Genomic DNA, 72,089 nt, shown 5'->3' with positions numbered 1-72,089 from the left:
GCCCTTGTGATAGAGTATTTAAATATTTCTGATGAGAAAGGGGGCTTTAGACAGGGCACGTTGAGTAGTGCACTGATATTAGCTGCTGTGAGTTTTTTGGCACTTCTGGCTAGAGTAGCCGCAGCTTTGGTGGGCATTCTACTGCTTACAGTGCAGGGGATTTCGAATAGGATGAGGTTGTGGTCTGTCCACGGGAGGCTGGTGTTGGCGGTGATTACTATGTCGCAGTTGTGGTCAGAGATCCAGTCTAGGGTGCGGCCTTTGGCGTGAGTGGGCGCTACGATTTTTTGGGAGAATCCTTGGTTGTGGAGGTCCTTGGCTAGAGTTAGGGCAGCTTTGTCCTTGAGGTCGTTGAGTCCTAAATTTAAGTCTCCTAAAAGGAGTGACTTCGTGGATTTCTTAATGTTGTTTCCTACGAGGTGGTTAATTTGGCCTTGGAAGTTGGTGGAGGGGCCAGGTGGACGGTAGATGGTATGGATATTAATAGTACAGTTAGGAGATGGTGCTAGTTTGATAGAAAGGATGTCAACATTTCCGTCCTCTTGATGAGGTATGGTTCTAATGGGTAGGGTTTCCTTGTGTATAAGGGCAACCCCCCCTCCTGTTTTGGTCATTCTATCTTGTCTGATGATGGCATACCCTGTAGGTAGGCCTAGAGCGATGGCAGGGCCGGACGCTTGGTGAAGCCATGTCTCGGTAATGGACAGTATGTCTAAGTTATTGGAGGTAAGTAGGTCATGTACTTCTATGGCGTGGGCATTGAGGGATCTAACATTGAGGAGAGCGCACTTGTATGGAATATGGCCGGAGTTCTGAGGTCGCATGGTACGAGGATTTGGTGTGGTGGTATCGTTAGTAGGGGCGCAGGGATTACTGCTGGGTATGTTGATTGTGGACTTACTCCTATGGTATGAGGTAGAGTTCCTTTGATAGTGTGGTGTACTAACTTGCGTGGTACGTGAGCTGAGTCTGTAATTTCTGAGTGTTATGTGTGCAGTATTGGCCTGGTGTATGAAGGGAGCTGTGCGGGCTCTGAGTCTGCCTAATCTGAGGTTCGCGTCTGGTGTCAGTGCCGTGAGTTGTGGTAGAGGTGTGGGCGTGCGCATACGGTCCATTATAGTTGGGTGTCTCTGTGAATGTTGGGCGAGAGTGTGGTCTCTGTTGTGGCTGAGTAGTGTGATCATGAGGGTTAGTAGCGCACATAATAGGCAGGTGTGGAGGTGCAAGGAGAACATACTGGGCGTGAGTTAGATACACGGGGCAAACTAACAGTGGATGCAGGCTATCACAATGGAGGCAGGCTAACACAGTGGAGGCAGGCAGTCACAATGGAGGCAGGCTAACACAGTGGATGCAGGCAGTCACAATGGAGGCAGGCTAACACAGTGGATGCAGGCTATCACAATGGAGGCAGGCTAACACAGTGGAGGCAGGCAGTCACAATGGAGGCAGGCTAACACAGTGGATGCAGGCAGTCACAATGGAGGCAGGCTAACACAGTGGATGCAGGCTATCACAATGGAGGCAGGCTAACCCAGTGGAGGCAGGCAGTCACAATGGAGGCAGGCTAACACAGTGGATGCAGGCAGTCACAATGGAGGCAGGCTAACACAGTGGAGGCAGGCAGTCACAATGGAGGCAGGCTAACACAGTGGAGGCAGGCTAACACAGTGGAGGCAGGCAGCCACAATGGAGGCAGGCTAACACAGTGGAGGCAGGCAGCCACAATGGAGGCAGGCTAACACAGTGGAGGCAGGCAGCCACAATGGAGAAAGGCTAACACAGTGGAGGCAGGCTATCTCGGTGCTGGCTAAGGCGATTCTATGCATTAACATTTGCAGCAGCGGTGGTGACTTACCATTGCTCTGTCTTCCGTGTGGTAGGACTGTGCGCATTGTAGTCCATAGTTCTTAGCTCTAAGCACAGATTGAAGTTCATGGAGCAGCTTCAGTGATCTCAGATGGGATTCTTGCCACTTGTGCTCCAGGACTATGGCCAGATGGAAATGCGGGTGCGTGGTTGCACTATATCGACAGTGGCGCCTTGATAGTGGATAAAGGATAAAATTGAGGTCCAGGATAGTTATGCAGAGGGGTAAAGATAGTTTTGGAGCCTTCTCATTTCACAACTTTAGAGGGGCAGCGTCTGTGGCCCAGGCCCAGAGTGCTCAGAACAGGCGCAGGAACAGGCCTTTGTATGGCCTTCGTGTGGCCACCGGCGTCCGACTGCCGGCGGATGCAGATTTCAAATTAATGCGGGTTATCGAGGCTCAGCCCTCTGAATCGGATAGGGCAACCTATGGAAGTTGCCGCCTCCCTGTAAGCAGATTGGACTGAAGGTTGTGACTCAGTTTTATGGTGGGTGTTTTTTACAATGTGCTTTGTTCTACCAAAGTTACTTTTGCCAAAATCAGTTATGGAACAAAACACTCATAATCACAAATGTCATCATCAGGAAAGGTACACAGGCAGATTCCATAACATGCTGATCCAAATACCAAGACGGTGCAATGCTGTTAAGTCATTCTGGCAATGTTTCGCAATTTACACCAAAAATATTTTATCAGACATCCTGCAAATGGATATACATAAGCCTAACAGTATCGGACACATTTCCATTTAAGTTCAAAAACTGTACCATGTGCGCTTTACCCAGAAATTACATTTTACTGGCGTTTGTGTCCCTAACATGTCATAGAAACCTACAATGTCTTATTTTAATGGTGCCAAAATTACTTTTTTTTTAATCACTTTATTTAAAGATTTTACCAACAAACAAAGAAAAACAATCTCCAGTACATTGTATCGTGTTCAGATTGCAAAATCTAAAAGTAACTTAGAAATAGACAAAATGATACTGAATACATGGACATCAATAATATTTGCAAAAACAAATACAATTTGAACAAAAATTCCTGACACTCAACCATTAAGACAAAACAACAAGAAACCAAAACACACAACTAACACCCAACGGAACAGCTCCCCAACTCCAGAAGTATCAAAGCATCCCCAATCCAAGGCAGGGATTATCCCCCCAGATTTGGAACCCAACCTTCAGCCAAATAGGTCATTAAAGGGTCCCCAAAGTCGAGAGTAACGACCCTCTCTACCTTGTCCAATGAGCAGAACTTTATCAAAGTTCGACAAGACCTGCATATCTGATAACCACCCATCCACGCTCGGTCTCTTCCTTGACTTCCAGACCCGTAGGATTTGTTTCATTGCCAAAATCAACCCTTTATTGATCCATTCCGTACAGTCCCTAGCTCCGTCTCCTCTACCCCTGTTGGATAACAAAATGATTGAAAGGAAAGAGCGAGGAAGATTTTCTTCCAATACAAGGTCCAGTCTGTCCAATACCCCAGTCCAGAAGTCGGAAACTCTCGGGCACGTCCACAACATATGTATCAAAGAGCCCACACCACATCCACAGCCCCAACATGAATCAGTGTCCGAGAGACCCAATCTGGCCATCTTGGACGGAGTCCAATATAGTCTAAAGAGGATCCTTTGCCTGATATAACGCAGCTGCAAGTCCATCTTTGCCTGTACTCCCACATGAAGTAAATACGTCCATTCCTGAACCGAGTTGTCCACCCCAAGATCATCCGCCCAGGTCTGGCGAAGCTTATCCCATGCTCTCACATCGCCCTCATCCGCCGGGATCAGCCTCAGATAAGTCGAAACTCCATACGATGCTGAACGGAGAAGTTCACACAATGCAGGTCTCTCAGTCATGCCTCCGTCTAACATCCCTGTCCTTTCAGTCAAGAGCATCTTTAAGGCCTCATAACGATTTCTTTCTCTAGCTCCAATACCAAAGGAAGTTCTCAACTGGTCAAAGGGGATCATGTCACCATTATGCCACACATCACGGACTCTAAGTATGCCCTTACCTATCCAGCTTTTCCAGCATAAGGGCCTATTTTCCAATTGCAAGCATGCATTTTGCCATAAAGACGCATCATAGTGCAACCCATCATTTTCACCTCCAAAGTCCAGAAAGCGCAGCACCGCTTCCCTAGTCGCACCCATTGTGGGCAGCTTCTGTACTGAGGCAGGCCATTTAGACATTGAATAGAGGTCTCTCAACGCATAAGGTGAAAACTGATAACTCTCAATTATATACCAATTGGGAACATATTCATGAACCTCAGAAAAATATGGGGTCGATTTTTTCAAGAGGAAACCTGTGCAATAATTCATCAAGTTTGGGAATCCAAATCCCCCATCCTTTACTGGACCATGCAAAATAAATTTAGGAATTTTGGGCCGCTTGCCTTCTCCCCAAAGAAAATCCCGGAAGACTTTATCAATAGGAGCAACAACTTTCCTCGTAAACTTCAAGGGAATGGACTGTATGATGTAAAGAACCTTCGGCAAAAGTACCATTTTAATGGCATTAACCTTGGCCCAAATTCCCAACTGCAACCGGCCCCATCTCAATATGTCCCTTTTAAGTACTTCCAGTATCCTTGACACGTTGAAAGCGGTCATCCTTTTCAAATCCCGAACTAAATGTACACCCAAGTATTTCATTGTTCCCACCTCCCAGCGACAGTCCCAAGAGTCCAAGACATCACGCGGGACACTAACATCCAAAGGAAATGCTACAGTCTTCCCCCAATTGATCCTATGGCCCGATAAACGTCCCACCTCATCAAACATCTGTTTAAGTAGTACACATCCCTCAGCCGGATTAGACAATATCACTGTCATGTCATCAGCGTAGCATAGCACTTTCATTTCCGTATCTCCAAATCTAAGCCCCCGAAGGCCCTGCTCTTGCTTCAAGTATAGAATGAGAGGTTCCAAGGCCAGATTGAACAGATACGGAGAAAATGGACAACCCTGCCTAGTTCCCCTAGATAACAAGAAAGAGGAGGACATAACTCCATTGACCCACACCTTTGCACTAATATTAGAATTCATTGCCCTGATGATCTTAATAAACGTGTCCCCAAATCCCATTCTCTTGAGTGTGTGGTAAAGGAAGGACCAATTGACCCTGTCAAAAGCCTTTTCTGCATCCATAAATAACAACAAGGTATCCCTGGTCTTCGTCTTCGGTAGGCCCATCAAATCTATCAACGTCCTAATATGATCATAACCGTATCTGCCTCTCATGAAACCAACCTGTGATCCACTGATCAGTTTGCCTATGCACATATTCAACCTATTAGTCAGAATCCTGCTGAAGATTTTTAGATCCACATTCAGGAGCGAAATCGCCCTATAATTCTCACATCTTTTACCGTCTTTCCCCGGCTTCGGGATAACAATTACACAAGCCTCCTTCATAGTGGGACAAAGCAAACCATCCCGCATAAAACCATTATACAGATTGCACAGGAATGGTACAAGAACCCCACTCAGTGTCTGATAGAACTCTACCGGAAGGCCATCTATCCCTGGTGATTTACCCTTGTTGAGCTGACCAATAGCTACTGACACTTCCTCTTCCTCAATAGGGCTATCCATCATCACAGCTTGGTCCTCACTCAAATTTGGCATAACAATTTTATCAAAAAATGAGTCCATGTCTACCTGACTTGGGAACTGATCTTCTTGATATAAAGTTTCATAAAATGTCCGAAAACCACTACATATCTCATTTTTCTTACTAATATGAACACCATTGTCATCAACTAGTTTTTGGATAAAGGAAGCATCCGATATTCCCCGTAACCTATTCGCCAACAGTTTCCCACTTTTGTCACCTTGTTCCCAAAACTTTTGCTTCATAAAAAACATACCCTTCTCATATTGGGCATCCATTTTCTGTTTAAGTAAGTCCTTGAACCGTCCGACCAACAACTTATCCTCAGGTCGCTTGGACACTGCAAAATCCTTCTGCACCTTTTCTAGTTCCCTTTCCAACTTCTGAATCTCCGCCAAAGTTTTTTTCCGCACCCGCGATGTAATATTCATCAGTTCCCCTCTCACAGTCGCCTTGAAGCTCTCCCAGACCATGACATCAGATGCGGTCCCAGTATTAATATCAAAGTAATCCCTTGTGAAACTATCCAGAGAATCAGCAATCCCCTGTTCTTGTAAAATATGAGTTTTAAGCCGCCACCTAGTGAACCCCGACCTTTCTTGTCCCATACTCAACTGCATCATAATCAAAGAATGGTCTGAAATACTCCTTTCTTTTATAGTTACCTCCCTCAAACCCTCAGCCAATCGTTCAGAAATAAGAAAATAATCAATCCTCGAATGAGAGTCAAGCACCGGTGAGTAAAAGGAGAACTCCCTCACTGCAGGGTTAAAAAATCTCCAAGCGTCAATTAAATCCTGATTATCCACAAATTCTTTAAAGGATCTACTATTGTTTCCAGCGGTAAATCTACATTGCGCCGAACGGTCCATTTTACCATCAATCAAACTATTGAAATCTCCTCCTAAAATTACATGTTGCCCTCTCATCTCCCTCAATAGCGTCGATAGCATCCTAAAAAAAGGGCCACCACTACTACATGGACCATAGACCGAACCAATTGTGATTAATCTACCCTCATATGTAACGTCAATAAGAAGTATCCTCCCCTCATCATCCATCACCACTTTCTCCACCTGAAACATTAGGCCTTTGCGCAGCAGTATACCCACCCCCCTCGATTTAGAACCATAGCAATTAAAAAAGGTCTTAGTAAACCATCTATTTCGGAGTAGATGCACTGACTCGTTCAACAAATGAGTTTCCTGGATGAGGGCAATATCCGTCTTTTCCCTCCTCAGTCTGTTCAGCACTTCCTTCCTCTTCCTCGGAATATTTAGGCCCTTAACATTCCAGGTACACATTCTCAAATCACTCAACGACATTTGAACTCAAGTCAAAACCAGCCATATTGACCAATCTTATTAAACTTGGAAAAAACCAAACCAAACCAAAAACTAAAGGGGAGCAAGCAAACTGAAATATGCAAACACTACAGAACAACACAAAACAATACAAAACAAACACAGACATAGCAAACCCATGAACACACAATAGCAAAACAAATGATACACCCCGCAAGATTGTAAGGTGATGTTGAGTGCAGTTATTTACAAAAAACAGTAAAGTCTCGAACTGCAACTACCCCAGAATCCACACCCAATGCATATACAGTGACAATCATAACTAATATTCCACCCCTATAACCCCTAACACTATCCATAAGAACCCCAGAATAGCATGGAGATCAAAGTAACCCATCAACCCTCCTTTAAAAGTATTAACCCATTCAAGTCCGCCACATCAATTCCACAGTGTGTGGCCCAGTAACCACCCCAATAACATAGAACATATAGAATTCGTCCTTACAATCCCATTAACCCAATTACTCTTACTAAATAATAGACCGTAGGTGAATGACTACACTTATGATGCCCGACATCCACTTACACAAGTCAGTGAGAGACACCTTATACCATTAGGCTTAATACCCACGTCATCTCAGAATCCACAGCTGAAGAATAGTTCCAGCCCAGGCATGGCAAGGTCCACAGCGAGTCATTTGGACCATTGAAGTCATAAAATACCCATAATTCCCATTCTACCTCCTATACTAACTATGCACAACCAGTAATAAGTAATCTACCATACTATTACCCACCCAGTTGCCATCAGAATAAAGGAATTCCCCTGTCCCACCACGTTCTCCCTAAGCCACAACAGTATCAAACACTCCATTTCAGATATGTATTTCGCGTGCTGTGGATTTATAATCAATCAGCCAATTATGAAATGATACTGCGTATGAACCACACCAGGCAGGAAAATATCTGATTCTCAACCCATTCAGGTGCGTAGCCACCGTAGAAGACACCTGCATGTAACTGAGGCCAATAATGTACGCCTGTTTGCACTTCCCCTGTTTATGCTTTAACACATCTCATTCCATGCCCTTCAATATGATTCTTCAAGGTTGCGGTCACCAAGATAAAAGCAATCAAGTCAGATAAGATCACTGTTCATGGTATAATGAATGATAGTGCAGCGTTAGAGGGGGAGGCGCTGCAAGTCTCCATGAGCGCGTTGTTAATCTCTGCCTCAGCCACCATAGTTCATATATATATAACAGCTTGCACTGAATTTGGTTTCATATCCTAGCACAATTAAACATGGGCTTGTCGCGGCGTTTTTCAAGCAGGCTTCAACAGCATCTGGCAGTGCCCATTGACCATCATGGGCAGAGCAAGCTGCCAGAACAATCAAAGGCTCAGGGAAGGTCACGCAATTCAACTGTAGATGCGTGTAAGCGGGAGGCCCGGTTTCAGTTAGAGGCTGCGTACAGGCGGGTAAGGGAGGGAGAAAGCGGAAGAAACTCGGTCGCGGGCATTTCCGAGTACCTCATTCATGAATGTGAATTGTTTCACCTACCGCCAGTCCATTCCCCCAGCACAGCGTCCTCCATACACACGCGTGTCGTTCGTAATACGCACCGGCCTCCACTAATCATGTCCCCGTGACATGAAACGACGTGCGGGAGCGTCAGAAGCACTATGTCCTTTCCTCTAATGGCCGGTGACTGCGTTTGAACGAAAACATCTATCCCAACCGAATTTAGCGATCGTTACATCTAAAATAATTGCAAGTGGATGACAATCAGACAAAAATCAAATAAAATGAATAAAACACATAAAAAAAAAACAACACAAAACCAACTCCACCGCTTTTCAAGCATCCAGTTTGTCTATCTCTTCTTTTTGGCTGGTATTCTCTGTGAAGCAGACACAGTAGCCTCCATAGCCTCCATAGGCTGCTCAGGGTCATTCCCGTTTTCAGTCCCTTCCAGGTCACTCAAAAAAGCCTCAGCTCCTTTGCTGTCATTGAAGGAGAACAACCTGCCATCCTTGATCACCCTGAAGATGGCAGGATACACCATGTAGTATTTGAGGTTCTTCAGTCTTGCTTTATCTTTGGCCATATTAAATTCTCTTCTTTTATCCAAGACATCCCGACTGAGGTCCCCAAATATCATCACTCTGTGTCCATTCCAAGTCAGGTCACGTAATTCACGGGCCTTCCTTAACACCATTTCTTTGGTTGGAAAGCGCAGGAACTTAACCACAAAATGTCTGGATCGCTGGCCTTGCGCTGGCTTAGGTCCCAAACTCCTGTGAGCCCTCTCCAATTCTAGATGAATCTTGGGGTCCAGCTTGAGGACAGAAACCAAAACTCTCTCAATAAATTCAAGTGGCTTGCCCCTCTCCAAGTCCTCAGGAAGGCCAGCCACTCTCAGATTGTTCCGCCTGGAAAAATTTTCCTGCTCAGAGAGCTTCAGAAACAGTCTTTCATTTTTTGATTGTAAATCCCTGATTTGGTTTCCCATCCTTTCCACTGTGTTATCCACATTAGTCAGATGAGACTCCACTCTGTTAAAGTTTGAAGTGAGTTCCAAGTATCTCTCTTCTGCACTGGACATCTTATCCTTGATCTCATTTACATCCAAGGTCAGCTTTGTGAGCATGTCCAGAATTTTATCAACTCTCTCATCTGAGGATTTCTCACCAGTCCCCTTCTGCCTCTTAGCAGGTTGTTTTGTATCAGGTGAAGTTGGTTCAGCCATCACAGTGTAGGGTAGGGATTCAGTCCAGGTGCAGGAGCTCAGCCTTCAGGCAGCCATCCCTGAAGCTGGCAGTTCTAGAATCGCCAAAATTACTTTAAACCATCCTAATTTCCCATTACTGCACCTTTAGGTTACTGAAATAAATACTTTGATGTGAACAGTCTCTGAAATCAAATGGGCTGGCTTTATTTCCAAATATGGGCAGTCTTTCCAACCCCCAGCCAAATGTCAGGCTCTGGTCAGCTTAGCACAGGGTTGCCATGGATTTGCCTTTGATCTTAGGCAGTTGAAGCTAAGGAGAGGTGTCATTGGATTTCACACCTCTGTGCCAGGGCAATCCATTGTCTCATGCTGCTGCAATGCCGCTCCATCTGATGAGGTCGCTAGATTCTCCACCTTGGCCCCTTTCATATGCCTGGGGCTGGACCACTTGGGGAATGTAATTCTGTTCCCAGGGGAGGCAGGGCCCTTTGCAGTCGGGGCCTGCCAAACCTGTTCTGCTTGCCTCAAAGTAGTTTTATTTATTTATTTCCCTTTCTTTAAACAGAAACCAAGTCTTTTGGGCATAAATATCAGGTATATATTTAGAGCAAACCCCCATCTGCCATCACATTTCTGTGCAAGCACAGGGCATCATTTTAACATTTCACTTTTGTGGGATGTATCAACCCACTCATCCAAGCCCTGCAACATCACTGCGCATTGCTGGCAGGAGAAACATCATAATGGCCACTGGAAAGCATGCTGCTCGCCAGAAATCACCAGAAAATGCAAAGTGAAAACCTGAAAAATAGGCTGCCATCCACTTTTGCCTATCTTATTGAGCACAGGAGATCAGGCCTAAAAACACCATTGGGCTACCCACAATGCAGCCTGAAACCACTTGGAAATAGCAATGCTGATTGGAAAAGAAACAGAGCTAGTTTCAAAAATCTGTTTTGATTGTCAAAAATTGCTAAAATCCTGGCTCACAAATCACCTACAAGATCCAACCTCTTTGTTGGGTGTTCCACATTACTCTACTGCAAGAATCCACATCAATACAATGTCAGCAAGAATCATATGCTATCAAGCAAAATCCCCTTTTAAAGATACTGATGGAAAGACAGCTGTCAAAAATGGGTGTAGTACCATTGCTCACCTCTACCAGAAAGCCGGCGTTTTAAAACTATTTTGGGTAAAGTTGAACATGGATCCCCAAACTATGCCAAAGAAGAGAATTCCATCAAAATGCCATATAGAGTGCCACACAGTGATTTCATTGTTGAAAAAGACTTGATTTAAGGATATGTTGCTTATTGTAAGTTTATCAATGTTTTTTTACAAGGAAATATGTTGCAATTGACCAGAAGTTAATTTGATTTAGTTAAGACTTCAAGAGGCCTTCTTTTCATGAGAACCTTTCACACCTTGGGGCTTCCCACCAACAGGCGAGGATATCGCATTGACATGTAAATCAGGAGAGGATGAGATTTTATCTGCAGCCCGGAGGAAGGAACAATGGGGGCTTTGGGATGAATAGGAATATGCTGATTTGGGTGTGACTGGTCAACAACTGCTCTGGGAGAGACAGGACATGTGACCTCTGAGGCAGCCAGATCCGGGAGGTGGAGACAAACCATTGTGGATTCAGATAGCCAAGCAAATATATGTTTTTATAAAATTGCTTATAACAAAGTGTACCAAGCTGACAAAAATGTAAAACTTTGAGATGGTTAAAATGAGAAATTCACTCACAGTTTGAGACTAAGTTGAACTCCGTGCGATTTTCTGAGACTAAACCCCGGAATTTATTCATATTGCAGATACTGTGTTTATGCTAGAAACATAAAAACTTAAAGTAATATGCTCAGAAAGGGTGTGTATGCCTGTGTAAAATTTGGTGCAGAACGAATATTGGGAAACCCACCAAAAGCGCGAATAAGTCATTTCTGAACCCAAGCTCGTAGGAACATGGGACTTGAACAGAGACATGCCTTAATCTGTGATGTGTATATATATTATGAACAACTTGTCTGTCTGGGAAATATGTTTTTTGGTCAAAATTGATTTTCTCTGTAAAAGCAAAGGGGAGGGATTTCAGTTAAGCCATGAACACAGCATCACTCTGACTCATTCTGACACGCTGATCCTTTCTCCAGTCCGGGGACAGGGAATCCTCTAACCTATCAAATCCTTATAGGGTTGGGCATAGAGAATCAGTCTACCCACCCACTTTGGAAACACATAAATAAGGACTGCTAGGACAGATGAAAAACACACTCTTTCCACTCTTCAACTGATTTCTTGCGAAGCACTCTGCAGGAAAACTCCAGACTCCAGATAGATCCAGACTGCAGATAGAAACAAACTCTAGAACCCAAATTCTAGAACCTTGAAGCAGAGAGGCCTAAACCAAAAGCTGAATCCTTTTCAGCAGGCTTCAGAATCTAGCAACCTGATTCTCACCTTCAACAGCCAGGCTGAGCTGTTTTGCTTCTCGCTAAGAACCCTGTGCTAGAACCAAGATCCAGACCCAGAGAGAGCAGTGCTGTATCCAGAACCCGTCAGACCCAGACCAGAGGCTGAGCTGTGAGCTGTGAGCAGAACCCAGTGCCTTAGACCATCCAGTGGTGAGTGAAGCCAAACACTTGACCAGATCTTTGACGATGGCCCATTGACGAGGTTCTTTCCATTCCCAAGCCTAGGAGTGAGTATCTAGTCTAGAACTGTGCATAGTCATTTCTTAGTTTAAAGTAATCTTATTCCAACCATCTCAACCTATCCAGAACTGCATTATAGAATCCTGTGTCCATCCTGTTGATTCCAAATCTATAAAGCGCAATCTGTCATTTGAAATCTTGACTTTATTTCCGAAAATCTACCTTCACAAAAACCATACGTCCTAGAACCGAAATTTAACTGTCATTTTAACTGTCATTTTAAAGCTAAGATCCTAAGCCTTCCAACGAACCGAGAATGACGTTCCAATTCCTTATAGTTTTTTCTGTAATTGCGGTTCACGCACACAGAAAAATTGCTGCGAATTGAAATTTAGCTCCATTTCACCACTTGTAAAAATAGCTGTTTCTTGTTTTCAACCGCTGAAATTCGTTTCCAATCTGATAATAATTCATGAATCATTGCTAGTGTTGACCTGAACCAATCCAAAGTAACTCTCACTTATCCTGGATCACATTTAGTGAATTAAAATCATTTTGGCATATTTTCCCATTCATTGCAATCACATTCAAAAGTATTTTTGCCTGTTTTAAAATCATACCTGTTTTCTCTAAGCTTGCTGGGGGAACGGGGATTGAACTACATTATTGATTGTATTCTTGAAACCTGTGTGCCCTCATTTCCATCTCTCATATTGCATAATAGTGGGGGGAGCGAGTAGTCACAGGGGAAAAAGTGATCATATTATCTTTTGATTGAAATCATATCTAGTTTATTTCTGTGTTGCATTCTTTCCCATTCTTGCATTTCCTTGAACCATAAAAGTATTCTCTGATACAGTATCCTTCCTATTCCTACTCCTTACTGATTAAAGAGATTGTTGAGACTGTAATATTACCCATTGCTGATTACCGTTCATATTCATAAGTGTGCTATACGATATTATTTTATTCATAAAAGTGTGATATATATATTGTTCAATTCTTCAAATAAACATTTTAATTTGCAAAACAAACCTACTTCTTGGCTCAGTGAGGTCAGGGGGATTCAAAGAGAGAGGCGTTATATTAGGGTTCATCATTCAGATTTACAGAACTTTGACATAAACATATATAAATAAGGGCTTCCATTGGGCATCCCAGACTAGGCATTGACTTAGTTGGAGTGCTGGATTGAAGTCACTTACAGATTGGGGGCTCGTTGCGGGACTTCTGGATTAGATCTACCACTTGGGCAGCTTAATACAGTGTGCTAACTAATAGGATACATAAATCTCGTTGGGCTACTACGCTGTGTTACACTGTAAAAGCACCCCTCAAAAAGGAACACTCCCAGGAAACGGTCTGTTTTGTAAAATAAAATAATAAACTTCTGTAAGTCAGGAAGGAAATCAATTTCCAGAATGGCGACATTGGTAGACATCAAGATAGCTAGAGAGCACCTTTTACATAAGCTATTTGTGAGAGGTGAGTGGACTGAGCAGGACCAGAATGTGTGGTTGCAGGCAATCACACAACAAGACACTGCAACTAAGTTAGATAACTGGAGAGATCAGGGTCCCTTACATGTGGCCCTGAGTGAACTATATATGGCCCCTAAGGCCAAGGATGAGCACAACAGGATTTCCAGGGTAGCGGCATATTTATATTTATATATGGGAGCCATACAGGAAAAATGTGCTGAAGGCCATGATCTGGCAAGTAGGCAAATGATGGCAATAGAGAAGGTCCAATCTGATCTGGAATCTTCTGAGCAGAAGCTGCAGAGGAGCCAGGAGTCAGAAAACGAAAGTAGGCAGTATTTGGTTAAAATCAAAGAGGATATGGGTATCCTGCAACAGGAAAGGGCAGACCAGGATACCAGAATTCTGGCCTTGCAGAAGGAGTACCAAGAAGGTTTGGACTCCCTACTGCAGAGCCAGAAAAAGCTGGAGCAACAACTGGACTTCAACAGGGCATGCACAGAGCAGGTAGCCACCCTGCAAAGCCACCTGGATAGAGAGAAGGCAGAGTGCAACAAATTATTTCTGAAAGACCTGGACACCCAGGCAGAATTTGAGGAAGAGCGCCAGAAAGCTGGCGCCCTTCAAAGGCAGAGGGACGACCTGGCGGCGCAGAGGCAGGCTCTTACTCAGGAAAGGGACACCTTAGGCCAGGAAGTCTGCCACTTAAAAAGGAAACTGGAAGAAAATCACCTGGCCCTTCAGGGACTGGGTGACCTCCAAAAAGAGCATCAAAAGTTGTTGGAGCACACCAGGAGGGTGGAAGATGCTCTGGCAAGAAAGGAACAGGCCAGTAGGGACGTGACTCAGGAGGTTACTCTCCTGCAGCAAAGACTGGCCCAGTACTCCAGGACCACCCAGGAAGCACAGAGAGAAAATAAGGCTCCCTGTCAGCACAATGATAGGATCCAGCAACAGGTAGCCATGCAGGAGAGACTGATAGAGTCTAGTAGGGCCTTGATTGAGGAACTGAAAGCACAGGCTCTTGCATGGCAACAGGGAGCAGGGGCTGATAGAGATGAGGTTCGCTGGGAAAGGGAAACCCCTGAGCATAACCTCAGGAGCCCTAGTAGCAGAGGCCTTCGTCTCTCCCAGTCCCTGGACTCTGCCACCCCCATGTCCCCTGGCGCACATGAGCCCAGGGCCACGGGGATGGCAGATTACTATCCAGTCAGAAATATGGGGCTCATCGGACAGTCCCTCCCAGGAATCGTTGGGTGGGCATCCGGGTATGGGCACCCAAGTACAGTGCAATTTAGTGGGGATCCCCAGGACCGTAGGCCCACTAAGGGCATCCTGAAAACCTCTGCCTGTTAGGTCATTGGGGGGGTACCCATCAAATCCTGGGAGCAAGGAGGAATCAGAAGACTCCTCTGAGCATCCCAGGACACAGGAGACTAGGTCCCCACATTCTGCCAGCCATTCCCAGGCTTGCGGAATCCGGGAAAACCTGGAAGATCAGACGGGCACCTCTGGGAGCAGTGCTTCTGAGTCAGAGGCTGAATAGACCAGGGTTACCCGAACCAAGAAGGCCAATAAGGCAAAAAGGGCCTTGCTTAAGGACCCCTTAAAACAGATCAAAGCAATAAGGAGCGTCATCACTCCTTATCATAAGAACTCCAAGTATTCTGTTTGGGAACACTTGGAGCTCTTTGAGCAAATGATGGAGACTTTCCATTTGAAAGACAGCAGTAGCTGCATTCAGTACGTAAAATGGACATTCTCCCCAGAATACTCCAGTTTCTTTGCGGGCTGGAGGACCAAAATCATTCAAGATGGTCCACATATAGGACGGCCATCTTAAAGCATTTTTCTTTTCATAGAAATCCCCAAGAGGCTCGCAAGGCAGCCTACAATTTGCAATGTGGGGAGGATCAGGCCCCACAAGAATTTGTGCAGGTGTTGAAGCGTGCCTTTGCGCAGACTACCAAAAGGGTGCGCACGGACAGTAACGAATTTGTAAATACGTTTTTCAATGCCTTACCCAAATATATCATGACACAGCTAGTGAGAGATTTTCATGAGAAAAGGTCAGTAGACCGGGTCATTGAACAGGCCACCCGAATCTGAGGTGCAGAAGCCCATAGAAAATAAAAATAATGCTCAGAAAAACCCCAAACCGACCAGCACCCCTGCTGCTGCCAAGGTGGCAGAGGTAAAGGTTGCCCCCATTTTGGATTTGGAGATGGGGGGGCCTAAAAACTTGCCTGCACAGAATAATTCCATGCCCAGAAGGCCCTCGGGCCAGTTACAGACAGGGAGTCAAGGAGGCAGTCCCACAAATGGGGTCCCTCACTCCCATGACTATGTAAGTCCCCGCTACAAGGGAAACCGACCCATCCTGGGTTATGTGTGGACTCCTCCAGCCCAAGGGGGGGAATCCAACCAAGCACCTAACCCAGGGAACTTCCCTCCTAACTTCCCCCAGGAGGGCAGAAATTCACCAAATCCTGGGCAGAACTTTTTTCCCAGGTACCCACAGAACTTCCAACCCCAAAATCAACCATCCTTCGTTCCCCACTTTCCTGAGCCCAGACAACCTAATCCAGGAGAGGGGAGGCCAAGGGTGGAGGGGTACCCAAATCTTCCCAACCCGGGGTACTACCAGAGAAGTGATAGCTACCCTTCCCGGGATCAGCCCAGGGGAGAAAACAGAACCCCGTTTTAGCCTGAGCAGGTTTCACAGTTAGAGCGCCAGGTCCAAAATATGGCACAGGATCTGGGTCGCATGCTGAGGGCTCAGCAGAACCCTCAGATGGGCATGCCGGCGCACAGAATGCCCCAAACTCTGGACCTGGTGCTCCAGAACAATGACGGGGGCAGCACCCCGACAAACCACTGGTTCCCAAGGAGGAGGCACAAGGGGAAGGGGGGTGTAAAGCCTTGGAGGAAGCTTCCTTCCCCACTTGTAGACAGCCCCTGGAAACCCAGGAACCCGAAATAAAATATCCTGCCCCTGAAGGCCTGCCACCCAAGGAGCAGAGGGTGGGTAGGAGAAACAAAGCACCCAAACAGACCCATTTTGTGGAGAAGATACAGATCTTCCAATTTGAGGGAGAGGGATCCTCAGAGGATCCTGGGAAAAGGATCTTCTCCTTCAGAGATGGGGGAACTCCTCACAAAGAAAAATGGGTCCCAAGGGATTCAAATCCAGACTGCTAGATGTGGGGTCTGAGCTAGCGCCGCCCATCATCCCATCCCAGAACCAACAACATCAAAATCTCCTGGTTCAAACCCATCTGGTTGACTGCCTCCAAAAAGGGGGGGTGGGGGTGCAGCCCAGAAACGGAACCAGGGGAACCCAAAACTTCTCCTATCTCCAGTTGCCAACTTTTTCTTTCAGATTCCCAAGACTCTCCACAGAATTCTGCCCAAATCTCTTCTCTCTCAATGTCCAAAACCAGAAAATTAGCCCACCAGTTGTCAAAATATGTGCATTGTCTGTGCCCCCTTGCGGAGAAGGAGGGAAGATATTATGCCCCGGTTCAAGTACAGGGGCAGGGTACAATTTTGGCACTGGTGGACACTGGATCCCAAGCTACTCTTCTGTCCAAAAAGGCCTTTGATGAACTAAATTCAGGAAGGGGGGAGAATTATCAAATTCCTCTCACCTCTCTTCCTGGACAACTTCAGAACTTTTACAGGAAGGAAATTCCCGTCGAGGGGACTGCGGATTTGGACATTAAAATTGGGCGACATAAGGTGAAACACCCGGTCATAGTAGTGACTCCAGAGGGCACCCCTTGCTTACTAGGGAATGACCTCCTGAGAAGGTTGTCACCCATAACAGACTGTGTAAACAAGGTCCTCTGGACCCAGACTAGCCGACCAATAAAGTTAAAACAGAGTGTCAACCATGTTAGTTTAAACGTCACATGCCACATGGTTGAACAAAAATCTGACCAAGTAGAATTTCACTTCCAGAACAACCAGATTCCAGACGTAGTCACCCCAGGGTCAGTGGGAATTGAGGTAGTATGTATCTCGGTGCGACCATAGTCGTATGAGTCCAAATCAAATATATCTTGGTTGACCCGCTCTTCAACCATCTGCCTGAAGCCTGGAAAGACTTCGGGTTTAGCAATCTCAGTGACCTCCTCCAGCTGGGTGGTCTCTGGTTAAAATGTTGACCTGGACAGAGGGTTTGAGGTAGGAGAGGCAGTCGTTGTGGACCTGGAAGATCACCTCATCCTTCCTGATGTCACAGGTCACCTCTTCCTCCCTCTTGCCAGGTGAATATCCTGTCTGGTGGTATGTCATTGTCACTGTCATTGTCATAGCAGTCATTGAGGATTGGTCCTATCAGTTCATTTCCTAGATCCATGGAAAAATGTCAGTCATCAACCGCCATTCCAATAATGGTGCCTGCGCCCAGAGTGGTACTCCTGAGGTCGCTGTTATCCACCACTATTGGAATGGTGTTGTGTTCTACAATGACTAATGGTGTTGGGTGTAACCCCAACACCTGCTGTTGAAGATGGGCATTGAGGTGTGCATATGCATCTGGATTTTGTAGTTTCTGTCCTCTTTTTTTTTTAAGTCAAGTGGGAATTGTCAGGTCCGTCCTGGGATGGTGACCTCCTCCCCAATTTTAACTTCAACCACATACGGCAGCAATTGAGATGACCGAAATGCTTTTTCAGAATCATCAAAGCCTATGGGATTGCCCCCTAGTCGGGACCAGGCCTTGTGATTTATAAGATCCAAATTAATCGCAAATCAATTGAGAATGTCACTGCCTAAATAGAATGCAGTAGGGGCATCCCGCACGACCCAACAATTATGCACTATGCTTTTATCACCTATGGATATTTTTAGCATACACCTGCTAGGCAGGAGATGTTTGGAATTGGGAGTTTCCAGGCCCATTTCCCACTTATCAATCAATTTAAATGTGGGAATGGTTGTATCTTTTGGGAGCTTCCTGAACATGGCTTCGCTGATGAAGCTCTTCCTGTTGTTCAAGCACAGTCTGGCAAGAACAGGCTCCTTCCCTTCATTTAACTGAATAGGGAAGAACAGCTGTTCTTTTATTTTCTGAATGTCAGCTAACCTCTGAGCTGGTTTTTCATTACTTTTAACTAAAGGATTTGGATTTTCAAATTGGGAATTGGTATAACATTTCAAAGTATTTCCTTCCATTGTGGAATGCCACTTGAAACTGGAAGGAAGGTTGATTTTCAAGAATGGAACCAGTTTGTTGTCCTACAGCAATTACTGTAATATCAGGTGTTTGATTATTTTGGAAATGAAACTCAATTGATCAGATTTTTGTTCAACCATGTGGCATGTGCCATTTAAACTAACATGGTTGACACTTTGTTTTAATTTTATTGGCCGGTTAGTCTGAGTCCAGAGGACCTTGTTTACACAGTCTATCAAGGAAGACAACCTGCGGAGGATGATATTCCCTAATAGACATGGGCCCCCCTCTGAAGTCACGACTATGACCGGGTGTTTCACCTTATGTCGCCCAATTTTTATTTCCAGATCCGCATTCCCCTCAATGGGAATTTCATTCCCGTCGAAGTTCTGGAATTGTCCAGGAAGATGGGTGAGAGGGATCTGGTGTCTCTCCCCCCTTCCTGAATTTAGCTGCTCAAAGGCACTTCTCGACAGAAGAGTGGCTTGGGATCCAGTGTTCACCAGTGCTGAAAATGCGCATTGCCCTTGCACTCGGACGGGGGCGTAGAATCTACCTTCGTTCTCCTCCAGGGAGCAAAGGTAATGGGCATTTTGGGCAAGCTGGGCGGTCAATTTCTTTATTTTGGACTCCGACACAGTGGGATTTTGGACAATTTTCTGTGCTGGAGTCTGGGAACCTGTTACAAAGATTTGGCATCCTAAAATATGTGGGATTTCGAAATCCCCTTTTTCCCTTAGCTCTGTGCTGCCCCCTCTTACCTGGTGGCAGTCACTAGAACCAGTTTGTGGGGAGGATCCCTCCATCAATATTGCATTCTCTGGATAACAATTCTGGGGTTCAGGGATGGGTGATTCTGAATCAGTCCCCACCCCGACCCAGTCTAAACTCTGGTCTCTTGGGGCCCATTTATTTTGGGAGGAATTCCCCCGTCCCTGAAGAAGAAGATTTTCTTCCCAGAATCCTCCAAGGATCCTTCCCTTTCAAACTGGAGGACACTGACTTCCTCCACAAAATGGGTCTTTATGATTTCTTTGTTTCTCGTACCCACCCTCTGTTCCCTGGGTTGCAGATTTTCAGGGGCAATCCAGTGGGTTTTCGGGGTTCTCTCCACATCATTGTTCCGGGGTGCCAAACCCTTGGTTTGCAGAGTTCTGAGCCGCCATGTTCATCTGAGGGTTCTGCTGAGCCCTCAACATGTGGAACAGATCCTCCTGAGTTAGGTTCTGGACCTGGCGCTCAAGTTGGGACACCAGCTCCGGCTGGTACGGGATCTTTGCTCAGACCTAGATTGGTCTCGGGAAGGGTAACTATCTCTCCTCACGGAGTACCCTGGGTATTGGGGATTCCCTAGGTAACCCTCCACCCTTGCCCGCCCCTCTCCCGGTTTGGGTGTCTGGACTCCTGAAAGCGGGGAGAGAAAGGAAGGTTGTCCTGCAGGTTGGGGTTTGGAAGGTACCAGGGGAAGAAACTTAACACAGGATTTGGAGGATCACTGCCCGCCTGAGGGAAGTTAGGAGGGAAGTTTGGAGGGAGGTTTGCTGGGGCAGTACTCACTTGGTTGGATTCCCCCCCCCCTTGTGCTGGGGGAGTCCACACATACCCCAAGATAGGTCTATTGCCCTTATATCTAGGACTGATATAATTTGCAGAGTTAGAGGTCACATTGGTAGGGTTACCTACCTGACTACCACCTGCTGCTGATTGATCAGAAGGCCTTCTTTGCCTCTGATTTTGCTGGTTTTGAGAAGGTGTATTTTTAGGCCCCCCCGTTTCTAGGTCTAAAATGGGGGCAACCTTCACCACCTTAGCAGCAGAGGGGGTGTTGGTTGGTTTGGGATTTTTTGTTTGGTTTTTACTTTCTGCAGATTTTTGGACCTCATGGAACCGGGTAGCCTTCTCTATTACCTAGTCCAGGGTCTTGTTGTCGTGAACATCCCTTACCAGCTGGGTCATTATATATTTTGGGAGCGCATGAAAATAGGTGGTTATGAATTCGCTACTATTCGAGTGCATCCGCCTGGTAGTTGTGCAAAGGCGCATTTTAGCTCCTGCACAAATTCTCTTGGGGCCTGATCCTCTCCGCACTGCAGATTGTACGCTGCTTTGCGTTACTCCTGGGAGTTTCTGTGGGCGGAAAAGTGCTTCAAGATGACCGCCTTATAGGTGCACCACCTTCAATGGTTTTGGTCTTCCAGCCCCGAAAAGAAGCTGGAGTACTCGGGAGAGAACGTCCATTTGGCATAGTCTATGCAATTCTGGGGGGGGGGGGGGTTATGTGAAAAGAGTCCATTGTCTGTTCGTATAGTTCCAGATGGTCCCAGACAGAATATTTTGCATTTTTGTGATACAGGGTTATATAATTCCTAATAGCCTTAATCTGCCTAATGGGGTCTTTCACCAGAACTCTTTTTTGTTTATTTGCCTTCTTTTGCCACTTCACCTGAGTCCATTCACCCTCAGACTTAGAGCTGCTACTGTTTGAGGTCCCCTCGTTATCTTCTAGGTGCTCCCTGATTCTTTGAGCTTGTGAGTTGCTCTCAGAATTGTGGGGCCTAGTTACGTCCCCACTGTTGTTCCTTGGGCTCTCTGAGTCACTCCCCTTAGACTCCATCTTTCGCACAGGAGAGTGGTCTTCAACTCCCCTCTGCTTCCAGGGTTGGTCTAGAATCCCCCTCACTGCCCTGTTTGGATGGAGGTTTTTAGAATGCTCTTTTGGCGCCTTAATTCATGTTCTAGTTGTTCTGCAAAGCGAACCAAATGGTCCCTTTGTAGATGAAGCTTCTGCAGGTCTGGCTCCCTGAGTTTCTCCTCATAGGAGTCTTCCTGATCAGATATTTTGGCCATAACATTTTGAAATCTATACAGGGACGCCCGTCCGTCTATCTCTGATGTGCGGCGGCCCACCTGTTTAATCATGCTAGACCTACTAGAGTCTGGCTGCCTCATGATTCCCAGTTCTTGTGAACTGGCGGACATGAAGTCAGCAGTGCCTTGTGCACGTGAAATTGGCAGATAGGTTTAAGGCCCTTGGTACAGAGGGCATCACACTGTGATCAGGTGCGGCCGTGTCCCTCAAGTTTGGGTTCAGCCTAGTATACTCTTTCTCTAACAGCTCAGGTTTCTCCTTCTCAGCCCCTATTTCCTGATGGTAGGCAAAGGCCTGAGCCTTTTTTCTGCTATCAGGGCTTCACTTACTTCTATGACTTTTTCTTGAGCTGCAACTTGACTCTGGAGTCCACTGTTCTCCACACAAGGGGCCCCGTTGTCTTTTTGTGCTGCCTGTATGGTCTGGGAACACTGAGGCAATTTTTGTTGCAGGAGATTCCTCTCCTGATTTTGTGCATTTTTAGTTTGAGTGTTCTATTCTAGAGCACTTTCTACTGGTCTGGTGTGCCCCAATAGATTTTCGTATTCTACCTTTAGTTTGTTCAGTTTCTGGAGGTCTAACTCTCTTTTCTGTAGCTCTGTTTTTAGGTTGCTCACTTCCTGACACAGAGCATCTGTTTCTTGATACAGGGTGCCACTCTGTTCAGCCAGGTCATCCCGCTGTTGTCTGGTAGTATATAATGTCTGGCGTTCTTGGTTAAACTATGTCTGATTAATTTATTATTCTCCTCTTCCAACTCTTTGATATGATTTTGTAACATGGTTATTTCTTCTGAGCAGGCCCTGTTATATGTTTGTTGTTGATTCAGTTTCTGTTGACTCTCTCCCAGAGAGCCAACCTTTTCCTGACACTCCACTTTTAATGTATCTAGTTGGGCCTCTTGCTCTGAATGATTCTGTTGTTGTAGAGCCAAGTCCTCTTTCAGCTGTTTGATGTCGCTTTTAAGTTCTACCTCAGAATCTTGGCTCCTTTGCAATTTCTCTTCTACTAGTTTAAGTTCAGTCTGGGTTTGGTTTAAGTGCTCAGACAGTTTATGCAGAAGGTGCTGCCAGCCATGTTTATGTCTACTGTAGTTGTTATGAAGAGTGTTCTTCCTTTATTACATTATTTATATAAGGGTAACCTGTATTTTGTTGCTTTTGTCTAGTTCAGGGTTGATTTTACTTTATTTTTACACACAGGCCTGATACTTAGGTCTAGGTTTTGGGAAGGTGCTTTTTCAGTGTAACACAGTTTTCCAATCCCACAAAGTATCACTACCTTCTCTAGGTTAGCCTGTTGTGTTACGCTGTCACGGGTGAAAACACTATCTCAATCCTGGACGAGCCCCTACTGTGTTAAGGATTTTAAAGGGGCGTCACACTCCAGACCACCACTCTTTATACTGGCCAGGGATGCAGTGCACCATCAAAATGCTTTTAAATTTATGAATTTGGATTCAGCTTTGAGAAGGCAGCCACCCCTTAACGTACACCCCGGGTCGCAATGGACCATGAACCAGGCCAGTGTGTAATGATAGAATATTTATTTATTTTTCATTATGAATAAAAATCAAACACATTCAATATAGGACAGCAATCACCAATGTGGTGATAATTACACTGAAAAATGATAGAATACACTTAGTTTGACCTTTGAACATAAGATACTCAATGCACAATTGAATAAACGCAAGGTGACTTTTCGGGTAGTATTTTCCCACAGCACCAGAGTTAATATATCTCCTTGCAACACTCCCTCAAACCCCTGTTAACCAATGTGGTGTGGGTAGAAAGGAGTAGCAAGGAGTCAGGTACACTATGCAAAAATCAAATTGAAAATCCGACCTACCACCCCTGAATGGGAGGCAAAATTCGGATTGAGCTCCCTTGAAAAATGAGCAAAATGGCACTCGGAATTACTAAACAGTTGTTTTACATGTGCGGTTAAATGAATAAGGCAAGAATGTGTATGGAAGTATCAAGGAAGCAAGAAAACTCACAAACTACAAGGCAAGGTACTAAACAACGGGCATACAGTTTAGAAAATCAACTTTAGAAGAAAACACAGTGCAGCAAAATCACACGTGGCAGGATTGCTATTTCTTGACTTTTACGGGTTTAAAATTGCAAAACGGGGCTTAAAATTGCAAAACGGCTTGGAAAATGAGCTCACAGGCAAAATCGGAATGTGGTTTTAATGCTAAGGTACAAATGCAGGTATGATATGAAAGGGAAAGGGTAACTCCAGATGGATGACAGTATGGGATTCTTAAAGGGAAAGGAAAAATCGGCCTTTAAAAATGAAAGCAGTTGCACAGGGAAAATCGGTTTTAAAAGAAAAATGATACATTTTACTGATACTATGTTCTAGTGGCTACAAAAGAGGAACGCTGCCCGCGACAAAGGTTAATTTGCGATTTTAACCCCTTCACGCTGTGTGTCTCTTAATATGGGAATTAATTAATTTATTCCAAATAGTACTTATACAACAGACTGAAATGATTTGGAAAGAATGGCGATAACACATGGAGATGACTATGGATTTTCCTAAGAACAAGACACACAGAGGATTCTGACAATTTTAAGGATTATTCTAGGGCAGTTATAGGATTTCTATGGTATTGATATGATATGATATGGCATTCATAACGCGCCTATACACAAGTGTTTCAAGGCGCAACGAGGCAATGGAGGGAGACAAAGGGAGGACGGACAGCGATCCTACTAGGCCAGGTGTCATTCAGATCGTGCAAGTGCATGGGGAGGCGGCAGGGATAGTGCAGTACATGGGAAAGATTTTATTGGACATAATACAAGGGATGCAGTTTTTGGTTACTGGGGAGGGGTGATATTTACACCAAGCACTTGAATGTGGTAGTTTGGACATCCAGCCGGGTTTCTGGACAGCAGGGCAAGATCTTGTCTTGTCACTGTGCAGCAGTGGGCTCTCCTGGAAGGGGACAGCTGGGCCTGTTCTGGTCACTGGATAGCGAGGTGCATCAGCTGGGCTCTCATTGTTGGGATTTTGGAGGGTTTTAATTCTGGATCAGTGTTCCAGCCTGGGTAAGAGGTTCTGCTAAAATCTGCTATCAGCTACCCCTGGCCTGGCACTGGAATCTGGAATCTTGCAGGGTGAATGTGGAATGCCTGGATCTCTGGATGTTGATTTATGAATGCTGGATTTTCTTGAATGAATCTCCTGAGCTTTGAATGTCTCCACCTTTATAGGCCAGATTACATCAGAGGATTTTTACTATGTGGGCAGAACTAAGCTAGACATACCTCTAAATCGGATATGTCAGCCTATGGAAGTCGCCGCCTCCCTGTAAGCAGATTGGACTGAAGGTAGTGACTCAGTTTTATGGTGTTTTTTTTTTACAATGTGCTTTGTTCTACCAAAGTTACTTTTGCCAAAATCAGTTATGGAACAAAACACTCATATTTAGAAATATCATCAGGAAAATTATACAGGCAAATTCCATATTTTACAAGAAACATGCTGATCCAAATCCCAAGATGGTGCGATGCTGTTTAGTCATTCTGGCAATCTTTCACAATTTACACTGACAATATTTTATCAAACATCCTGCAAATGGATATACATCAGCCTAACAATATCGGACACATTTCCATTTACGTTCAAAAACTGTACTATGTACGCTTTTCACAGAAATTACATTTTACTGGCATTTGCGTCCCCAACATGTCAGAGAAACCTACAATGTCTTATTTTAATGGCACCAAAATTACTTTAAAACCATCCAAATTTTCCATTACTGCACCTTTAGGTTACTGAAATAAATACTTTGATGTGAACAGTCTCTGAAATCAAATGAGCTGGCTTTAGTTCCAAATATGAGCAGTGTTTCCAACCCCCAGCCAAATGTCAGGCTCTGGTCAGCTTAGCCCAGGGTTTCCATGGATTCACCTTTGACCTTAGGCGGTTGAAGCTGAGGAGAGGTGTCAGAGGATTTCACACCTCTGTGCCAGGGAACTCCATTGTCTCATGCTGTCGCAATGCTGCTCCGCCTGATGAGGGAACTAGATTCTCCACCTTGGCCCCTTTCATGTGCCCGGGGTTGGACCACTTGGGGAAGGTATTTTTTGTTCCCAGGGGAGGCAGGGCCCTTTGAAGTCGGGGCCTGCCAAACCTGTTCTGCTGGCCTCAAAGTTATTTTATTTATTAATTAATTTATTTATTTATTTATTTCCCTTTTTTAAACAGAAACCAAGTCTTTTGGGAATAAATATCATGTATATATTTAGAGCAAACCCCCATCTGCCATCACATTTCTGTGCAAGCACAGGGCATCATTTTAACATTTCACTTTCAAAAAGGCCTTTTCTTACATGGCAAAAGCACCATTCTACACGTGGGTTAATTTTCATGGATGTCACTTTCCACATGCATTTTTTCCTCTCATCTTTATTCTGAACATTTCCAGGACCCTAGTCAATTTCTAATACATAGGAATCTGTTCAAAACAAGGGTTCTTTGAAATTGACATAAGCAAAGAGAGAGAGAGGGCTTCTTGTGAAGAGTTTGCCTGTGTTATTTTGTTGCAAAAAGTAAAACGCTTGCCGTACGGCCTGGAGTGAAGTTCTCTGCTCTTTCCCAGATGTTGCCTGACACAACATACCATTCAGTGAGGAATGCCCCCATTTGCTGGTGTACACCCTGAATAGAGTTGAACATGGATATGTTTTACTGGAACCAAACTGTGTAATGTTGAAAAGATGGAAAGGGCATCAGTGCGCAGCCATTTTAAATGCAGAACATGTTCTTTTTCAGTGAGACGTTTTGAGCTGGCAGCGTAACAGCACTGCCTTTGAATTATTTTCTTTGGTGCTCATGAAGAAAACACTTTCAGTCATTCTCGGGTGTTCCATCTCGCCCCATATGTGCTCGGCAAAGACAGCGGAGCCATTATTTTTGTAACTGCAAAACACAGTTTTAATGCAAGGGAATAGTGCTCAGCAGAGCCAGTGCAGCCATTCTTCTTGTAACTGCTGAATATGCAGTTTGGTGGTGCAGGGGAGTTCTGCTGGGCTGGTCAATGTACCCCACAGGGGATACAATTTGCCATTGAGTACATTCCTCACTGTTTGGTAGTCATCTTCTGCACCTCTATTTGGAAGCATGTTGAAAAGCCACATCACGAGTGTGCCTAGGTTCAACACTAGTAATGTGTGTTTTTCTTTGCCTACTGTGACTTTTTGGGTTTGAGGTGGAGCTCAAATTGCTGCAACCAGAGCTCCCACCAGAGGCCTACTCTTTCTGCGTATCGTTCAAAAGGTTTCATAAACGTACCCTGCGCTGAGTCATGCCAGGTGCTCCTGCCATGTTGTGGGTTTGCTGGGCTGAGACGCTCTTCCGGGGACCTGGGCCTACTGCAGCTGATCGTTGGGGTTTGCTGTTTGTCTGCCATAGTGTTTCACTCAGGCTAATGGCTGCCTCTTATAGTTTGTCTCACTGTTTGTGTGTTGTGGCTGAGTGTCAGGTGGGTCTGTGTTCTCTCCTGCACTGGGCAGTATGCTGTTCTGTTGTGGTGCTGGGCCCCCCTTTTCAGTGGGGCTGATGGCTCTGACTCTCTGCTGTGGGGTGATGGTTCTTGATAAAATGGTGCTCCCTGGCCCTCATTTGAGTGACTGTGTTCCAAGTGGATCCCTGCTGTTCGCTGAGTGCACTTTAGCTTTCCCTGCAGTGCTCACATGTTGTGCATGTTTTTTTTGTCCTCCAGGGGTCTCTGTTGTCAGTGATCACCGCTCTCACCTGTAGTGTGGCACTGCGGGATACTGATGAGCATTGCAGCAGGGCACAGAAGTTAACCCCTGGAGTGGGGCATTGCAGCACTGCGCTTCTTTTCCTTGCCTGCACGGGGAGTGCAGGCTGCAGCACTGCAGATTCAGCTCTCCCATGCGCGAGCTACAGCTCAGATGTTCGCACTCCATGGTGGCGAGAGCAACTGCAGAGCACGTCTGACTGGGTTTGGGCTCTCCTCCTCGCTAGTGTGGTGTCATCTGGGACCGGCCTTCCCTGCTTCTAGGAGGCCGGGCCAGGTGGAGTTTGTTTGGAGCACTAATTACCAACACGGAGCGTTATTGGTTCACTCCTGAGTGTCCCATTTTGGAGGGCAGTTAGCCTTTCGATTGACAAGTCACAACGCCTCTTGGGCCTTTCCTGGGTGCCACACTTGCCATGCCTGAGCGCAAATGTACCAGGTCCCTGCCGTCAAATTTCTGATATTACATAAAATGAGCTCCAAATGGGTGACACCCAGCAAATAAGAAGGGGTTGACAGGTGTTTACCACCCCCTACATCACTGCGTCCAAACCCAGTGGTTTAACCAATACAACTAATTGTACCCTCAGCTTTTCACAGATTTAGTGGCTTGCCGTCTGTTCCTGTGATCAATAACTGTTTTCAACATATTGTAACTTCGAGTTTTTAATAAATATTGAATTAGGCATTATTTGTAAGGGGGAAAAAAGCACACAACACCCCTTGATAGACTTATTATTTTGTTAAAATTACACCAGTGGTGCATAGACTGTGACATTGCAATCGACCTTGCCTCGCAAGCTGGAGGTAGAATGCTTGTTCCTTTGTGCCTCTCAGCCCATATCCTACTTTGTAACAGTGAGTGTTGACTACAGAAATGAATGAGAACAATGAGTTCTCCTCAGAAAAATGGCAGGGAAGAAATGACATGTTAATACACTGAATGAACAGAAAGGCTGACCAAAAGTAAAAAAGCACATTTGTTTACTTTTTTTATTTTTATTTTTTTATTGTAACATTTCATTTTTTTAAAAACTTTAATCACAAAACAAATTACTCTTAAAATCAATTTACATTTCATCCAGAATTCCACCAAAAGAAAAGAAAAAAAATTAATGTGTTTATTTTATTGTTCATTTATAACAGGCTTAATACCAACAAGTGGTTTCTAAGCGCAGGCTTGGGAGTCAAACCTGTGCTGCGTCACGCAAAGAGAGAGCAAATAGTGTCCTACACAAACATTAAACTTCAGGGGCATACTCTATCTTCGAAAATGGTCCATCGAAAAAAGAGCAAACACTCCCTTATTTCAAAACAGGATTACAAAGACCCATCTTGAAAGTGTCAACAAAAAAAATGAGGGAAAGGTATAATTAGAAGAGTTGGGAGGGAATAGTTCAGGGCAGGTGGGGGAACCCCTGGGTAAATGCAAGGGTAAGAGTGGAAAGAAACAAAAACAAAGAACACATGTTCATAGAAGCCTTGATTCTATGTAACATCACTGGTCCCGAAAATACAGGGTGGCTGGGAAAGGGGATGACCACAGTTCAGTTACCAATGTGGCCACACTGAGAATTCAGGGTCTGAGCCCCTGTTCTGTTAGTCATGCCCGGGGATACCTTGCTGGTAATGCTTTTACATCACCAGCAACTATGCTCAGTTTAAAAGATGGACAGCGAGAAAAGAGAGATAACAATACCCTTAGCCAGTCACGGGACTTCTATGAAACATAATGAGCAGAACCTCTGCTCACCACGTGCCCTCCTATTTATGAGAGGAGAAGGTTAGCATACACAATGACACGTGACTAATGTTCGAGAGACTGGCATTTACTCTTTCCAGAGTGTAAGTGTTGCATATGGCGCGATTGCATGGTCTTTATAATGTTTCATGATTTACTTATTCATATTGATGTGGTAGTTAGAGCTTTTCTGTTCTTTGGCAAAAAAAAGTTAAAGGGTGTTTACTTTCCCGGGATCAATACAAGTGATGTCACGTGTCATTGTCAGGCGGAAAATCCCACGGCTAAAGTCATAAAGAGTGTCTGCAGAACTGATCGAATACAAAAATACCTAATGAGAACTGACTGCATTTTTTCTATCGAATTCATTGGGAATTTGTGTTCAATTGTATTAAAACTAGTTGTGGGGGTGGGATAAGGGGATAGGTTAAGGTAGGAAGAAGTCAGGGGGACTACGTCCGCATTGTTCAAAAAGAAATGTGATTTCAAATTTTTTTTAAATCAGTCATCTCTCAGTAGGTCATTTTTTTTCGCTCATTTCACAGTAATCCATCATAAAGTACTGGCAAGGCACTACTTTGGGGGCCTCATACTGCTGAGGTCTATAGAACTGAACTGGTTCTGCTGGAGGCAGATCGCACCACACTGCTAGAGTCCTAGCACTGACAGGACACTGTAAGTGGGAGCTCACTCTGCTAATGCCCCAGGCCCCGGGCCGCATGAAATGCGGGACGATAGAGGGTCTGGGAGTTTAGGCGCGGGGTGGAGAAAACGGCGCGAAAGCGTAGGGAGGGGCGTCCGAACGGCGCCACAAGAAACAAAAGCCCAGGAAAGGGCAGGAAGCAGCACCTGGGAAGGTGCGAAATATAACAGCAAGGGGCCAGGGGGGTAACCTGGCCGCCCCCAAGAAGGAACAAAAGGCCGGGGGTGTGTAAGTAAGCCAGGAAAAGGAGAGGCGGCACAAACCAGGTAAGAGCTCACCTCTTTCGGGTAGGCTCTTAGTGCCTGGATAAGGGGAAGGAAAAACGTTTGCTTTTGCGGGCTCACGCATTTTCCACATCCTCTTAATTCGGTATAGAAGCAGTGGCTACGAGTTCGCCCAGCCGTGCCGGAGCAGGAGCGACGCAGAAGTACCAGCAGCAAGCGAAAATAGCACTTTTGCCGTGGACAGGCGAGAAAGATCGGTAGTACAAGAGCAGGAGAAGCAGAGGACGCACGGTCTGAAAGAGCGGGAAGGCGGGGCTGACAGAATTCAGACGAGAAGAATGGCGGAAGGAAGAACAAAAAGGGCCCAAGAATTCTCAGAATGGGCAAGGAAGGCAGAGAAAGAATATGGTGCACAATGGGTGCTGGAGATAATGCAGAAGGAAGAAAGGGCAAAGGCAATGTCCCCCCTGCCGTTCATAGAGCCCAGCAGCAGCAAAGGAGAAGACGAGGTACCGCAAGGACAGAAGAGGGGGAGAGAGGAGTCGAAGAGGTCAGAGGAACAGACAGAGGCACCTACCAAGAGGAAGAAAAGAAAAGATAAAAAAAACAAAGGTACTGTGAATAATAATGTGGGAAATAAAATCGTGAAAATGTTAAAAAATTGCGCCACGGTTTCGGGTAAGTCGTCCATAACCAATGGTATGAAGAGCAAACGAGATAAGGGATCCAGGGAGGAACGGTAGGGGAATACTTCGACTGAAGAAAGCAGTGATGACGAAGAAAGGGATCATTTAAGGGCTTGGGTAAAATGGAGAGGAGCGGTGAGCAGGGAGAAACAGAGAGGGGCAGGGGAGGCAGGGGCAGAACCCAGGCAAACCCCGGTCCCAGCGTCACAAGGGGCACCAGTAGTCCCGGCGCTGCAAGGGGCAGCAATAGTCCAGGCACCACAAGGGGCACCAGTAGGGCCAAACACAGGGGTAGCACCGCAGGGACCCAACCGACAACTGGTGGTAGCAACGGGGACACCAGCGGCACCAGTGGCAGGGGACCCACCGCAGGGAGCAGTACCGCCAGTAGCAGCGGCGGAAGCTGGGGGACCACTCATGACGAAATATGGCAGACCAACCATGGGTAAAGATGCACAGGGCAGGTCGAAGAAGGCAATGGCTTGGTATATAAATGACAAAGTGAAGGAGAAAATATGGAGGAATGAATTGATCGACATTTTCACATTGTTAGATTGTCAAAAGAGGGGGATGAATGTGGCACTAGAGGACATTAAGGAGGATGAGAAAAGCTTACTGAAAAAGGGGCCAGTAGTAAGGAATTTTGACAACTGGAGGGCGGCGTTCACCATAATGGCTACAATTATATTACAGAAAATCCCAGAAGACGGGGTAGCATTAGTGGCGTATCAGCAGAGGGTGCTGAAGGTACATGCAGCCTTTAGGGGAGACGCATGGCTGGAGTACGATCACAAGTTCAGAAAGGAGATGGACTGCTTTCGGATATGGGATGGGATGAGGAAAACTTTAATCTCTACATATTTAATGTACTGAAGGAGAAATGGTATTCCAAGGAGCGAAGCGCAGGAGGGCAGCAGAGAAGGCAATATGGGCAGAAGGATTACAAAGCTGATTATAGATACAATAACAGAAGATATGAATACAGCTATGACAAAAATAGAGACCAACATTTTGAGAAGGGAGAACCATGTAGCTGGGGATGGAAGTGCAAGTTCAGCCACAAGTGCGAGAGATCTAACGGTGACCACAGCATCTCCAAGTGCACAAGGGCCGCAGCTCCAAGCGGCAGAAGTGATGAGACGCGAAAATAAGAACTGGGGCGGGAAGGGGGCCACGCCATTAAAAATTGAGAGGATGGAAGTGTAGCTCCTGAAATACCCAGACCAAAAAACGGCAGATGAGATCAGGCAAGGCTTTAGAGAGGGTTTTTAACATACCGTTTACAGGGCAGGGAGCCCAGGACATTCATAGAAACCTGAAGTCTGCAACCGAGAACAAAGATATAGTGACCAGTGAAATCCGAAAAGAGGTAGAACTGGATAGGGTAGAGGGCCCCTTTGCAGCCTTACCATTGGAAGAATTTATATGCTCTCCACTGGTACTGGTGCTCAAAAAGGATGAAGGGGAATACAGGCTGATACACCACCTATTCTAACCCCCGGGGGCCTCGGTGAACGACGGCATCGCCCAGAGCGATGCAACAGTATCATATTCAGACTTCGAGGCGGCAGTAGAACTGGTCTGGAAAGCAGGGAAAGGGGCATGGATGACGAAAGCAGACATTAAACCTGCATTCCGGCTGTTGCCAGTCAACAGCAGATCTCAAAGATGGTTGTGTATGCATTGGGAGGGGGAATACTTCATCGACAAACGCCTCCCGATGGGGTGCGCCATCTCATGTGCATATTTTGAGAGAGGAAGTTCATTGTTGCAGTGGGCAGTCACAGAAGAGATGAGGGAGGCCATGATGGTATATTACCTGGACGACTTTTTATTCGTTGGGCCCAAAGGTTCAAAGCTATGCAAGGCAACCTTGGATAAATTTGTGGAAATAACAAGCGAGTGGGGTTTTCCACTGGCAGGGGAGTAAACAATGGGCCCAACGCGAGTTATCAAATTCCTAGGAATAAAAATTGACTCAAGCAGGGGAGTGTGCCGGATCCCGGATGACAAGGTGACAGATCTGCTGAAGACAATAAAGGAACTACAGGGAAGAAACAAAGTGACTGTGAGAGAATTGCAAGCGCTGGTAGGAAAGCTGAACTTCGCAGGAAGAGTCATACCACAAGGGAGGGTGTTCCAGAGAAGCATTGAGCTGAAAACAAGAGGGGCTACAATGGGGCACCACAGAGTCAGGCTAGGGGGAGGAATCAAGAGAGATCTGGAAGTGTGGGCAGAATTTATGAAGTACTTCAAAGGGTCAGTGTTATGGCGCTCACCGGTAAATGAGGAAGGGAAAAGGGTGTTGTTCACCGATGCAGCAGGTGGCCTTGGTTTTGGAGCAATACTGGGGAATCAGTGGGGTGCAGGCAAGTGGCCAGAAACATGGCAGGTGGCGGAATGGACAAAAAACATAACGCTGCTGGAGCTCTTCCCAAAATGGGTCGCGTTATGTGCATGGGGGGAAGATCTAGGAAACAAGGTGTTGGCAGTATGGTCGGATAACATGGCGGTGGTGCACGTGTTAAATAAAGGAAGTGCGTCCTGCATAATAATGTTGGAATTAATGCGGGCAATCACCCTGGAAAGCCTAAAATTTAATACATGCATAAGGGCGAGGCACATCGCTGGGGAAGCAAACGTGGTGGCTGATGCAATCTCACGCTTTCAGTGGGAAAAATTCAGGGAGCTGAGGCCGGACGCCGACAAGGAAAGAACGCCCACGCCGCGGAAGGTATGGGTCCCGTTGGAGGCACTGGAAAGGAAAGCACGGTTGGCTACAAGGTCGACTCAAAAGAAGTGGGAGAAGAACGGAGAACAGAACGGGTCATTGACAAACTGACCAGGAACGCCCTAACGTACAAAACGGGTAAGCAGCACGAAAAGCATGTAAAAGATGTGTTGGTGGAAACAGGTGTAAAAGAGGTGGAAAATAATTTCAATTGAAAAAATGTGTGAATTTCTCAAAGGGGCATTTGCCAAAGGAAAAAAGAAAAGCTGGTAAAAGATGTGTTGGTGGAAACAGGTGTAAAAGAGGTGGAAAAAATTTCAATTGAAAAAATGTGTGAATTTCTCGAAGGGGCATTTGCCAAAGGGAAAAAGAAAAGCTGGGCGGCGGCGCACCTAGCGGCGGTGGCAGATACCACAAAAGTGGCAGGTATACCGGACCCAACCGGCAGCGCTAGAATAAAATATGCTATGAGAGGATGGGCTCATTTAGAGGGGAAGAAACCAGATAACAGAAGGCCGGTGAGCTTTGGGAAGTTGATAAATCTGTTAAAAGTGTTACGAGATACATGCAGCAGCACGGACGAAACCGCGCGGTTCAGGGCAGCATTTTGCGGTGGCATATTACGGGGCTTTCAGGGTAGGGTGAGCTGGTGGCCAGTAATACAGTGTCAGGAGACGGCCTGGCAAGGAGGGATGTTAGTATGGGAAACAAGGGGATGTCTATAATGCTAAAGAAAGCTAAAACAGACCAAACGGGGGAGAGCAATAGACCTCAATTGCATCAGAGAGAAGGACCACTGTCCCAGATGCATCACTCAAGAATTCCTAGACCTCCGACCAGAGGTCGACAGGCAGCTATTAATACATAGGGACAGCAGCGATTACATCCTGGTAGGGCCTCCCAGGGATGCACTGGGAGGACATTCACGACAGGCTGTCGGACCTGATAGGTTTCAGGGACCCCCCCCGAGTACCTGGTTATACACCTCGGAGGGAACGACCTGGTGAGCACAAATAGGGGTAAATTACAGAGGAACATTTGCGAGTCGCTGCATAGCATAGTCCGCAGTTGGTGGAAAACTGAGATTTTCATGTCAGAAATAATACCAAGAAGGGTCTGGGATGGGGCACAGAGGAGGCATGCAATCAAAATAGCCAGAAAGAAGCTAAATAAATCAGTAAAAAAGTACTGCAAGAGCACAGGGCTACACTTCATAAAACATGGACTACACCAGAACAATCCGGACATGTTTCACCAGGATGGGGTACACCATCAAGGAAGGGGATGGGGGGGGGGTTTCCGACAACATTTTTAAGGCACTCCAGGAATGGGGTTGTAGGTAGGGTGCTTTTGGGGGGGACCTGAACGGGCACAAATAACACCCGCTCAGGTGTGGCGGCATGTGCCCAGGAACGAAGGCCCAAGGATAACAAGGACTCAGGAGGAGCCTTGGGCAACTTCGGGACTGGACACAAGGTGCCCAAAAGCATATGGCAGTGTATTGTTTTTGCCGTTTTGTATTTTCTGTAAGAAAATAAAAATGCCTACGGCCTACAACTTTTCCATACACATAATTGGTCTGTGATTTATTATTTAGGTAGGGATCTGGTAAGAGGAGCAAAGCGAGCCCACACTACTCAGCCTATGCCCCAGGCCCCGGGCCACATGAAATGCGGGCCGATGGAGGGCCTGGGAGTTTAGGCGCAGGGTGGGGGGAAACGGCGCGAAAGCGTAAGGAGGGGCGTCCGAACGGCGCCACAAGAAACAAAAGCCCAAGAAAGGGCAGGAAGCAGCACCTGGGAAGGTGCGAAATATAACAGCAAGGGGCCAGGGGGGTAACCTGGCCACCCCCAAGAAGGAACAAAAGGCCGGGGGTGTATAAGTAAGCCAGGTAAAGGGGAGGCGGCACAAACCAGGTAAGAGCTCACCTCTCTCGGGTAGGCTCTTAGTGCCTGGATAAGGGGAAGGAAAAACGTTTGCCACCCAACCCACCCTACAAGAATAACGGAAGAAGAAGGGAGCAGGCAGGAGCCGGAACGCCGAGTACTCTTTCGGTAGACGGTCCAAAAAAGAAGGAGCAGACAGAAGTGGGAACGCCAAGTACTCTTTCGGTACACGGTCCAAAGCATGTCGTAGGCGGCATGTGCCCAGGAATGAAGGCCCAGGGATAACAAGGACTCAGGAGGAGCCTTGGGCAACTTCGGGACTGGACACAAGGTGCCCAAAAGCATAGGGAAGTGTATTGTTTTTGTGGTTTTGTATTTTCTGTAAGAAAATAAAATGCCTACGGCCTACAACTTTTCCATACACATAATTGGTCTGTGATTTATTATTTAGGTAGGGATCTGGTAAGAGGAGCACAGCCAGCCCACACTACTCAGCCTATGTCCTACAGCACTGACAGGTTACTGCTGGAGTGCCAACATTGACATAGTACTGCTCAAGTGCCAACATTGACACAGTACTCCTGGAAGAAGCCCACGCCGGTGTGGGCTTGTAGCACTCAGGAAGTACTGCAGCATCCTATAGTACCATCAGATCCCTGTTGGGTCGATGGTCACACTGCTGAAGCACTGAGGTGAGGAGGTTAAATGTGCTAGTCTTATTCCACTGCAGGGGTGTGGCCTGGTCTGGAAAAGATCAGGACTGTCGGGACTCAGGGCTAGATAGCCTTTTTGCAGAGTCACAGCTTCTATCCAGGGCTACAACCCAAAGACACAGGGCTATAGTCCCCTCAGCCTCCTCCCCTAGCAAAGCACTGGCAGGGCACCACTGGGAGCGATGCACACTTGCGCAACCTCCGTACTACACCGTTTGCAGCACTGACACGCCACCTCAGGAAGGAACCTCATACTGACAGGGCACAGCTGGAAAGACACTCTCACTGACAGAGCCCTGGCGGCATGAACCTCACATTGGCAGTGTGCCATTTGGAGGGATTCGTAAACTGACAGGGCCCTGCAGGGTGGAGGCCCATGCTGACCGGGTGTATGTAGCTCATGTTGACAAGGCACACTTGGAGGAGCTCACGCCATGACGGGGCACTGCTGTGAAAAGTCTGTGACAGAGCACTGCTGTCAGGAAACACATTTGCGGAGCAGAATTCCACTGGAGGGAACTCACGCTGACAGGACGCTGCTGGGATGAAGTCCACATTGACAGGTCACTAATGGGAGGAAGCACACACTGATACGACGCTTTGGGAGGAAGCCTGCACAACCAGGGCACTGCCAGGCTGCTTTGACCATATACTATATGAGTAAAGTCGAACTGTCCTGGCAGTGCTGGGCTGGTGCGCACACTGTAGGGCACTACGGGGAATATCACACTGACAGGGTAACGCTGGGGGGACCACAGTGACAGGGCAGTTCTGGGGGATGCACATACACAGCACTGGTAGGATGTTCACACTGACAGCGTGCTTCTGCCTGGAAGGCCGAACTGTTATGGCACTGCTGGGTGAGAGCTCACACTCCATAAAGAGGGCACTGGTGGAAGTGGGGCATTCCTAAGACACTGTGCAGGGAAGATGTCAATGCACCTTTAGGAGGGAAGCAGGAGACGCCCCAAAAGTTACCGTGAAGACCTTCATCCAAAATGGCCATCTCGGAGGATACCAATTTCACCCACAGTGCAGGAGAAATGCATCATCTGTGCTGACCCCCGGGCGCCCTTCGGATGCCTTAACCAGATCGGAATGAAAAAAGTGCCCTATTGTATTTTTCATGAAAATTGAGAGCATTTAAAAATCTGTCTGAAAACCATTGAGGTGCCATGCGAATGTATCCGGGAACCACTGCAATCACAGTTTGCAAATAACCTGAACAGTTCAGTCGCTGAGCATACATGGTGCACAACCAGGAGGAACATGGTGATGACACAGATGTTAGAATCTGAAGAAGTAAAGTACTAAGGCACAGCAGACCAGGGGCAAGCTATGGGATGCCATGTTATCGGGCCTTCACCAGCACTGCCTCTGCCCATTCGCATGGCTTCTTGCCACTTGGTGCCATGGCAGAGAGTGGCGTGGGATGGTTGGTGGAGAAGCGACAATGGAGCAGAGTTGCTGTTGCTATAAAAGTGTTGTGGGCTAGATCAGAGAATCCGTATGCTGGTGCATTAGGGAATGTGTGCTGATGAGCGTGTTGCATTTTGGGATCTCAGAGTGGTTGAGTTGAATCATGTTGGATGGTTTCCAAACCCATATTTCTGGCCTGCTTAAGGTACACGTGAGAAGGCGGTTGGCATGTTTGTCTGTGTGTGGTGTGACGGTCAAGGGGAGGCTTTTGGCTGAGAGTGGATACTCGCTATACTTCAGTCTCAGGATGGAACTGTATGCTACTGTGTTAGCCCTACAGGGTGCCAGTAGAGCAGGGGCCTGCAACCTTTTGGCTCCCCATGTGTTTAGGGCTTCTGTCCCCCCTCAGCCCTAGCAGCATAGTCACTGGTGAGGGATCAAGGGAATTGAAGTCCAAAACATCTGGTCAGCTGCAGCTTGAAGATCCCTGCTGTAGAGGAGCTTGTGTGTTGGTAAGGATATGAGACTGAGAGTTAGATGTTCTTGTTGCGTCAATGGTCGTGTCAGAACCTTAGGAGATGATGGATGCTGCAAATGTGTAGTTTTGTGTATACCATTCTCTGGACTGCTACATTTTATTCTGTGAGGCATCCACAAATATATAGTTTTAGTGTACAAATACTGCCTGCCACTTGAAATAGGATTTTTAAACTTTCTGTTGACTCCAGAGGGGGACTGAGGAGTAGAATTATTGTACTGTATCCATGAAAAAACATGTTATAGTGGGAGATCAGATAATACAAGAATACAAGTAATCATGTATTTCTGCAGCGGCCTAATCTCACTGTTTTAGACACCCCCAAAGTTTCTGATGGCTGTTTGATGTCTGACCCTCTGAACAACATCTTATAAAGTAGCTCCGTCGAACCCGTGGCATCACGGACCTGGCACTGGACTGGTTGACCTCCGTCCTATCAGACCGACCTTCCCAGGTTCAACTGGGCCCTTTCCTCTCCTCCTCCACTCTCTACACCTGCAGTGTCCCACAGACTCTATCCTCTCGCTGTGGATCTTCGATGTCTACCTTGCCCCTCTGGGCCACTCGATCTCCACCTTCTCTCCTCACTTGCAGTGCTATGCGGACAACACGCAGCTCTCCTTCAAGCTTGCCTCTTCTTCTTCCTCTCTCATTCCTGATTGTCTGACTGCTATTCAGGCATGGTGCGCTGCTAACAATCTCTGCCTTAATGCCCGTAAGACTGAGATCCTTCTCATTGGGACTCCTGCTCCCAGAATAGGACTGCAAGACTTATTGTTGGCCTCAAGCACAGCGATTGCATCTCTTCAGCCCTAAAATCTCTCCACTGGCTAACAGTGGCTTCAAGGATCCCACTACATGCAACTCTCTCTCCCTAAGTATCTCCTTGCTAGAGCCATTTGGTCTTCTAGCTCCAACTCTCTGCAGATAAGATGTTTTTCCAAGCCGAGAGTGGGGGGTAGATCTCTTTCTTCGGCAGGAGCCTCCCTCTAGAAGGGCCTCCCTGGCCCGCTCAAGCTTGAGTCTGGTCTCCTTAAGTTCTGGAAGCTCTTCAAGACCTTCCTATTCTCTTCTTCCTTCCCTCTCTCTCCTCCTCCCCTGATAATTCCCCCCTCTGCCGCATTGACTGTTTGCCTGGTCTGTTTTGAGTCCTACAGGGCAGCAGGCTCTCGTCACCCAGTCTACCTGACCCCCTGCCCAACCTGCACTTGCCCTTCCAGGTCCCCTTCCCCTGACTAGCCTGGTGGGGTATGCATCCCTACCTAGCCTGGTCCACTCCCGTCCTCGCACTTAGCATGTGGTCCTCACTCCATGCACTTCCTGCATCACCTGGGCTTGCCCACCCGGCCTCCCCTTAGCACATGCCTACCCGCAGGGGCCCTCTTCTTCCCCTCCTCCTGCCACCGCACGTGTATTCCGGCACCCTGCCCCACTCTTCCCTCCCACCCTAGCATTATCCCTTCCCTTTCCTCCTCCCCACTCCTCTCTCCCCTGCAATCCTTGTTACTGCACTTGCACGATCCGAATGACACAAGGCCTAGTAGGACCGTTATTTTTATTTTCTTCCTTGCCACCCCACCCCTTTTATTTGTCTTGTGTTGTCTTGAAACACCATTTGCTGTATTGGCGTGTGATAAATACTCAATAAATAAAATAATGAACGCTATTTTATGTATCAAAACATATTGTTTTCTTGTTTTTTTCTCTTTTTGTCCTTTTACTTTTTTAATAAAAAACGGACATAGTAAGTGTCAAGACCGGTGGGGGGGTCTGTACTTCTGCTCTCTATATGGTAGAGGAGAGGCACAGAGGACCCCAGCCAAGATTCTCTATTATGGTAGCAATGGGCGAGCAATCAAGGCCTAGCTTCTCAGGAGGTGATGCAGGCTGGTTCTTAAGTACAGTGTATCCCCAAGCCCCCACAAAGGAATGTCCACACACTGTATTACTGAAAACACAGTCTTTATATAATTAATATTCAAGGGTTATGTACACTTATCACAATAACGCACTTTGTGCTCAGGAAAATCAATAACGGTAAATATCTACAATTCTAAAGTGGTACCACTAATATTAGACCTCATTAAAGTGCATTCACAATACTGTAAAAATGGCACACAGATCAATAAGAAGGAAACCAGCAATAGAGAGAGGAGAGATAACAGAGGGTTGAAACAATAGGCAGAATACTGGCCCTTGCTACTGGACACAGTTCTGAGTGGAGATCCCCCCACCTGGGCAACCTGTAAAATAAAGGGATATGACACAAGCCCAGTCCATATATTGTTCAATAGTCTTATTCTCTCCTACAATGTTTTTACCCCCCCAATGTACCTGGTGGAGTCGAGTTCTTCGAAGAGGCGTCGACAGATCCTTCTCGAATGACCCCCTTTAAAGCAGGAGTCACGGATCGTCGAGAGGCGTCGAAAAGCGTCGAAGAACTCGGTGTTCGGTGTCGGGGAATCGACGGCCCTTCTTGAATGCCTTCCCTTTCAAGCGGGAGGCACGGGGCGTCGAACGTCCGACGACCAAACAGGGTAGAACGGCGTCGATGAGGCGGCAGGCTTCGATCCGAGCGGTGCTCGTCGGCGTCGAGACGTCGGCGTCCTGCGAGGAAGAGGCGTGCGGGGCACCTCGGCGACACTAGTTCTGGACCGCAAAGATTGTGAATGACGGTAGCCCAACAAGGGCGTCGAGTCGCTCGAGTCTTTGGGGTCGTGAGGTGGCGGGAAACCCACCGGCGGATTCTCCTCGGCGCGTTGGTCGTCCTCGACTTTCTCCGGCAGGATAAGCGGTCGACGAAGCGGACGAGGGAGTCCTTCGAGTCAAATGTTCTTAGGCAAGGAGCGGACGGCTCCGGTCGTCGGCGGCACGGCGTCAAGTGGTTCCCACGGCTGGGCAACACAACTTCGACGGGCCTCCAGCGGTTACACAGACCTGCGAACCCTGGTCGACGGCAATGGACTTCGACAGCGTCGATGTCCGGGTGCTTCACTTCGATCTCCTCGGCGGTCCCGTCTCGGGTCGGCAGCCTTTCGAGGGTCTGACTTCCAGGGCGCTTCGGCGAAGATTCAGCGGTGCTCGATGGTCCCTCGGAGCACGGGAAGAGGGCGCCTAGCCAGGTCCTCTCTCGGGTCAGTCCTCGACGATTTCGACAACCTTCAGTTTCTGTCGAAGCAAATGCCACAGCAAGTCTTCTTCTTCCAGCTGGACGTCGAGGATCAGCAAATCCAGTTACTCTTGAGTGGAGACTCAGCTTCTGAATGCTTCTGAACAATTTCCAGTGGTGAGAGGTCCCCAGATATACTATTCTGTCTCTCATCCACACTGCTGGCACACACACAGCAGCCAATCACACAGAAGGGCATTCATGCAGTCAGTCAGCCAATCAGGCACACAGTGCATTCAGGCCACACTCCTCCCTTTCAGACACTCACAACAAGGAATGTGGATTGGGACAAGTACCCAGCCATTCAACACTACACACTGCATTCAGGCCAGTTTCGGGCAGGGCTGTCTCAGTCTTTGTCTCACATGCCAGAAACCAGACAACCACAACAAGAAGTGTATATTGGTCACACACTCCATTCACCCAGGTCCCACCCACAGGAGGTACCCACAACATACAGTCAAAGGGAAGGCTCCAGTCAGTCTAGCTGGGCCTTCACAACAACACCATATATGGAACTTCAACCCAACAGCCAGTCAGGGGGAAGGGACAGAGTCAGGGCTTCCCAGGACTTTGGGAAAAACAAGACAACAGGCAATAGAAAGCAAGAGGCCACAGGGGCCATCTTGTTTTCTATCAGGAATCAACTGATCCCAATGGCAGGGCCTGGGTATCCCAAAATGGAGGACACCCAGAGCACCTGTCCAATTCAGCATGGAGCTGCCACCAGCCCATACCCTGCTCTGTGGGCCACCCACAGGTGCCCAAAAACATACACTAGGGGCACAGGGTTGTACCCCTACCCAGGGGTGCCATAAGGGTATCCCATGGGTCTGTTCACCAAACCAAAAGAGAGAGCTGCACTGCCAGGAGTCCCAAATGGACTCCTAGGCAGAAAACATAACAGAACACACGATAAAAGGCAGAAAAGGACAAGGATTCAGAGGCCCTGTCCCTCTGATGCATTTCCAGCATCACAGTCGCCCCCCCCAGACTGAGGTGGAGGGTGTCTAATCTCCCACGGGATAGACACCCTCATCCAGACGGTCAACATACCTTCTGGAAAGGCCATCCGCATTATCGTGACTCTTCCCTGGTCTGTGCTCTATGGTGAAGTCTAGCCCTTGCAGGCTAATGGACCACCTGAGCAATTTCGGATTCTCACCCTTCATCTGCATAAGCCACTTCAGGGGCTTATGATCTGTTTGGACCTTGAAGGTAGACCCCGTAAGGTAGGGCCTAAAACGCCTAAGGCTCCAAACTATGCTAAAACACTCCTTTTCAACAGTAGCCCACCTAAGTTCTCTACCCTTGAGTTGTCTACTGATGAATATGATAGGGTGTTCTCTCCCTTTGTCATCTAACTGGGACAAGACAGCTCCAATTCCGGTGTCGCAGGCATCCGTCTGGACGATAAAGGGTCGGCTGTAGTCAGGCGCACACAACACAGGTGCCCTACACAGACTTTCTTTCAAGCCATCAAAGGCCCTCTGACAGTCTTCAGTCCAATTAACCTTCCTAGGCTGTTTGGGTGAAGTTAGAGCTGTCAGGGGTGCAGCTATGGTTCCATAGTCTGCCATGAAATTGCGATAGTACCCAGTGAGGCCCAAAAAGGCTCTCACCTGGGTTTGAGTAGTGGGAGTCTCCCAGTTCTGTACGTCCTGTACTTTACTGGAGAGAGGTTGGATTTGACCCCCTCCTACCTCATGACCAAGATAGGTAACTTTCCCCTGAGCTATCTGGCACTTGGTGGCCTTGATAGTGAGGTTAGCCCTTTTCAAGGCCTGCAACACCTTATCCAGATGTGTCAAATGCTCTTCCCAGGTGGAACTGTAGACGGCAATGTCGTCTAAGTAAGCCACACAAAAGGCTTCCAGCCCACTGAGCGCATGGTTGACCAATCTCTGGAAGGTGGCAGGGGCATTCTTCAACCCGAAAGGCATGACCCTAAACTGGTAGAGTCCCTCAGGTGTTGAGAAGGCCGTCTTTTCCTTGGCATGGTCCGTCAGAGCTATTTGCCAATAGCCTGAGGTAAGGTCAAAGGTGCTCACAAATTTGGCAGCACCTATGGTGTCCACGAGCTCATCAGCCCTGGGCAATGGGTGCGCGTCAGTTTTGGTGACGGCATTGACTCCTCGGTAGTCCACACAGAACCTCCAATCCTTGGTACCCGCCTGGGAACTTGCCTTGGGGACAAGGACCACTGGACTGGACCAGGGACTGGTTGAGGGTTCAATAACACCCAGATCCAACATCTTGGCGACCTCAGCCTGGATGTGGTTTTTGACGGTATCTGACATACGATAGCTCCTGCTCTTGACAGGCACGCTGTCACCAGTGTCAATTTCGTGCTTACACCACGGTGTAAGGCCCGGTGTCAGTGAAAACAGAGAGGCATACTGCTGGAGCAAAGCCCTGCAGGCCCTCTGCTGCTCTGTTGTCAAATCGGGAGAGAGTTGTACTCCCTCCACTGAGCCATCCTGAGGGTTGCTATGCAGCAAATCAGGAAGGGGCTCACTCTCATCCTCTTCTTGCCCTGAAGCTAGCAAGAGACATGAGACCTCTGCTCGCCTGTGGAAAGGCTTGAGCCTGTTGACATGGAATACCTGGGGGGCTACCCCAGAGGCTCCCATGTCAACCAGATAATTGACTTCGCCCATCTTGGAGATGATCCTGAAGGGTCCAGTCCACTTGTCTGCCAAAGCTCTAGGCTTGGTATGCTCCATCACAAGGATTTCCTGTCCCGGAGTCCAATCCACTTGCGAAGCTTTAAGGTCATGCCAGTACTTGTTCAATTCCTGGCTGGCCTTGAGATTTGCTGTTGCCTGACCCATCATTTGTGTCATCCTTCGCCTGAGGCCTAACACATAGTCCCCCACTTGCTTGGCGGGACCTGGAGGGGTGGCTTCCAAGCCTTCTCGGATCAAGGCGAGGGGCCCCCTCACGGGATGTCCAAAGAGTAACTCAAAGGGGCTGAAACCAACACCCTCTTGAGGTACCTCTCTGTAAGCAAACAGCAGGCATGGCAGGAGGAGATCCCATTTCCTCCTTAGGGGCTCTTCCAAAGCACCTAGCATGCCCTTGAGAGTTTTATTAAATCTCTCAACCAGACCATTGGTCTGGGGGTGGTAAGAGGTGGAGAACTTGTAGGTTACCCCGCACTCTTTCCACATGGTTTTCATGTAACTAGACATGAAGTTGGATCCTCTGTCAGAGACAACCTCCTTGGGGAATCCAACACGGGTGAAAATGCCCAGGAGAGCCCTGGCAACCACCTTGGCAGTAACAGTCCGAAGGGGTATTGCCTCAGGGTACCTGGTGGCATGATCTACCAAGACCAGGATGAACCGATGTCCACCTGAAGTGGGAGGGTCAAGGGGACCGACGATGTCGATGCCCACCCTCTCAAATGGTGTGCCAACCACTGGTAATGGCTGCAGTGGGGCAATGATCCTGCCTCCAGTCTTGCCAGACAACTGACAAGTGGGGCAGGTCCTGCAGTGGGACTCCACCTCTACCCCCATCCTTGGCCAGTAGAAATGGGCAGAGAGCCTCTGCTTAGTCTTCTTAGTCCCAAGATGACCAGCCAAGGGCACCTCATGCGCCAACTGCAGTAGGAAGGGCCTGTAAACCTGGGGTACCACCAACCTCTTGCGGGCACCAGGTTCAGGCTTAGTGGGCTCACTAACAAGGAGCTCACCCTCCCAATAAATCTTGAATGTCCTAGGCACTTCACCTTGTGCCTGGGACAGGGCCTGTTTCCTCAGGCCCTCGAGAGAGTGGCACTCTCTCTGTCCTTTACAGAAGTCTGCCCGGGAGGGTCCCCCTTCAGCTAACAAGCATTGAAGGTCGGGGTGCTCCTCCGGGTTAAGAACCTCTCCCACAGGAGAGTCTTCTGCCTCTTCTCCCACAGGAGTTGAGTTTGGGTTTTCCACTGGACCCAGCCCGTCCGGAGCATGGAGCCCAATGGGTGCTGTCGGAACAGCAGGAAGAGAAGGTGTTCCCTCCACAGAGGTGGCCTTCTTGGTCTTCCTTCTTCTTGCCTTAGGCCTCGCCTTTGGCTCGGGTACCTGACTCACAGCCAGACCCGGTGTCACCTGTGACCTAGTGACCGCAGCAGCAGTCAGGGGAAGACCATCCGAGATCAACCCCAACTCCACTAGATCATTACCTAACAGAATGTTAGCAGGGACATTGTCCTGAACCAGGACAGGAAGCTTTGCTGTCTTGTCTCCAATCATGAGTGTGACTAAGGCTACAGGTGATAATTTGGGAGGCCCACCAGCTAATCTGGTGGTTTGCAGAGGAGCACCTTCATAGTCCTCTGGCTTGAGCAGGGTCCTGTCCACCACTGTCATGCTTGCCCCAGTGTCTCTCAAACCAGTAGAAGGCTGGCCATTCAAGAGGACACTTCGCAAAAACCTACGGGTGTTCTGTGGGATAGTCGCCAGTACTTCTGCGTACTGGTCCCAGGCCCCAAGGGACACTAAGGAAATCTCTACCGGAGCACCAAAGGTGATTCCGGTAGAGGAGGGGAGGACAGTGGCCTCCACCTCAGACACGGGGTAAGGGTAGGTCAGGCTGACAGCCTGTACTCCAAGTGCCTTACCTTTACACTTGGGGTCACCCCTTTTGTGATCCAGAGCCCCACAATCCCAACAAGTGCCAGGAGTGCGGGGTACGGTACTGGAACCACTGGGAACCTGCTTTGCAGCAGGTGGACCACTACTCTTATTCCCACCCACAGAGGACTTATCCCCACTAGATTTTTGGGTCTTAGGAGAGGAAGGTTTTGGTTTACCCGACTGTGACTGCTTTTGGGACTCCTCAGCTTTCTGAGAGGCCCCCTTTTCTTTGTCCTTGTCCTTCCCACTGGAGTCCTTAGGGGACACCCGATGGGAGACCCACTTGTCAGCCAACCTAGCCAGCTTAAAGGGGTCCAAAATGTTCTGGTCAGCCACATACTGACGCAGCTCTGGTGAACAGGCTTCAGAAAAATGCTCAAAAAACAAGAGGTGGGACAACTCAACAAAAGTTTTCACCTTGTATCCATCAATCCACCCCATCATGTTCATGTGCGCAGTACTCACCCAGTCAACCCAAGACACATTCTCTCTTTTCTTAAATTCCCTGAACCTTTTAAGGTATTGGGCAGGTGTCTTGCCAAACTTGGCAATCAAAGCAGACTTCATACACTCATACTGACCCCTTTCTTCCACACTCAGCTTCAGAATACAGTCATATCCAGTTTGAGGCACTCTGCTTAACAAACACTTAGCCCAATCTCTTTTATCTACATCATGAATTGCACAAGCCATTTCAAACGCTTCAATCCATTGGAGGATATCTGAACCCTCCACAAACACACCAACCAAATCTTTCATAAACTTGGTGGCTGGGGACCTGCCACTCTCAATTGGTCTAGCTGAAGTCTCCACTCGAGCTTTCTCTAACTGGATTCTCTGACATTCAGTGTCCTTTTCTTTGAGCGCAAGATCCCTATTCTTGAGTTCCACTTGCTGTGCCAGCTCCTCTTTCTTAAGCTCAGCTTCTATTTCCAACTTGCGATATTCAAAGGCTAACTTCATCCTTAATAACTCAAGTTCCATGGAAGTGCTGGGGTTTGGAACAGAGGCAGCAGGAATGGTGGCATTCCCAGAAACAGATTCAGCGACAACCCCAGGGGCAGAGTCCTCACTGGTTGCATCCCCCCCTTCCTCAAGGGTTTCACCATCAGTCTGGTAGTCCACCAGGGCAGCTATCAGCTCAGCCCTAGACTTATCCACAAAGTCTAACTCCCTGGCTTCACAAGCACTCTGGAGAGCCTCTAAGCTCATCCGAGTCAATTTACCATTTGCAATGGACTCCATTGCTTGTAATGCAGTTATTTGGAACACACCCGAACCTTAATCTAATAAAAGTGCGGATATTTTGTAAGTGGCACGGTTATACACTGAGTCTTAAAACCATAAGCATCCCACCGCTGGCCACCAGCTTGTCAAGACCGGTGGGGGGGTCTGTACTTCTGCTCTCTATATGGTAGAGGAGAGGCACAGAGGACCCCAGCCAAGATTCTCTATTATGGTAGCAATGGGCGAGCAATCAAGGCCTAGCTTCTCAGGAGGTGATGCAGGCTGGTTCTTAAGTACAGTGTATCCCCAAGCCCCCACAAAGGAATGTCCACACACTGTATTACTGAAAACACAGTCTTTATATAATTAATATTCAAGGGTTATGTACACTTATCACAATAACGCACTTTGTGCTCAGGAAAATCAATAACGGTAAATATCTACAATTCTAAAGTGGTACCACTAATATTAGACCTCATTAAAGTGCATTCACAATACTGTAAAAATGGCACACAGATCAATAAGAAGGAAACCAGCAATAGAGAGAGGAGAGATAACAGAGGGTTGAAACAATAGGCAGAATACTGGCCCTTGCTACTGGACACAGCTCTGAGTGGAGATCCCCCCACCTGGGCAACCTGTAAAATAAAGGGATATGACACAAGCCCAGTCCATATATTGTTCAATAGTCTTATTCTCTCCTACAATGTTTTTACCCCCCCAATGTACCTGGTGGAGTCGAGTTCTTCGAAGAGGCGTCGACAGATCCTTCTCGAATGACCCCCTTTAAAGCAGGAGTCACGGATCGTCGAGAGGCGTCGAAAAGCGTCGAAGAACTCGGTGTTCGGTGTCGGGGAATCGACGGCCCTTCTTGAATGCCTTCCCTTTCAAGCGGGAGGCACGGGGCGTCGAACGTCCGACGACCAAACAGGGTAGAACGGCGTCGATGAGGCGGCAGGCTTCGATCCGAGCGGTGCTCGTCGGCGTCGAGACGTCGGCGTCCTGCGAGGAAGAGGCGTGCGGGGCACCTCGGCGACACTAGTTCTGGACCGCAAAGATTGTGAATGACGGTAGCCCAACAAGGGCGTCGAGTCGCTCGAGTCTTTGGGGTCGTGAGGTGGCGGGAAGCCCACCGGCGGATTCTCCTCGGCGCGTTGGTCGTCCTCGACTTTCTCCGGCAGGATAAGCGGTCGACGAAGCGGACGAGGGAGTCCTTCGAGTCAAATGTTCTTAGGCAAGGAGCGGACGGCTCCGGTCGTCGGCGGCACGGCGTCAAGTGGTTCCCACGGCTGGGCAACACAACTTCGACGGGCCTCCAGCGGTTACACAGACCTGCGAACCCTGGTCGACGGCAATGGACTTCGACAGCGTCGATGTCCGGGTGCTTCACTTCGATCTCCTCGGCGGTCCCGTCTCGGGTCGGCAGCCTTTCGAGGGTCTGACTTCCAGGGCGCTTCGGCGAAGATTCAGCGGTGCTCGATGGTCCCTCGGAGCACGGGAAGAGGGCGCCTAGCCAGGTCCTCTCTCGGGTCAGTCCTCGACGATTTCGACAACCTTCAGTTTCTGTCGAAGCAAATGCCACAGCAAGTCTTCTTCTTCCAGCTGGACGTCGAGGATCAGCAAATCCAGTTACTCTTGAGTGGAGACTCAGCTTCTGAATGCTTCTGAACAATTTCCAGTGGTGAGAGGTCCCCAGATATACTATTCTGTCTCTCATCCACACTGCTGGCACACACACAGCAGCCAATCACACAGAAGGGCATTCATGCAGTCAGTCAGCCAATCAGGCACACAGTGCATTCAGGCCACACTCCTCCCTTTCAGACACTCACAACAAGGAATGTGGATTGGGACAAGTACCCAGCCATTCAACACTACACACTGCATTCAGGCCAGTTTCGGGCAGGGCTGTCTCAGTCTTTGTCTCACATGCCAGAAACCAGACAACCACAACAAGAAGTGTATATTGGTCACACACTCCATTCACCCAGGTCCCACCCACAGGAGGTACCCACAACATACAGTCAAAGGGAAGGCTCCAGTCAGTCTAGCTGGGCCTTCACAACAACACCATATATGGAACTTCCACCCAACAGCCAGTCAGGGGGAAGGGACAGAGTCAGGGCTTCCCAGGACTTTGGGAAAAACAAGACAACAGGCAATAGAAAGCAAGAGGCCACAGGGGCCATCTTGTTTTCTATCAGGAATCAACTGATCCCAATGGCAGGGCCTGGGTATCCCAAAATGGAGGACACCCAGAGCACCTGTCCAATTCAGCATGGAGCTGCCACCAGCCCATACCCTGCTCTGTGGGCCACCCACAGGTGCCCAAAAACATACACTAGGGGCACAGGGTTGTACCCCTACCCAGGGGTGCCATAAGGGTATCCCATGGGTCTGTTCACCAAACCAAAAGAGAGAGCTGCACTGCCAGGAGTCCCAAATGGACTCCTAGGCAGAAAACATAACAGAACACACGATAAAAGGCAGAAAAGGACAAGGATTCAGAGGCCCTGTCCCTCTGATGCATTTCCAGCATCACAGTAAGTATTGTAAAACTGAAGAGTGTTACCTGAAAGGTTTTGAATGGATGATACTGGCATTGCTATGGGTATTCCCCCAGCCCATCAATTTTCAGCTTCCCATGCCATTACAGAAGGGCACAGACCATGCACAAATATGGCATGGTGCCACCCCAGAGGAAGCAATGCAGACCAAATAGCTACGCCATGTCGAGAGCAGCAGAAGAGTTTTGGCTTCAAAGGACGTCATCAGTGGGTGCTACTCAGTGCAATGCCAGTGGTTGTGATTCATTCAAAACATTCAGCCATTGCCCTTCCATTTCCCATAGTAAATGTGGCACCTACATATAACTCATCAATACCCAAGGATTCTATGATGTAATTATACAATCATGCACCTGTAGCTACACACATATTCACTTTTCTTACGTATTCATTGCATAACTACAACCAGGTTGTCATGAAACAAAAAAATATTCAATCACCATTAATTTCAAAAGGGGTATACACCCACTATTTGGGAGTAGGACCTTGAGAGCCAAAGTGTTTCGTTTTATGGGTTGGCAAAAGTCATTTGTGACGCAGGTGCAATAACAGCTAATGTCCTTTCAAAAATGTCACTGTGACAAACGGCGCTATTTCTAGAATAACTTAACGATTTCCAATTTGCTTTGTTCTAAGTGGTTAGTGCATGTTCAGATTAACAAAATTGTTTGGTTCATTTGCAAGAATGTCACAAAAGCAATTGTCCAAAAAATATTATTAAATGATCTGTTCTTCTTTGTAAATTGCTCAGGAAAAAAAAGTCTTCATGACCATAAAAAGTGATTGAAGTGAGCGGGAACGGTCGGGAATTGTGTTCAACTACTTTCATTTATTTTTCTGTTTAGCATTCCTCTACTTTGTACGACCATATTCACCATTCTATACAGAGTATGTGTCCATTCATGTCCTTGTGCAAGTGTAAAGTTGTAATAGACGCCTTAGTTACCAGTCACTTAGTACCTCATTCCGATTTTGGCGGTAACCCGCGCTGCTGACCCGGAAACACTGAATCCGCCGCCTGGCTACAAGTCCGGGTAGAGCAGGAATTCAGGCAGCCGATTTGGTAACTCCCCATTCCCATGGAGTCCAAAAGGACTCCATGATAGTGGGGAGACGACTCTGCTTACCGGGGGCGAAGCGTCCGGCAGGGTCAGACCCGCCGGGCGCTACAGCCCCAGCAGACAGATCCGTAGTGTGGCAGTCCAGACCGCCACACTCGAAATGAGGCCCTTAGACTATTGCAATGCCCCAGCTGCAACACCTTGCCACATGTTGCACTATGCCATGCTCTCTCCCCTGCTGAGACCACAGTTCCACTACTTTATTCATTACACTTCTACCACTAATAGTAATAAGGTAGGGTGAAAAAAGTGCTGCTGGAGCGGAGGGTATCCACTGGTGCGACAGAAGCAAACTACTATGTGGGCCACTTTAGCATATTTCCGATGGCCATTTTGTGACCGAATTGAAAATACACAAGCATACTTCAAACACCAAAAAGTATCACATTTCTTAAGTAGAATGCCTAGTGTGGAGGCAACAGGAGTCTCCCATTGCTGGCTTTGGACCTTGTGGTTTAACGTTTACCAGTATGAGTATGTGCCTACCCTATAGTGTGATGCTGCTGGCTAAATAGAAACAGGACTCTTGGGAGAGGAACCTCGCGAAATAGGGCCATGGACATGAGGATTCTACCTCAGAACTTGCTGCATTTTGGATATTGGCCAAAAGTCCCTGGAGGAACAGAGTTTACAATTATGGGAGTGTGAACGGATTAAAAAGTGCCCACCTTTTATTCCAGCAAAACAACCCTTTAGGGTCTAGAGAAACCTTCAGTGAGAGAATACAGATGTAGGGGTGTGCGTTGTGAATTTAAATTGGAGTAAGAGGTCGAAAATAGAACAAACCAACAGATGGCAAGGGTGTCTTTTCCAGCAAACCACACAGAGAGCTACTGTCCTCAGACATACTGGACTTCTAAATCCGTTTCCTAAAGAAGACAAAAGGACAAGTTAGAAATCGGAGTGATGGGCAGAGGTTTGGAAGTTTGAACCGACCGCCAACTTAAATGTAACTGCACGTCTGAAGGTTGCTCTCTGCTTTCATCTCCGGGTCCCCTTGGTCCTGGGAATGGCCGCGGTGTCAGGCGTGCCAAACACGACCCTTAGATCAATGGCCGTCTGACCTATAAACTTTGGCACTGTAACTCAATCGCCGCCACCGCGCGGCTACAATAAGCCCGCGCAGCAGTGGGCCAGAGTATAAACAGCGCCCTAACCGGCGTGACTGGCCCGCGCGCAGATCCTGCACATGCCTGTCTGCGCACCGAGGCCTGCAAATTTATGGCGCCCACCTCGCCGGCCGCAAACGCCCGCGGAATCACTCTCTTCCTGGCCACTCACAGCTGACGTTCCACATTTTAGTGATTTAAATAAAAATAAATAAATGCACGGGGCCAGGTTGCTGGGAGTGTAATGTAATAAAGCAGGGGCCCGGCTGGGCTGAGCCCCGTGTTTTACTACCTCTGATGGAAGATTAGCCCAAGGTATAAATCTGATTTTTCTAGTGCCTCTGTGGAGGACTTGAAAAATACTTTATGGCTGGAAATGCAATCACTGTTTATTACCCGTTGCCTATTGATCCTTACTTTAGTTTGTTGTTTGAGTACTTGACCTTTCTCAGGGCTGAGGAAGCACCTGGTTGGCTTATTCTTAAAGGAACTGCGGGAACACCACCACCTGTGTTAAAATATGTACAGGGTACATAACGCGTAACCGTGCAATATGGCCCAATAATTCAATCATGGGGTTCGGGTGACATGGTCGGCCTCCTGTTCTGGGAATCTCACGTGCACCCTGAGATTTAATTATCTGTCCTAATATTCACGATGCTTCTTATGCATATTTATTACGATGTCAAGAATTGTGTAGGCTTCCCAATGATGGAAATCGTTGATTCGGAACCAGCTGCAGGAAAACGCAGTTTAACATGTGAAATGAATAAAAACCAGGACCCTGTGTCTGCACAGTGACCAATCAGGACCAGGGACGTCATTGCACCAACATGTCAGGAGTAGCGGAAGTGACATCACACGAACCTTGCCCCCCCTGATGACGTCACAGGAAGTGATGTCATTTGCCCCACCCCGAAGTGATATCGCGGGAAGCGATGGAACACGACCTTTCACCCTTTGACAAAACAGGAAGTGGCATAACAAAGCATTGTACACTACGAAAAATATGGTTACGATATCACTATAAAGTGATGTGCATTTCATACAAGAATGGATCGCCATATGTAGCGTTAAGATCAGTGTGTATAGACCCATATTACCAAATTACTGTGAATGCAAGCAGACGTCCATGACCAAATGATAATGATGTGTTATTATATAGCACTTACGCTTAAGCGCTTTATATAGAAAAAATATACACCGAATATCACCCAACCTGTGTTGGTACTCATTTATCGACCTCAGAAGGATGAAGGGCTGACTTGAGGCGTTTAAGAACAGAATAAATCAGTGACTCACCCCCTGAAGTGTGCCTGAAATAAACCTTTATTGAGTCTAGCAATTATTGTATAGAATTCCAGTAAGACACATTGGCCCTCATTACGACCCTAGCGATAAGTGAAAAACGATGCCAGTAAACGATTACCGGCATCGCTTACTGCTCCGGCCGATTATGACCTGATAAAGCGCTATTAGCGGCACCGTAATTAACGGTGCCACTAAAAGCGCCAAGGGTGCGGGCATGTGACCACCCATGCCGCAAATACTGGCATGGTGCAAAGTGGGGAACATTACGAGTCGCGCGGTCATGCAATTATCGCCCGGTGAAGGCCGTAAAGTACCTTACCGCCATGGTGCAAATAACCGCCATCGCGGACCACCCGTAAACGGCCATGTGCAGTGTTCCTAACTGCCACAGGTGCACACAATCAGCACAAGTGGAGGCAATACAGACAAAAGGAGCACACCCCACCCCTTCCCAAACCCAGTCACACTCCACAATGATTCCAATACTACTAGAAATGCTGGGGCTGGAGGACCTGATTGCAGTGGAAGTCTTACTACAACAACAACAACAACAACAACAGGCAGCACAGAGGAGACGCAGGAGTAGAAGGAGGGCCAGGCAGGGCCAGCATGCCCCACCAGCACAGCCAGTGGCACCACGCAGGCATCCCCCAAACCCACGCATCAGAGCCAGTCCATTCAACCTAGCCGTTGAGCAGATCCACACCCTGTACCGTCTGGACCGGAACACCATCACCACCATTGTGGACATGATACATGACGACATTGTCAGCCTGATTGAAACACGCACCGCCATCCCACCCCTACTGAAGGTAGTGTCTGTGCTCCACATACCGGCCACAGGCACCTACCAGCACACAGTGGGGCACTTGCATGGCATTTCACAACCATTATTCTCACGCACTCTGAACCAAGTGCTTGATGCCCTCCTCAAGCACACAGACAACCACATTTCCTTACCACGGTCTGCCCAGGAGATCTCAAACATCAAAATAGGTTTCCATTCACTGGCCGGCATACTTGGTTGCATTGGCGCCATCGACTGCACCCATGTGGAATTGGTGGTCCCACATGCCATGGAGGTAGCGTACCGCAACCGTAAGCTATACCACTCAATCAACGTGCAAATGGTATGTGACTCGAACAGGATCATCACACATTGTTGTGCCCAATTCCCCGGATCAACCCATGATTCAATGGCCCTGTGGAACTCCACGATACCACGATACATAGAGCGACATGCAGGGCAGAGATCCTGGCTTCTCGGTGAGTCGCATGTTATGCCCATGGAAATGTGATGTGGGTAGGTGATTAAGGTATAGATGCACACTTCACCTGGCTGAGATGGGGGCAGGGGGATGCATACTTCACCTGGCTGAGATGGGGGGGGGGAGATGCATACTTCACCTGGCTGCGAGTGCCAGAAGGAATGGAGCATGCTCATACCACAAAGCAGCCCAGACTGGAGCTGACACCTGACCACATAATGCAAGATGTAAGCAGCCCTACCATGTAAATGAAGCAGTGTCACAATCATTCCACAGCCATCTGCATGTGCACTGTACCAAATCAGACCGCATCCCCTTCAACAAAATGCAGCTACAAGCAATGACTATAGCCAATACACTGCACCAAACACCATCAACTGAAAGGACAGTCCCCCCATCAATACACCACTACACTGACACAGAGGCCCAACTGAATTGCATGACACCATTTGTTGTGCGTAGTGAGATCATCATGAGGCTGACATCAACAGTGCCAGGGTGAAAGCATACCAATTACTGGACATCTGCCAGATCACAGAAACAACCGCCGTGGACTAACACAGTGCATGAGCACTCACAAGGAACTGGACCCCCCTGCACCCACTAGTTGAGGGCATGCAAACCAGTCCATAAGAGGAATACACACATAGCAGTCACATCGTGTGTCTCCATTCATGCATGGAAATGGAGTTGAATATAAGAAATAAATGCATGCCATGGTGTCACTTAATGAGGTCAAATATGATGTGATGACTTACACATACATTGTTGCCCACATGCAGGTGATGCAGGCTATCCCTTCAAGAGGTGGCTCCTTACCCAAGTCAGGAACCCACAGAACAGGCACGAGGAGGATTATAATCGTGCCATACACAAACCCGTGTGGTTTGCCTCAGCAGGTCTGGTGGGGCACTCCTGTACCGCCATGAGAAGGTGGCAAGATCGTCATGGCATGTGTCATGCTACACAATATGTGCATCAGACGGAATGTGCCCCTGCCCCCTGACGCTGAACTGCAACCACCTGACGAAGAGGATGAGGAGGGGGGGGATGGGACAACACCTCAGGGAGGCAGCGATGCACAGGAGGGACGTGACATGCGTCAGACTCTGATCAACCAATGTTTCTAGCACACATGGACGGGGGGTGTTACATGGAGATGGCACTCGGGGCACTGGGTGTGTCAGGGACATGGACACTGTAGACTGTTAACCAATAAAGCACACGTACGCAATAAGCAATGTCCACACATATGAATTATGAGTAACCAAAATGTGTATTGAAGAAGCATAACTAAGTGAACAAGCCCTCCACCCCACACACCCACTCCCTCCTCCCCCCTCAACTCCCCCACACACCCTCTGCCCCCTCCCCCTCAACTCCCCCACACACCCTCTCCCCCTCCCCCCTCAACTTCCCCACACACCCTCTCCTCCCTCCCCTCTCCCCCATCAACTCCCCCACACACCCTGTCCCCCTCCCCCCTCAACTCCCCAACACATGGTGTGCAGTACTGTCCACCAGTGGACCACATGGCACCAGTATGCAAGGCTGTGCCTACTGGCATCCTCCTCTTCCAGCACCAGGTGCCCCCCTGTCTGATCGGCGCAGGTTCCTGCCAGACCTGCACACGGGGCTGGTCCTGGTGGAACTAGCAGCTGAAGATGAGCTTGGTTGCTCGGATAACTGTGTTGGACGCATGTCCCGCATTGCTGCCACCATCTCAGACAGTACGTGCCGCACTGCGGCCAGTTCTGCACATTTGTCCTTTGAGGTTGACTCTATTGCTGACTTCAGGGATGCAGCACATTCACGGATGTCGTCCCTTACACTACCACATTCAGTAATGTGCTGCGTCAAGAGGCCAGTGAGCTGCTGCTGGTACCTTACAATGTCCTGGATCCCCTCTTGGGCGTTTGGGGCTGGGGTGGATGTTTGAGGGGTTCCCCAAATACTGTGTTCCTCGGGCACAGTTGGGGTGGGGTGGGGCTGGGAGTTGCTGGCCATGAGTTAGCCGGAGACAGCCCGTGCATGCTGGTGTCGGGCAGGCTGCATGGGGATGGGGGTGGGGAATGCAGGGGGCCAGTGGGGGGAGTTGCAACATGCAGCACATCCCCTCCCTCGTCACCAGAGATTGCTGCTGTGGCAGCTGTTTCGCCAACTGTGCTGCTTGCAGCCGATGCAGTCCCTTCTGCCTCCAACACTTGGGTAATTGTGGCTGTTGTGGGTGCCACAGTGGTGGACGTAGAGCACATTGCACTGTCAGTTCATGTGGACATCATTGTGGTGGTATTGGCATTGTTTGATTAGAGACACCTACCTGCATCGGCTGATGACGGGGCTCCTCTCTCCATGTCCCCGACTCCCTCTATTGACTCGGTGCCTATGGTGGAGGTACATATCCCCTCACTTTTCCGAAAACGGCTCAAAGCCACAGGTGGGGATTCACAAACTTCTTATTCCATGGAGCACTGTCTGTTATCTACAAAAAGAAGTTCGGTTCCTTAGAGGTGCCAAACACAAATGGGTATCCTATCTAGTGGTTAAGTAATACTATAATACTCAAAAAATACAAATTTTATTAGTCATACACAGTCAGTAAAAAAATCATCATAAAAATGATCATATCACATAAAACATTCAATCAACCTTAAAACAACACAAGTGAATCAACCGAAGTGGGTTCTATTCATAAATTCAATCTTGGGTCAAACCCGTGTAGTCTAATCACACTGGGATCCCTTAGCCTTAGATGTTAATGGCTATTGCGTATTTTGAATTTGTAGATTCTCAACTTGTACAAGTTTCTGTCCCATTAACACAACAATGTGGGACATTCTTCAGGGTTGTGCAGTGTCGATTCTATTCAAGATGAAACTGTACTACTAAACCTCTGTCTTCTTGTAAAGAGGATGTACCCTCTCTGGCTCGAGGGTTCAATATCCTGGAGTCTTCTCTAACCTTGATTGGTTATCGTAACGGCAAAAAATCCATTACTATAGAAATTGATGCCCTGTTTCATCTATCTTCTCTCCATATTGTTAGAATGTAATCTTAATTTATAATCTTAATTTGACGGGATCTTTCAGCTAGCCCTAAAGAACATAACTTGACATTCTCACAAATACATGACCAATGATCTTCCCCAATCGTCTGATTCCAGTCCAATCTCAATGAGTCATTTCCTCTATAATTTGACACAATTAGTCTATGAACATAGCTGACTAGACCACAGTCACTCACTCCTGGCTTCCATCCAAGCAGATCCACATTAATCCTAACTTCCATATTCACATCACCCACTGCCTTCTTGATCTTCCGATAGTCTGCCAAGCAGAAATTAGAAATATCAAACTTTGTAACTCCTTAGCCGTCATCCATTTCACACCATTGAAAAGATCTGCTATCCATTGCACCTCAGCAAGAAACCATTCATGCCAGAACAAAACTGTCCCTTCATGTTTAACACTTGGATTCATCCATACTGAAGCACTTGGATCTCTTAATGCATCAAAACCGAAATATCCATTCAAAAGCAACCAAGAAGTTCTTAAACTCCTAGTCAATGGATCCTCCTTACTTGTTCTGTTTGGTTTAGTTGTCAACAGTGCTCTAGGCGACAATGGACCCATATGACTAGACTCTGCACACAACCAGTCCTCTTGCTCTGTTTTGAGGAAGGCAAATAAAGTTTGTACCATAAAAGCCATATGGTAGGCTCTGCAATTTGGGACTCCTAGACCACCCTTAGACAAAGGCAACTGCAATTTACTTATTTTAAGACGCGGTGGTTTCTGATCCCATAAGAAATCTTGAATGAGCCTGTCCGCCAATATTTCTGCTCAATATCTAATGGGATCATACTCAATACAAAGTTTATTCTAGGAGTCGACACCATTTTCAAAGCATTCACCTTCCCCCAAAGGGAAAGGTGCAACAAGTTCCACCTCTCCAAGTGTAAATAAAAGTAGTACACACCATATTCATATTCTCTTTCACAAATTGAATAACATTCGGCAAAATCCACCCCCCCCCCAAATATAGTAGTTTTTCAGCATCCCATCTGAAACCCAACTGTGTGATGAAATGTTTGCCACATATTGGCATATAAAGCAATATCACCTTATTCACATTCATCCCCCCATTTCCTGAAGTTGATTGCATCCCTCTATTTCCAAGCCACTGGCAACTTCCAAAGCATAGTTGGTGTGGTACGTGAGATGACAGAGCCCTCAGTTTTTAAAGTCCTGAAATAGGTCCTGGTAGCCCTACTACACCATGCCGCAGCACACACAGGCCTGCCAACAATCCCCCAAGAAATCAACGCCATCAAATCATGCTTCTATGATGTTGGAGCCCAAGACTGCAAACATGTGCAGTTTGTGCCACCAAATGCCAAAGTGCAATTGTCATGTAACAGAAAACAGTATGAAACAAACAGAATGTGCAAATTACTTGTGACATGGATACCTTGTACCGCATACGTATACATTGCCCAGGAACAACACATGACTCGATGGTCCTGTGCAACAGTACCCTACCAACTTACATGGCAGTGCACAGGGGACACGTGATATGGCTGTTAGGTAAGCATAAACCAGGCAGTAGACAGAAGAACAAGGTGATCCATGGGACAGGGTAGTGTTGAACAGAGTGATTACCAGCAAGTCTATCTAGGGGTGATGTGGAATATTTCTGCCACGTCATGCACCCTGCAATACCACAATTTACAAACCACAGCATTCACAAACTGCCCATTGTAACATGACATGAACTACCAGCATGTTAACACCGCCATGTCACTCCATGTATTCGGGTGATGTAACATGGCTAATGATTGCATACGGTTACCCCCAGAGGCCGGAGGAAAGGAGATACAATGCTGCACACATATGCACACGCGATAAGAATCAAGATTGGTTATTTCCACAGACGAAGAACTACAATGAATAAGACGGTCCATATAAACACTTCAATGCACTTATTGACTTATGCCTGTCTTGTATCTGTACCATTCCTGTTCAAACTCTGTAACCTTGTAACCTAAGCCTTGCATATCCATATCTGCTGCACCCTGACACCCTTGGGTCTGGTGCGCATTACAAATGAATAAAACAAACAAACAAACTTGATGATTGACATCAAGCGTCAAGCGAAATGTTGTACTATATTATTATATGACTACGGACATTCAAAACCAGGTGAATGCTAATTACAAAGGTTGATGGTAATTAGCAAACAATGAGAGATTAAGATGAACTATATCAACACATGATTATCAGCAAATAACTGAATGACTCGCTAGGGACTAAGTTGGCCCAAATCCCCCCTTCCTTTGTCATCTCTATCTAAAATGGAGTTTATGATAATTTTTTGTGTTTAAAATACATTGGGCCTCATTACGACCCTGGCGGAGTGGGTTTACGCCAGCGTTATTCGCGGCGGACCCGTCCGCCCTACTACGAGTTCCCGTAGCGCCATGGAGCGTTTTCCGCCTGGTTTTTCCGGGCGGAGAAATCCATGGCGCTACGGGACCTTGTTGTTAATTACGCCACCGTATTTTACGGTGACGTAATTAACGCCTTCCCCACTCCCATTATACCCTATGGGGCAAAAATGGGAATGGGGAAGGGTAAAATGGGGGATGGGGATTTACCGCCCCGCCAAGGTCGGAATGGGGTGGAAAATCCGCCAACCCCCATGGCGCTATCGGCAGCTTTCCGCCGTGCTCCATGGTGCATTTTGCACCGCGATTTCCGCCAGGGTCGTAATGAGGGCCATTGTGATTAAATAATTATACACATGAAATGTCCTTGTAGCACATTTTTCATGATTCATTCTTGAATGATTACTACATTGAAATTCCATCGAAGTTAGCAAGACTTGGTTGCCTAGAAATGAAATGCATTGATCAAATTGTACTGTCTTGCAGAAGGAACATACTTCCATGTTTATTATATACTTCCTGAGTTCCTATTGAGGCTCGGGTCCCTCTTGTACACCACATACGCCCATGGGGCATTGAGAGAGCCTTTGAAATGTTGAAAGTCAGGATCAGATGAATGCAGAGGAGTGGTGGAGCTCTTATTTACAGGTTGGTAATTTCGTTATTGTCTGTTGCATGCTGCACAACGTGCGCATACCCCACAACACACTCGTAAAACTACACACTGATGACGTTGAAGATGATTATGGACAAACAGGGCACATGGCCAGAATGGGATGTGTGAGAAGGGCTGATTTTGAGGCAGCGTGTTGCAGCAGTTTTCTTGTGACAGGAAGCGTGGGGACACCCAGACCTCATGGATAATGAAATATATGATGATATTTTCGCACATGTGATGTCTGATCTGCGGTAGCGGCCCTACCATGTGTGTACATGTATATTGCACTTCAAAAACGGCTTCCTCAGAATGATGTCGGGCCGCAAGGTTCACAAAATTTGGAGTAGAATAAAGAAATTAGGCCTCATTGCGAGTTTGGAGGCAGCCATGCCCTTAATAAGGGCTCCATGTGAATGGGGAGCATGCTAACAACGGGCCCGTTAATGACGGGCCCGTTGTTAGCATGCTGGTCCCCTCGCGGGACACGCAAAGGACGTCTGGTCTGTCGTAATGAGGCGGTACGGGGTTAATGGCACCGGCACCTTTACTGGCACCGTTAACCCCTTACCGCCACAATTGTAATGAGGCCCATACACGTTGAGAATGTTTCAATGCTCTTTTCACCAAATAATATCACCCATGTCTGCACCCCCAACATTCCCCCTTCTTCTCCATTAACAAACCCTCTCCAACTTCCCCCAAAAAAACGACCTCATGTCCCAAAAAACCTCCTTCAGTCTCCCTCAACAAACCCACCTCCCTCTACCCCCAACAAACCCCTTTTCCATCTTCTCCCTAACAAGCCCTCTTGCGCTTCCTCTTAACAAATACCCCTGCTGTTCTCCCCCCAACTACCAGACAACCCAACAGTATTTCTGTCACATAACAGAGTGCCAGATTAGTGCCTACGCCTAGATCCATTACCTGGTGGCCTTGCAGGTGGATTCTGGGACACTGAGCATCATTACAAGCTTCCATTCTAGTGACAGAGGTAGACAGTGTCAGACAGTCATGGGTCAATGTCTATAGGTGCAACAGGATCGTGTCCACCTTCTCTGTGATTGCAGACAGTAGGGTGAGTCCGTGTGTGGATGCCCCGGTGCTCGCTTGCATTCTTTGACTCCGAATGTTGATGTCATCCATGAGACTCTCTACCCTACATGACAAACCAGCGAGTTGCTGGCCTATTTTTTTGGCATGTGCTGCTATTTCACTGTGGCTCAGATAGCTGTTGTCTGTGGGGGCGCAAGGGGTAAAAGGGTGACACATCTTACAGGGTTCGTTTGGCTGCTAGTGGTGTGCATAGTTGTCAGTACACATGTTGCATAGGACATGTTGGTGGTGTGCTGGGGGCATCTTCTGGACAGGGTTGGTTGGCATTGCACTTGTATGTTTGATGTCTCATGTATCTGGGTACAGATTGCGGAAAGTGAGCCTGTGCTTTGTGGCAGGTTTGCACACCTCTTTCATGTGATTGCACCTCCCCAAGTTTATACTTGAGGGTCCTGTTACACATGTGTTACACGCAGTTCGCACCAGCAGCTACATGTGTTCCTGTGCCCATCTCTGCATCACCGGTTCCTGTGATACCAGTCATCTCGACCACAGTTCCTGCCTTCTCCTCCCATTGGTTAACGGAATGGGCTGGGAACCGTACCCTGTCCATTCGCAAGGCTCTCCCACCTGTGCGCCTTATCGCGTCACACGGTCACACATTTGCACACTTTTGGGTGGGGCTGTTTTTGACATTTGATGGCCCACTATCCTCGGTGCCACTTTTGCAACCTCAGCAAACGCACAGTGAGCTCCTGCTCACTGAATGTCGCTTTGTGCTCCTTGCCATCACCCCTATTTCCCTGCTATATTTCTTGTTGCTCAGTGTCTGTGGAAGGGTGATTGTGGCTGTGATTCGGCACCATGCATGTTGTATTGTCGGAGTCTGGTATTTACAGATCCACTAGTATTTCCTGACACGGAGACACACTTCTGGCATTTTCAGAGGCAGTGTTCCTCATTTATCGCATCTGGTAAATATCATTACCGCAAACTTGGCGGTAATGCCATAATCGCCTGTACTGTCCACTTTTACGGCATTCAGTAACGATCCCATTTATTTACCAGATTCTGTTTTACCGGATGAAATATCAATAACTCACTATCAGGCCTTTAGAAATTATTTTGGCACTGAAAAGTATTAAAACTTTTGTAAGCAAGAGAGTGCGTTAGGTGGCTGTAATTGCGTTTGCCATCTTATCGTGGGCAGTTCGCATGCGTGTTGCTTGAGTAGGAAAGTCTTACGACTCTTATTCCCAAAGAACCTTTGCAGATGACGCAATGTATTCAGTGGCTGTAACTGAGTTTGTTGTATTTTATGCACATTCCACATACTTACGCTTTGCAGGCAGCATTTACTAATTGAGTCTGATGGAACCTGCCTGCTCTTTAGCAGGCACCATAGTGAGTGGGTTCCACAGGAACCCATTAGTTTTAAGCTTGTAGTCTGATGGAACCTGCCTGCTCTTTAGCAGGCACCATAGTGAGTGGGTTCCACAGGAACCCATTAGTTTTAAGCTTGTAGTCTGATGGAACCTGCCTGCTCTTTAGCAGGCAGTATAGTGAGTGGGTTCCACAGGAACCCATTAGTTTTAAGCTTGTAGTCTGTTGGAACCTGCCTGCTCTTTAGCAGGCACTATAGTGAGTCGGTTCCACAGGAACCCATTAGTTTTAAGCTTGTAGTCTGATGGAACCCCCCTGCTCTTTAGCAGGCACTATAGTGAGTGGGTTCCACAGGAACGCATTAGTTTTAAGCTTGTAGTCTGATGGAACCCGCCTATTAGCAGGCACTATAGTGAGTGGGTTCCACAGGAACCCATTAGTTTTAAGCTTGTAGTCTGATGGAACCTGCCTGCTCTTTAGCAGGCACTATAGTGAGTGGGTTCCACAGGAACCCATTAGTTTTAAGCTTGTAGTCTGATGGAACCCTCCTGCTCTTTAGCAGGCACTATAGTGAGTGGGTTCCACAGGAACGCATTAGTTTTAAGCTTGTAGTCTGATGGAACCCGCCTATTAGCAGGCACTATAGTGAGTGGGTTCCACAGGAACGCATTAGTTTTAAGCCTGCATGAAGATGTCATGCTGGCTTAAAATGAAACGCAGCAGAGGCGTTGCTAGGGGGGGATGAGGGGGCTATAGCCCCGGGTCTTTTGGTTGTAGCCCCGGATAGAAGCTCACAAGCTACAACCAAAGGGCTAGCTAGCCCCCAGTCCCGACAGTCCCAAAATTAGCAAAGCCACAGATCTTTTCCAGACCTTTTCCAACACCCCTGAAACGCAGTAACACTACAGAGGAGAAATACATGGTGGAGATCTGCTTTGTGCCCCTCCTCCTACGTATGACTGTTCGAAAAGGGGGCGGAGAGATAAATCAAGTCTTGAAAGCATTACACCTTACTTTTACACCCCGATTTACTACTTTTTCTTTAAAAAGGGTCTGTGACTAAGAAAGACATCTTTACGTGGATAGTGCGCTTACTTACTGCTTAAGTGGAAAAGTCTGAGAAACCCCTCTGCCAATGAAACAGCTTCTAAACTATAGGCCCGAGCATTCGTTGGCTGTACTTGGGAGCTTCATTATTTTTGTGGGCAGAGCACATTCTTGTTGCTTGAGTATAGAACTCATTCTGGGAACATGCATCTCATGCTTGTCCTATACGTTCTTTGGGGGCTGATTGAAGAGAAATTAAGAACGCTGGAATAATTCTCTTTCTATTACAATGTGTTTTTTTGTTTCATTTTAACTAAAATAGCCCTAATTGCTGTGCATGTTATTATTTCATTTGTGTTCTTTTTTTTATTATTGCGAAGGTTTATAATTATATTTTTTTATACAATATATGTATGTGGAAAGTTCTTTTTAACTATTGACACATTATTAATATAAAAATAAAAAAAACTTTCATCCTTATTACAAGTTTGGTTGAATTAGCTTTGCTGATTTGGCTAAACTGAAGTACTTTTATTGCATGCAGTAAGAGTACGGTACTGCCTTATTCTGGGTTTGTGTTATTCCCCAATATGGAACCCCAGAGGACACTATTGAGGATGGGTAGAATTACAGCACACAGTATTTCCACATGTATTGAAGGCTCCTTTTTCTTCTGGCAGTATTTCTGTAGTAAGTATAGTTTACTGAACCCATAAGCACGCACAGTAGTGAAACAGGGAGTATTCAGAAATCCTGCTTGTTTTACCATTACCGATTCGCTCATAGGGAGGCCCCATCTTCATGCTAATGGTAAGATGTACAGGCTTCATTACGAGTTCTGGGGTAAAACACCCACACTTATCGCGTGTGGCAATTACTGTCACTGCATGCATGTTCTGAGGGGTATTCGCCCAAAGGATTGGATCTATAGTGTCCTAGATGCGCTTTTGCTGCATTCAGCATAGGTATGAAATACCTAATCCAAAAATACTGAGGTAGGTGAGCAGGGTTTGCGGGGGTGTCCCCCGCACTCCTACTTCAGTATTTTCTGTATTTTCGGGTTTTGCGGCTGTGAGGAAAAGCAGATATTGCAAAATGTGCTAGAGTGGGCTTCTGTATTTTGCAATTTGAGCTTTTCGTCTACGTTCTTTTAACGTACATTCGTTCTGAGGTACATGCAGGATTTGGGCTTTACTTTCTTAATTTATTGTATATTTTTAAGACACCTATACAACAGAGCGTGTTTCAAGGCGCCACGAGACAAAAAAGATGGGCGGGGGACAAGGGAGAAAGATAACAAAAACGATCCTACTAGGCCTTGTGCAAGTGCAGTAACAAGAAGTGCAAGGGAGAGGGGTGAGTGCCGGTAGGGCAAAAGCAAAGTGCTAGAGTGGGAAGGAAGTGCAGGGTAAAGAGGAGAGAGTGCAGGACAAGGGGGAGAGGGTGGACGAGGGGGAAGAGGGCCACAGGGGCAAGGTGAGTACTGCCATGCATGTGATAGCAGTAAATTCCAGATGCAATAAAATCAGGATAGTGCATGCGATATTACCAGGAACACATCACTGCATGTGGAAAGATTTGGAGGTACCGCGCATGTACAGAAAAACACAGCGCACAGTGGACTTTACTGCCAACAGTCCAGCCTGAATTACATCACCAGAGCACTTCCCATTGAAAATGAGTACAGGACAGGATTCAAGGTACTCCACAGGTGCAGGTGCCAAAGGCGGGGATGGGTAACTGCAAAAGATAAAATTAATTGAGTAGGAGCTCAATTTCCTGATAGAGTGGGGTGGGGGTCGCCAAAGAGACACAGATGCTGGTGTCCTGCCTGCAGCAATTTTGCCCTGCGCCGGAACAAGGTTCAGGATAAGGTGATGACAGAGTCCACCCATACCAAAACCACCGAGATACAAAAATAAAAATAAAAGGGTCTATGTAAACCACAGGGTCGGCACAGGCAGGAATTCATGACCTCAGAATGTCCACAGTTACTGACTCATTCACACATCTATTGAAGGTTACAAGTGTGGTGCACATTACATGCGTGATAGGCCCTGTTGGTGTGAGGTTGGAGCTGGCTCAAAGATTGGTGCTGATGAGTATTCATTGAGCAAAGTCTTGAATGTTGTGAGGATGCCCGCCCAGAGCAAGCCAGGAAATACCATCATCCATGTGAAAGCAACACATCATTGTTGCAAAGATAGATACACATGAAACGCAAATATATCATCTATATAGGAGTAATGTAACACTTGATAATGATAACTCATTCATCACGTGTCTCTACAGGGACTACTGACACAGACAGTGAGATTGCCTGATTTGTCCTTGTCATTAAAGCAGGTGCGGGATGTACAACCATGCACTAATCATCTAGTACATCAGCACCTTCCAAGCATGGTCATGAGGATGTAGAGCATGTCATGAAAGCACACGCCACGGGTGGGGAGGCATCATACCCCCTAGACAACCTTGAACAAACATGCAAGGATGGGGATCCAAGCTGCTAACTACTGTACGTTTTGGAAATGTGTTCATGTTATGCTCCTATTCAGCCTTTTGGTGAGATGTGGCTGGCCCCGTCACTTCAATTCCCAACAAAAGATACATCCAGTGCCCAGGATGACCTGTAGACATACAAACATCTACAACCGCTGGGCCATTGTTGTGCCTGACGACCACAACTGCACCCTCTTCTCCCTTGAGTAAATGAATGAAAACATGTCTTCAGCAGTGTGCAGTGTTAGGAAAGGGAAGAAGGGGAACTGAAAGACACCCACAGACACAGAATCTGTATAGTGCCAAAGGAAGTACTGAGACACCTCCCATTAGTCGGAACAGTTGCCTATTGACATTGTGGAGGAAAGGGCTGATGAGTAGACATGCTCCTAGAAGGTAGCATACCCTCTGGATGATATTCATTACCATCCTGATGCCAGAGATACTGGTCACGGCTGCCATCTAGTAGATATATCAGGACATTGATTCACATCTAAAAAGTGCCAACTGTGATTGTACTGTAATTTAGTTGCCTGCGCTGCACACTTAGAACAGTTCTTGTTACATTGACTCTCATCTAGAAAGTCCCCACTGAGATAGTACTGTGATTTATTTGCCTATGCCACACACTTAGAAATTGTTAATGGTACACTGACTCACACCTAGAATTCCCACATTGTGATAGTACTGTGACTACTGACCTGCGTCCTCCTCTAGGAGAACTGTGTTTTTAGATCTGTGTCGCATGCCTAGAAAAATGTGGTAATTCTGCTTTGTGCCCCATCTATAGAGTGCCAGTCTAGACTTCCCCATGTGTTAGGCCCTTTCTCCCTCTTTCCTGGTGTCCCAAGTCTAGGTGCTGCTACTGCATCTAGACTTCCATCCTACTGTTGTCCCTCTTTGGCCCTCTCCCACTGTCCTGGTGCCCAGAATCTAGATGCATGTTCTACATCTAAGGCCCTGCTGTCACAACCTCACACTTGCGTGCCCTTACCCCCGCCAAACCAGTAGCCCATCCACTCACACGAGCCTCATTGCCTTGTTGGGCTTCACAACATTATCATAGAATAGAACACAGTTGGACCAGGGCATGGCGCTCCTGGAACCAGCTGCTTAATACTGGCTATCATCCAACATGGGGGAAGAAGCAGTTCAGTAAAACATTAAGAGTAGCAGGCTAGTCATTACCAAGCCTCTGGGTGTGGCTGCTATTTAAGCCACACCCAGGCATGCCCCCACGCTTCGCGTTGTACTGCTCAATGCAGCAAGATGCTCACCGTTGCTCCTAGGCAGCTTAATCACGCTCTGCTACAGCAATCCGAGGCCCGTGGCTTCCGCGTTCCAAGGACATCAACGGAGCCTCTCCGGCAGCTGCATTCACATGTCTCCTGCTGGCAATCCGATGCGGACACCAACGGAGCCCCTCCGGCAACTGCACTTACCTGTCTCTGACTCGTGACTCGTAATCCGACTCGTAATCCGACTCCTGGGGTTGCTGCATTCCGAGAACATCAAAGGAGCCCGGAGCCCCTCCGGCAGCTACACTCACCAGTCTTCGCACGCAACAGCTTGTTCCTTCTTCCCACCCGCTTCGGCTCAGTCTCAGTCTCCGCATCCGCGGCCCAGCACTTGACAGCTCCTGGCCCCTCCGAGTGAGAAGAAGCATCAGTGACGTAACTGATGAAACAGGACCAAATGCGCCCCTGCTGAAGATAGAAGCAGGACGGAGAGCCTACCTTTTACTTACATAAGGTGAGCACACACAAACACACTTGCACGCACTGGGTGGGCGCAAGAGGGACAGGGGGTGGGAGTAGCACCTTATTAGACCACAGAACTCACGGTCACCTTGTACTGTCGACCCACTACAGGTGCAGACACCCAAGAGCAGACCAGCAGGAGAGGAGTTCCACCCTGAGGTTCCTGATACTCCCGCAGAGCTAAGGTGAGCGTGATAGAATGTGAAGCCAGCTTTGAAACCTCTGCCTGAGTATCATGGAGACCTCCGATACCGACCAGTTAGCATTATTGTTAGGGGAATTGAGGGCTGAGGTTCACGCCGCTCGGCAGGAAACAAATGCTTTGCAGAGGCAATTTGTTGTTAACAGGTACCGTACCGAAGAACTGGCTCGACAAATATTACAGCATCAAGCTGGACATGCTCCCCTACCGAGTAGTAAGCTTTCCGTCGCATCTTCATCAGCCCCGGTGCAGGTAGTTCTCCCAGGAACGGTACCACTAGCCCCACCCGAAAGGTTCACCGGAGACCCTAACAAATTCGCTCTTTTTATGAACCAGTGCCGTTTGCATTTTCTGTGCAGACCGGGGGCTTTTCCTAATGAACAATTACGGGTTGCCTTTGTTCTGTCCTACTTGGGGGGGAAGCACAGCAGATTGGTCCATCCCTCTGGTGAATCGGGACGACCCCCTATTACGTAACTTCGCAGGTTTTCAACGGGAATTGGAAAAGCTATTTGCCCGACACACCAGGGGCCAAACCCTACACAATGAACTCCTGTCATTACGCCAAGGAAATCAAGACCTGCTAACTTATATATCCACGTTTAACAGACTTGTGGCTGAAACCAACTGGCCTGAAGAAAAGAGGACCACCCTTTTTCATAGGGGTTTACGGGGGGAGTTAAAGGACGTTCTTGCCCAGGTCGTGAATCCACCCGATGACTGTGTGGAATTTATCGATCGCGTGGTGCGGCTTGACCATAGACTTCAGGACCTCAAGGCTGACCGAGCACGATCAGAAGGGAAAGCAATGTTTGTACGGCCCAAGGAACCACAGTCCCGTCAGCCAGAGAACCAAACAGAACCCATGCAAATCGGTGGGGTACGGGGCCCCCTAACTAAGGCCGAGCGGGAAAGAAGATGACAAAAATAGTTGTGTCTGTGTTGCGGTAAGGCAGGGTACTTCTTGCGGGACTGTCCGGTGAAAACAGCCAGAAAGACAGTAGGAGCCCTGGAACAGGAGGCACCTAGGCTCAACCTGGAAAACTCCAGCGCCCGGCAAATGTAAGGTCCATTTGTCGAGCAAGGAGAAGGATTCGCAGACCTCTCACCTTGTCGTCCCAGTGATCCTGGTCAGCCGACGGCAGCCCACCCGGCTGCATGCCCTTGAGGCATACATAGACAGTGGGGCAGCAGGCAATTATATTGACCAGGGCCTAGCGGGCCAAATTGGTCTCCTCACACATCCAAAGGCAATGTCGGAACACGTTACGGCAGTAGACGGGACCCAATTATCCTCAGGACTGGTTACCCACCACACAGAAGTTGTAACACTCCTTTGCCAGGATGGACATAGAGAAGACATAGCCTTCGACCTGATAAGTGCTCCTCAGTTTCGGTTGATCCTGGGGATCCTGTGGTTAGAGGCTCATAACCCGCAAATCGACTGGCGAGCAAGGAGGCTTACCTTCTCCGAGGAGTGCATCCGTTCCTGTTACAAAAGCACGGTTATTCCAGAGGTACCGGTTCAGGGAATTGCAAAAAGGAAAGTCATACTTGGGTTATTGGGTGTTCTGCCTCCAGTATATGCTGATTACCAAGACGTTTTCCAGAAGGAACATGCCAACACATTGCCGCCACATCGGGCATATGACTGTCAGATAGACCTCCTCCCTGGCGCACAGGTTCCTTGTAGCCGCATTTACGCGCTGACTGAACAAGAGAATACCCACCTGAAGGTGTATTTGGAGCAATATCTGGCGAACGATTTTATCCAAACTTCCAAGTCCCCGGCAGCCTCGCCTTTATTCTTCATCCCGAAGAAGGAGGGGGATCTTAGGGCCTGCATCGATTACTGTTTACTAAATCAGATAACGGTAAAGAACCGTTACCCGTTGCCGCTCATTCCAGAGCTGTTGGACCAGGTGAAGAACGCTCGGATCTATACGAAGTTGGACCTACGTGGGGCATACCACCTGGTACGAGTAAAAAGTGGAGATGAATGGAAGACAGCATTCCGGACGAAATACGGGCTTTACGAATATCAAGTGATGCCCTTCGGACTTTGCAATGCCCCGGCTGCCTTTCAGAACTTTATGAACGACGTTCTAAGAGACTTGTTAGACGTCTGTGCCATGGTGTACATTGACGATATCCTGGTATATTCCAACACCGAACTGGAGCACATCTCTCATGTACGGGCCGTCCTTGACAGGCTTACACACCATCGACTCTACGCCAAACTAGAAAAGTGTTCCTTTCATGTGGCTGAAGTTGAGTTCCTGGGATTCATCCTTACCCCTCAGGGAATCAGGAGGGATAACCGGAAGGTAGATGCAATCACGAACTGGCCTTCCCCCACATCCATCAAGGAAATCCAGAGCTTTCTTGGTTTTGTGAACTTCTACCGCCGCTTCATACCAGACTTCTCCCATACTGTCCACCCAATCACCTCCTTACTACGGAAGAACAAACATTTTGAGTGGCCCGTGGAAGCAGAAACCACCTTTCAAGCCTTGAAACTAAAGTTTACCTCGGCTCCGATATTACGTCATCCGAAACCAGATCTCCCCTACATCGTTGAAACCGATGCCTCTAGCACCGCCATGGGCGTGGTCCTCTCCCAAAGAGACCCGGACACTGGCCAACTACACCCGGACACGTTCTGGTCTAAAAAGTTCACCCCAGCCGAAAAGAATTACGCCATTTCCGATAAGGAACTCCTAGTAATCAAAGATGCTTTCAAAGAGTGGAGGCATTGCCTTTTGGGAGCTCAACACACAGTCACCGTCATCACTGACCATCGCAACCTGCAATACCTTAGGACAGCAAAAGCACAGTCATCACGCCAACTTCCATGGGCGTTGTTTTTTGCGTAGTACGATTACACCATTACGTATCGCCCAGGAGTGCGCAACGGCAAGGCCGACGCATTGTCACAGTTGGGTTCGGAAGACAAGGTTTACGAGAAAGTTGAACCAATAGCCATAATCCCCGAAGAAAAACTTCTGGGAGCTACAACTGCTACCTCACTCGATGATCTGAAAAGCAACATATTAGACCACATGAGTACGGAAGAGCTTCAAGCATGGGGTACCAAGAGCAACCAGCACACAATACGCAATGGCTTGCCATGTTATCAGGAACGAATATACCTCCCGACAGAGGCGCAACGAGAAAAGGTCATCAATACTTATCATGACACCTTACTTGAAGGGCACCCCGGAATAACCAAGACCTTGGCCAAGATCAGAAGAACCTATTGGTGGCCTATTTGGCGAAAAGATGTCGTTCAATTCGTGCTTACATGTGACATCTGTGCACAGAATAAAACTACAAAACAAAAACCAGCAGGACTTTTGCATCCGTTAGATGTTCTGCAGACAGCATGTCATACCTTGTACCTTGATTTTATTACCGACTTAGCCCCCTGTGATGGCTACAACACGATATTGATAGTTGTGGACTTATTCTCGAAGATGGCT

The sequence above is a fragment of the Ambystoma mexicanum genome, chromosome 8 (assembly GCF_040938575.1).
Source record: "Ambystoma mexicanum isolate Mex_15411 chromosome 8, UKY_AmexF1_1, whole genome shotgun sequence".
NCBI lineage: Eukaryota > Metazoa > Chordata > Amphibia > Caudata > Ambystomatidae > Ambystoma > Ambystoma mexicanum.
Note: the sequence above shows the minus strand (reverse complement) of the source record.